This window comes from Aulonocara stuartgranti, assembly GCF_965226115.1.
Source record: "Aulonocara stuartgranti genome assembly, chromosome: 13".
Taxonomy (NCBI): Eukaryota; Metazoa; Chordata; class Actinopteri; order Cichliformes; family Cichlidae; genus Aulonocara; species Aulonocara stuartgranti.
The window spans coordinates 9,469,224-9,541,312 of NC_138949.1; the positions used below are offsets into that span (position 1 = coordinate 9,469,224).

The 72,089-nt window shown below is 40.1% G+C and overlaps 2 protein-coding genes across 5 annotated transcripts; one reads left to right on the plus strand and one right to left on the minus strand.

The window, feature by feature from the left end:
- Positions 1-557: 557 nt before the first annotated feature.
- rmdn2 (regulator of microtubule dynamics 2) lies at positions 558-40,120 on the plus strand. 3 transcript variants are annotated; one of them, XM_082556420.1, is made up of 11 exons: positions 558-610; positions 3,769-4,223; positions 18,428-18,605; positions 18,695-18,797; positions 20,911-20,971; positions 31,866-31,941; positions 32,495-32,572; positions 34,681-34,779; positions 36,801-36,854; positions 36,961-37,041; positions 38,306-40,120. In XM_082556420.1, exons 2-11 carry the CDS (start codon positions 3,778-3,780, stop codon positions 38,357-38,359), a joined length of 1,230 nt encoding a protein of 409 aa, XP_082412546.1. In that variant the 5' UTR covers positions 558-610; positions 3,769-3,777; the 3' UTR covers positions 38,360-40,120. The 3 variants fall into 3 exon arrangements, with proteins under 3 accessions (XP_082412546.1, XP_082412545.1, XP_082412544.1); XM_082556419.1 differs by lacking the exon at positions 558-610 and adding an exon at positions 2,338-2,421; XM_082556418.1 differs by lacking the exon at positions 558-610 and adding an exon at positions 2,343-2,426.
- Positions 40,121-43,741: 3,621 nt separating this feature from the next.
- Positions 43,742-50,255, minus strand: cyp1b1 (cytochrome P450, family 1, subfamily B, polypeptide 1). 2 transcript variants are annotated; one of them, XM_082556966.1, is made up of 3 exons: positions 50,092-50,255; positions 46,759-47,763; positions 43,742-46,130 (listed from the first exon to the last, which is right to left on the minus strand). In XM_082556966.1, the coding sequence occupies exons 2-3, from the start codon at positions 47,760-47,762 to the stop codon at positions 45,539-45,541; spliced, it is 1,596 nt and encodes a 531-aa protein (XP_082413092.1). In that variant the 5' UTR covers position 47,763; positions 50,092-50,255; the 3' UTR covers positions 43,742-45,538. The 2 variants fall into 2 exon arrangements, with proteins under 2 accessions (XP_082413092.1, XP_082413091.1); XM_082556965.1 differs by lacking the exon at positions 50,092-50,255 and adding an exon at positions 47,872-48,386.
- Between the last annotated feature and the right edge of the window lie 21,834 nt (positions 50,256-72,089).

The following is a 72,089-nucleotide window of genomic DNA, read 5'->3' on the forward strand; positions in this document are numbered from 1 at the left end:
CTCCCTCTCTATAGGCTAATGGAAACATCCATTTAGAGATCTCATGTTCATCTTCCAAATCAAATAAACACAGTCAACTTAGAAAGAAGTCATTTATGTAATTCACCCACTCGTAAGGTCATCAAGGACATTTGTTGGTTGTTTTCTTTTCCCTCCCCTGAATGAAATGTTTCTCAAACCATTAATCATGAACTTGTCTTTATGTGCAGATTAAAAAAAGCATGAAGGAAGAAGAAGATCAGCTAATACTAATGTAAATAAACAGAAAAGGATGATTAAAAAAAAATACAAAACTCAATGATTTTTGGCCTTTGCCATAATTCAAGGTCACCTTTTTGGAGATTTGTATTGGACATGATATATGTTGATAACTAGATAACTAGGGAAACTCTATCAGATAAAGCTTGATATCCTTGAAGATCTTTTTTTTAGGCTTTAGTGTTTCTCTGTTTAATCAGACCATGTAAGGACAGTTCCATGACTGCAGAGTGCAGGTCCAAGGTTTATGCAGTGATAATACGTGTGCTTAGCAGTTTTTTTTAAATCCTGGAGGACATTCTGCTCAGGCTCACTGCAGAGAGACACTTGTGTGAGTGAAGCATACACAGCGGTGAGTCATTGTTTGTGCTTATTATTTCACAATAATTGCTACTAGTTTTACATAAAAGGAATTTTAAAAACTAATTAGATGACAAAGCCTTTGCACTTTCGTTAGAGATTGTAATTGTAAAGAACATAACATTTTGAAGCAGTTATTATCTGTGTTTTCTAAATGCAGTTCTGGCACATTTGCTATTGTAGTGGACCTTGATCACTCTTTGCCTGATTATTAACTCGCATGTTGAAGCCAAGTTGAGAAAAAATTGAAGCGAGGAATGTTTAGAAACTGAAAAATAAATTGACAGATGCAACAAGTAAAGTTTAAAAAAGGTGACTGCAGTGCAAACATTGGAGTGCAACAAGAAGGAAAAGGATCTGAATGGCATATAAGGATGTTGTTTGTGCATTATCCATTTCATATCAAAGCTCACTTTATCAACATGAAGGACATGTTTCACAGAGATAGTTGGAAGATAGGAAAAGGTATGTTCTGTGATTTGTTTTTGTTCTGTTAGAGTGTAGGCCTGTACTGCCACGTAGAGCATATGCGAGCACACGTTCAGCTGAATATACAGTAATGTGCAAAAATCTTTAGTCAACCCTATTTCATTTCTTATTCTTCAGAAATAGTTTTCCAGGATTCTTGAAAGATGTCAAAGCTCTTCTTTACATGTTTGCTGCCTTTTGTTCTGTACTCAGCCAATCCATGGTTGATAGTATTCCATTATGTGAAAACTTTGAAAGCCCTTTAGACAATCTGGAGAGCCTTCAAAACAATATAGTCTGTCTCTTGGGAAGAAAAATAAAAATAGGACAGGGCTAGATCAATGCTGTTGCACACTACACAGTAAGCAGTATTAGAATTGTTAAAATTAGAGCTGGAGCCTGAGAAGTCTCTTCCATCAAAGCCACATCGTGCTCTATGCATGTAAGCACAGTGTAGCACAGATATGCATATTTGACAGCCAACAGGGTTTTAGCTGCATCAGTGGGAGTAACTGAAATGGCCCACCCACATTCTGCCTGGTGAAATAGAAGCAGTGGCTCTTACACCGTTGCTTCTCCCAAATGAACATACTCAAAAGAAATCAGTAACTAACAAAATAAAGTTTCTTGTGCACTGAGGGTAGAGGGTAGAAAGGATTGCTTTTATGAATGGCTTAAATACAGACAGGGAAGCAGACCTAATGTAAATTTGGAGTTTTCTTTCTACTAAACATGTCATTAGTGGCCCTGTGATGCATTAGTGACCTGTGCAGGGAGTATCTTGCTTATCACTCTATGACAGCTATGCCATGAGAACCTTCTGTCCCCTCAGAATAAGAGGTTAAGAAAAGGGATAGATGAATAAATTAATTAATAATTTTAGAAATGTCTCATTGAAATTTAAAATGTGATTTTCAAGAGAAATCTTGTGACAGCAGAAACTGCAGCGGTGGCAGAAATTACAACAGATATATTCTAATAGCTATGCATTAAATATCTGAAGTGGCCAAAAAAGGGCTCAATAAAATATAATGTAGAACACAGATAAGGCACAATAGCGCAGTGACAAAAGTCATTGCAATACAGGCTTTCTTTATTATTATTATTTTCTTTTTTTCATATATATATAGCCCATTCATAAACTCGTCGACAGCATTCTATTTACCAGTTTAACCAAATATATTAAACATAAGCACACAGAACCATCAGCAATCAATTTTTGTTTTTGGCACATAACCGGAACTCTTCCTTTCGGCGCCTGAGCCAGCACGGAATGTTTTTGCTGTCGCACCAGATAGCTGTCAAGCCGACAAGTGCCTCCTTCCCTACCTTACAGTAAGGTGTATATTAATGTCACTTTTCATTACTTTTACGTACATTTTGTTCATGTAAGACCTCGAGATGATTCTCTGTTACTGAAAGCGATCAATTTATGTTTTTGTATCTGTGTGACGTTAGCGTGTCGCTCTGTTTTTAACGTTGGCACGTCGTTTGGTAACTGGCGACTAAGAGCTAGCAGCATAACTTCATGATATTGTAAGCTAATTAACACAGATATCTTCTGTGCTTCTAGTGAAGCTGTGGTATCTCATAGGGTACTGCTAAGGAAAACCGTGAAAGCTTTTAAATTTCTTAATGTGCTCGGGCTGCAATAGCTGCTGTTTGACTGCTGGCTGACACGCTCCCTTGAAGATTATGTGTTGATCCAATTATCTGAGGCTAGCCACTACTAGCATGTGTCTTTGTTTAAACACTTTGTTGCTGACTAATGTTAGAAATTTCAGTGCTGGCAGAGTCTCGTTTTATGTGTTTCATATCTGGTGCTTCGTTAATCAGAAAGGGGTTTAAATGCTAAAGTTGGTCGGAAGTGTAATGTGAATTTAAATGCCATGATCATTTGTCTTAAAGAAAGCAAAGTATAGCCTATTATCCAAACAGGGGAATGTTGTTTTCCGTATAGTTAAACTCTCGCTGTTGTGTCCTTGCTTCACTTTTAGTAGACCCTGTGCAGGCAAATCTTTCTGCAAGAACTAAGTACATATTGAAATCAGTGTTGACAATGCTCCTTTCAGACACTGATCATTCATGCAAGTCATGAGACACATGTGAGTGAAAGGGCTTTTGTTTTTCTCTGTTAGCATGGTGGAAAAAAATTATATCATGGAAAATTTTCAATATTTTCCATCATTTTTTTTAAGGATGTGAAAATCAAATATATTTTACACCCATTATATTGAAGCTATAGTGTTTCAAGCACTTTAAAAGCTCAAAAAATGTAGCAAACTTATCATAACATATTAAACTCATTTTGAGGAAATGGCTGTTCAAACAGTATAAATACAATATATCTCTGAGTTTAGTTCAGTTCACAAAACCACAGTCATGTAGAAGAATGCTGGCATGAGAGCTGCGCTTATGATAATTATAGACACCCTTCATGGGGAGGGTGAGCCACAGAAGGTCAATGCTGAAATGGCTGCTTGTTGGCAATAGTGTTGTATCAAAATGTACTCATGCAAAGCTGACTGGAAGGGAGAAGTGTGGTAAGAAAAGGTGTGAAAGCAAAAGGGATGGCCGCAGCCTCAAAAGAATTAGCAATTCATTAACTACAATCTTCCTTTCACAGCAAAGTTTCTGCAGTCAGTGACCCTCAGGTTGTTTTTTTTCTTCGCGTATCTTCAGGTTTGCAGGATGGCCCAGACAGACAGCAAGGTACTGGTTTTGGGAGCGTTGGCTGGAGTGGCTGGTGTCAGCTTGGCTGTGGTGTGTTACCAAAATTTTAGGTCTCGGCGAAGAGGCTCGTGCCTGGGATTCCAATTTCACCATACTAATGAGCAAGGGTATGGTCTCACGCTGGTGGATGGTCCTGGTCTGCCCAGCGGTCAGGCCGAAGTGCTGGATCGCCTTGAAGCCCTGATTCAGTGTGTGTCAGAGCTGAAGGATGAAATGAAGGCGTTGAAGAACGCTCTGCCATCGCTGCAAGACCAGGTCAGAGAGGAGTTCAGGGGACGTGAAGAGGCACGGCGAACTGGCTCTCTGCACAGGACTACGCCAACACGAAGGAAAAGAACTGCGGCCACTGTCGCTGAGGCCAGAGCTGCAGGCCGGAGCTCAGAGGAAGCAGAGAGTGAAGGAGGGTGAGTACTTTAAAAGCTGAAAACAGTTTTCCCTTTTTATTATCTGGTTAGAGATTTCTTAATAATGTCTGAGCAAATGTACAACAACATCAGAATCTTTTCCATTAACAGATTCTATGACAGTAATATGCTTTCCTGAATTGTCTCTCAGCAAGCCATAGAAGTCATTTGACTTCCTCCAAAGCGCTCTTTTGCTCACATACACGTAGATACATATAGACTTAAACTGAAAATATCAGATTAACAGGATTCACACACAAAATTATGCCCAACCTAAACAAATGCTACTTTTTACTTACAATTCCATCCCATTACACCAGCCTCACTAGCTGCAGCAGTTTTGAATTTTGAGTGATGAAGAAGCCGCTAGATCGAATAAATAGATACATCTACAGCACATGAGGTGCACATATTTTATGTGCACCTCATGTGCTGTTAAGGAACACACACTGCATGTGGCCAATCTGCCAATATCACAGTACTAATGCTGATACGCTGATGCAGGAAGTGCAGTGGCTCAATAATAATGACATATTTGTAAAGTAAGACTATTGTGTCCTTCACTGTTCTTTCATTGTGAATTATAGAATAGGGATTAAGTGAGTAACACTTAGTTTGTCTCCATAAGTCAGTTACAGACTTCTTTATTGCAGTTTCTGGCTTGGTTTCATAATTGTTACACCCTTAACAAATCTTAACATTATCACAGAAGCGAATCTGTGTTGTAAGAAAAGCATGTGCTGCAATTAAAGTTAAACAAAAGATAATGCACACTTGTGGTCTGTTTTAAGATGTGGGAATGAACAGGCACTTAAGAATAATTCTAATCTCACTTTTATTTCATGTTCTGTGAAGGGAAAAGTATATGGTTTTCTGTGGTTTCCTGGGAGCCACGGAAAAGTATATGGTTTTCTGTGGTTTCCTGGGAGCCAAACAGCTAGTTAGATTAAAGTGACGTGAAGTGAGTCACTGAGCAAAAAGGGAACCTGTGATCTGGCTAAAGCAAAAGCCCAAAATGAAACAGAAAGCACACGCAAAAAAAATCAAGAGTTCCAATTTAATACAACAAAACAAAACAGACACTTTGATAAAGATGAAGGGGAAGATGGGACTGATTAGGGTTTAGAACCAGATGTGGAAACTGTGACTTACCTGTAGTGATTTGCACTGTTTGCCTGTAACACAACCATTGTTGTGGTTGTGTTACTAAGGCAAACTATAGAACCAGTGTGTGAAATCATATAGGTATCCAGAGGAGTTATCTGCTGCTAATCACATGTACTTGATTATCTGAGCATCAGCAACTGTAAATATGCTGAAAGCTGATGTTTTATCAGTTTGCAGGTCTGGAGGCTTCAGGTGTGTTAGTTGCTGAGGAGGACAGATATCAGCTGTTTGTTCAGTCTGGGAAGGGTTATATAGTTGTTTCCTAACAATTTGGAGTTCATCATTTATACAATGAGAAGGATTGAATAACAAGTGAATAACCTTCAAGACGAATATCAATATTCCCAGGAGTGGAAATCCCAGAAAATTCACCACAAGGTCAGGCTCTGCAGCGCTCAAAGAATCTCAGACATAACTCCTCAGTTAGAATGTTAAATATTAGCCATGCCACCGGACAATGATCCCAAGCAAAGTAGCAAATCTGCAAAAGAGTGACTGAAAAAACAGTCCAGTCAAAGTCCAGATTTCAATCTGACTAAAATGCTGTGCATAAGTGAATGCCCACAAATCTCCCTGACCTGAAGCAAGAGTGGGCTTTTATATCTTCATAAAGTATAGAGTATGAATAAGTTTTTATATGGACACAAAGAATCTGTGACATTGTTCCACCGTTTGTCCAGCACACTTCACTCAGTTACACCCCATGAGCCTGTAGAATATAACAGTTGAGTAAAAGGTTTGAAAATATCTGCCTCACTTTATGGTTGAAGAGCAATAAATGTAATTATATTATAATCAGTTTTATGCTAATTATCTATATCCATACAATCATCAGGCTGTAGTCATTTCTTACTGAAAGTAGTTCTAATCACAAAGAAGCAAACAGAAAAATAAACTGCAGATAAATATCTTAACAGGTGGTGAGTGGTAAATTAGTTTCGGGTTAGTTTACACGTTAACAGCCGTATTTGTTGATCATTATCTGCTTTTAGGAGACTTTTGGCCCACCTACTTTACCAGTTAAACCCGCTTGCTGTTTTTTTGCATTAAATTATATATGTGACAGTATGTAGAAATGCCTCAGGTGCTGCAGATAACAGCAGACCAATCAAACACCGCATGCCCAGTCATCCACCCCCTGCCAAGATGTCTTGAACTCATGCCAGCCATAGATAACATGTCTATTGTGAATGGACAACCAGCTAAAATCTCATCTTATCAAAACATTATCAGCAGTTAAATAAGGACGATTAATCCGGGGCCTTAATATTTTCACCGGTTAGGAGCACTTAAGTTTTTGTTGGACCCAACAGAGACAATCTGAACACGCAAACTCTCAAACTTGTATAAACTGTGAGCACCAAATCAGAAAGAGGATATTTTAGCATGCTTTATCCAGCCACTTAACCTGGATTGACCCCCTGCTTTATTTATGGAGGAAGTGGAGTATGTCAAGTGCCATAGAGACATCACAACACTGGGTGCAGCTCTATTCACATCCTAGCCGCGCTCTTTTTAGGTGTGCAGTGAGCCTTGGATCAGAGGTGCATGACTCCTCCCCATCTCTGTTACCATCCTCCCAGTGATTATCGTACTGCCTTGGAGCAGATTTTTTAAAAAACAACTTAAAGTAGGCCAACTGAACATCCAGCGTGCTCTGAGTGTTTAATTAGTGGTGTGCTTGTTGCTTGTGCCAGTAGTGCATGAATTACTTTAGTTGGATCTTATTTAGAAGACACCAGGAGCCCTCTTTCATGATGTATAAACTTTTCAGGTCGCTACCACTGCCCTCCTGATTGGCTAAAGAAACAGTTGGGAGGTGTCAGACTGCCCTCTAGCAAATGTGTTCACAGGTTTTGAGTGACAGCCATCGGCCGCATCAAATGCTCCTAATTACAGTTGGGGTTATTATGCTTTAAAAGACATCACATCACGCACACACCTCCTATAATTAAAGAGCCTTTCCTGCCGCTCTGTTATTTGTAAGAGCAGAGGGTGTGGGGGTTAGCTGGGAACAGTGGAGTGAAGAAATTCCAGCCCCTTAGGGAGTGAGCGGCGTCCCCCTCCTAGTTAAGATTTCTAATCCTCACATCCATTTTCAAAAGCCTCTTCGTGTCTTTTCAGCCGTCTCGAAGCACAATATCTCCACAAATTATCCCCGTAAAACCCACACTCTAAGCATTAAGTAGAAGATATTATGAGTTTGCTGAAATCCAAATCCTTAAGATTAGCAAGATTAGTGCATTTTTTTTCACATAAACATTTCAGGTTAACATTTTACCTCTCTGTAGGGGCAGGGATAGCTCAGTAGGTAGAGTGGTGGCCCCATGATCGGAAGGTCGGGGATTCGATTCCCCTGAACAGCTACCCTGAGGTACCCCTGAGCAAGGTACCGTCCCTACACACTGCTCCCCGGGCGCCCAGTGGCTGCCCACTGCTTCACTGAGTGAATGGGTTAAATGCAGAGAGGGATTTTCCCCACGGGGACCAATAAAGTACACTTTCTTTCTTTTCTTTCTTTCTTCCAGAAAAAGCAGGTGAAAAAGAAAAACTATCTTAATCTTTATGATTTGCTAACAGCACAGAGGAGAAAGAAGCAGGTTTCCAACAGAGGGCATCGTGCAAGTGTAAACAGGACCTTCAACCAATCCGAAAGCAAGCTCTGCTGCAAAACATGATATGTGCACATCGTGACCAGGCAAAGGCACTTTTTTCTACCTTTCTGGAGGTCATTCCTTCAAGTGTAATACTTTTCTGTTTGCATAATTGCAAAGATTATTTTTATGAATCAACTTTGTCCTCTGTTTACAAAGAGACTTCAAGTGTGACCAGTGTTGGCAGTACAGCCTGCCTCCAACCTGAGTGCAATAATGTGTTTTACTCAAACAAGAGAACAATTAGTGTGACATAATGGCAGAGTTACAGAGGGGCGTAGTGTTGATCAAAAGCGGGTACAGGGTCAAAAGTTCCAGCTGTTTACTCCATTCACTGCTCATGTGTCACGGCGACTTCCTCAAAGCTACCTTTCTGCAGGTAAGCAGACCCATCAATCACACTGTCTTTGTGCCAAGCTGTCAGAGGCCTCATTTAAAGGTGTCTTGTAGGAACTTGTAAATCCTCAAACAGTTCCCACTGAGTTTATTCACATCACGTCGCTGTAGCTCAAGGACATTACCACTTCTTTTTTTCCTTTTCCAAAAAAACAAGCATTTATGACATCGGATAGTTGTTGATTTAAGCAGATTTAAGAAGGAGTTTTGTTTAGCGGCGGGCAAGCCTGATCAACACACAGAAATGTTTAGAAAAAAAAAAAGAAGTTCATTGTCTGCTTTGTGATTAAAAGATTTAGTCTAACTTCCCTGTGACGTCATGCAGGTGTTGCTTCGCAGCTGTCCATATCCACTACATTCACGTCTATGTCCTCAGATTATTCTTCAATGAAAGGCTATTAGCCAAACAAACACATCTGTTAACTCGAGGAAAATAGTTTATACTATGCACCCATTTCAGCTGTCTGATGCGTTTCTCGTCAAATTGGCTGGTCTCTGACCTATATCTGTTAAGTTTGACCACCCACGTCTCCCTTTTAGGTTGCTTCTTTATAGACCCGATCTTATAAACGTGATGCAAAAAAGGCATTTTTTCCCATTAGCATTTTAATCTGTTAAACAGTTTCAGTCAAACATTGTTTAATCAAGTTTTCGCTGTACAGTATTTAATCCGTATTTATATTAGAGATGGCACAATACCACTTTTTTATGTCCGATACCGATATCATGAATTTGGATATCTGCCGATAGCAATATAAATCCGATATAGGATATATATATATTCATAGTCCACCAACACTGATCAATCTAATAAACTTAAACCTACACCATCCCCCCTATTGTGGTATTTTAAAGAGTACTTAGTGGAAATATTAAACAACCTAACTAATAGGGTTGCCAGCAAAAAAAAGAAAGAAAGAAATAGGGACCCCCCCCCCCCCCCCCCCCCCCCCATAATGCTTAATTGACGTAATCAACTTGAATTTAAAGCACGTGTTAAAAAAAATGCACAGAAGTCTATAATTTTTCTACAGTAATTAAATAGATTCAACATCTTTCTTCAACAGAATTGCAAAGGAAAAAGTACAGTAGCTTTCTAGGTTATAAATTTGACTTAATAGTTACTACACTCAACAAAAATATAAACGCAACACCTTTGTTACTGCTCCCATTCCCCATGGGATGGACGTAGAGACCTAAAATTCATTCCAGATACACAATATAACCATCCCTCCCAAACAGTGGTCACAAATCAGTCCAAATGTGTGGTAGTGGGCACATCTGCTATATTGAGATAATCCATCCCACCTCACAGGTGTGCCACATCAGGATGCTGATCTGACATCATGAGTAGTGCACAGGTGTACCTCAGACTGCCCACAACAAAAGGCCACCCTGGAATGTGCAGTTTTGGACTGATTTGTGACCACTGTTTGGGAGGGATGGTTATATTGTGTATCTGGAATGAATTTTAGGTCTCTACGTCCATCCCATGGGGAATGGGAGCAGTAACAAAGGTGTTGCGTTTATATTTTTGTAGAGTGTATATACAATAATGGATTTCTATACATTTTACATCAGATGAAAACTTTGGTTGTAAGATTCAGATAATTATTTATTAAAAGCTAGACATGAGAATTAGAAAGAAAAGTATGTTTTTGTGCCCCTCTTTCCCTGTTAATGCCCTACCTGCCCCCCTGGCAAAACTTTGCTAGATCCTGGTGTAGAAAGTAATCTTAAATAAATTCTAACAACAGCTTATCAAGCTTAAACGTGCTGCTGTTGTTCAGCCCGGTTTCCTCTTTCTGCCGCAAAGTGGGTGAAAAACAAACAAGAGAGACGGGGGTCGCGACAGAAAAGCCGATCAGCTGATTGTTGATCAGTTTCAATTTGAAGTAGCAGCAGGAGAGGGAGGGAGAGAGAGGCAGTCGCTCCATATATCGGTTGTTAAGCTTAACGTGGGAATGCTTTACGAACATTCAGAGATGAACTTACACACTTGCTTTACTTCTCTGGGATAGCTTTCTCCAAAATGAAATTCTGGTTTGGAAGCACGTAGTGAGGCTCCAAATGCTCAACCAGACCGCCAACAGGTCTCGCACGCCACTCTATCACGAGACGCACACCGCTCAGACGTGCTAAGGTCATGACCCGGGTTACGCTGTGTCGCTAGTTTTGTGAGGTGCTTTTGTGATATTTAATGGATCGGATTACATTTTTTATTTCTCTCCGATATCCGATCCAGTAATTTAGGTCAGTATCGGACCGATATGTAATATTGGATTGGTCCATCTCTAATTTATATTCAGATGATGTGGTATAGAGAGTAAAGGTTGATGCTCACTCATCTTAATGAGATCGGTTATTTTGCAGGTGGCCATTAGCACCAACACTTTTGACCAACAATTGCTCCTCCAGATGTATAGAACTCTTGCTAGTTGGCCAATTCACCTTTCAGGACTTTCTAGAATATAATGAATTTTACTGTCGTCATGAAAAAATAAATTTATAAAGTTAAAAAAAAATCGAAATAATTAATAAATTCCATTTAGGTTCTGTTACTAATATAATGAGGTCTTCATAATCAGTCCTAAACAGATGGCCTGTTCTGCTTTTAGTGTAATGTCACTTTTTGCGTTGCTTTTACTGTTTCCACAGCAGAGCTAAGACAAACTTCCTTTCAGCTTTCTCTTCCAAACTTTGCAGGACAGCTGTTAGTAGCTGGTAGCTAGCATTAACGCTCTTGCTATTCGGTGGCATCATTTGGGGGGGGGATTACAATTAGTCAATTTATCAGCAAGTTGATTATATTGGCTGTTATTAGCTACTTGATAACCTATTGGTGTCAGAATTTACAACGGATAAAAAAATGACAGAAACACCCTTCAACTATGTAAGGAGTGTTACATTGTATAGTTTGCCCAATAGAGGGCAGTAATGTTATCGGCATTAAAAATCCTGTATTAATCATGCTCTAGTATCAAATGATTTATGTTGCTTTGTTGTTTTCTCCTTTAGAGTGAAGCGTTTGCTAATAATTGTTGTGTCATATAATTAGAACCTCTGAGTTTGCTCCATGACGCTCCTGGTAGTCGGTAATTTTGTATGTTGAAACCCTTGAAAAGCCACAGTGGGTGTTTTGTTTATTTTCCTGTTCATCGGTATAGTAGTATTGGAAAAATTCACGTCAAGCTTGAAAAACTGGAATACCGATACTGTTCCAGTTTGCTTCCCAGTACTAATTTTAGTCTGCTTCAGCATTAATAATGCAGAGAGAGGTTGATCAGGACAGTGATTTAGCTATTACAACTAATCAGGTGCACAGAGTCTGTGGGTCAGTCATCATTTCAATTCAACAATTTATGTATATAATCATAGTGTGAATATATCTAAAACTACCAAATCTAGTCATTCACTGACTTCCAGTTTGCTCTGTGGGCTTTATGGGCCTACATGTCTTTCACTGGAAAGCTCTTTGAGCTGTGTTCTTTACTCTTTGCTGTTCTTATTTGTTTTGCTACAAGAACAAAGCAACATTTGGTATTCTCAAGAAACGTGCTGCTGCCACCCTGCTGTCAAATCCTCTGTCACTAGAGTTATGATCCTTCCTAGCTGATTAAAAACCTTTTCCAGCTAATGGAAGCAATCCATCACAACACATCAAACTCAGGAAGTTGTGTAATAAAACACACAAAAAGAGTAACCTGTCGGATAAATTGCTTATTCTATACTCTGTTTCTTATTTACTGTGTATTGCCAAACACTCTGCTGTAATTTATTTTATCTTAAATATCTTTGTGACCTTCTAACAGGTTTATTGGTCACATTGATGACTCTCATACACGTGTTTCTTTCCTGTTTACTTTTGGCGACATTGCAGCTAAATGTCAAATGTGCAGCTGTGTACATCCCCACTTTCAAAACTTGTTTATTCATCTGCTATTTCAGGAACAACATTTTATCATATCCTAATAGAAGTGCTATTTATGGATACACAGTAGAGATAAAAATAACGTGGCTGGAATGAATGGCTCTATTCTTTATTAATGTGCAGTGTCATCTTGTGACTGTGAGAAATGAATGATGCGTTGTTTATCACCCACATCTTTTTCCAGCACAACGCAGGGGGTCATGTTGAGAAAGTCAGTGACGCTGTCAGTTGGCTTGTAGGTCGGTAGGGAAAGTGAAAGGTGACATCAGCATTTTTAGGGGGAGGGATGGAGAATAAATAACTGCATTCGCTCCAGTCAGTCAGGCATTGTTTCACAGCAGGCTTTCATTGGACCTGTCACCAGACTCTGAATAAGCTGAGCTGCATGCTCTTAGGCCCGGTGATGTTGGGATGGTAACTGGGGTTTTGTTTTGAAGGCGGTAACCGTGGAAACTGCCATTAGTAAGCTCTATTAAGAGGTTCCTTCTTTGCCCCCTTAGGCTCTACACACTGAATGATCTCCCCTAGGGAGCACACAGCCTGTTTGAAAATGAAAGTAAAGCTTCAGGAACCATTAACGTTGCAATGGGGAGTTACAGTGTTGTTCACAGCTTTGTGCATGGTGCTGATTACAAACCAAGAAGTTCTCTTTTTACAGGATCCAGTACTGACTGGATAAAATTAATTATGAACCCATTTTTAGGGGGTTTCTTTCAATTAGCAGCATTTGAAACCCCATGCTGTGTTACCAAAGCTCTACTTTTTTTTTAAAAAAACAACAAGGGGAGGAGGAGGAGGGGTTGCTGAGCCACTCTGTTTAGGGTAAAATCATGTCGCAAGTTTATTCTTGGAGCAATTCAGCAGGCAAAACAAACCAAGAATAAACTTGTTACATGATTTTTGGCAATTATATTTAGCAATTCCTTTTTAATTAAATTTTTTTATATTGAGCTTGTGTTCACACTACTAATAAACACCTGTTGGATAAACCTCTAGAGCCATGCAGCACTTGCTTTTTCCCTGTATATTGTTATTATTTTCTTTAGGTGTTTCCATATAACAGTAATCTCCATGAATTTAAGCTTGTAAAGCTATTTGTTATAAATTCCTCTTTGTAACACTTCACTTGGACTTGGGCTGGACTTTTAATCTGAATGAGCTGAATGATGTAATCGTAAAGTGAAGACATTATTCACTTTCCTCATTGTCACGCTATATGGGGGTGGCTGTAGCTCAGGTGTAGAGCATCTACTACTTAGAACGTCGGTGGTTTGATCCCTGGCTGCTCCAGTCTGCATGCTAAATAGCCAAGATACTTACCCCAAGTTAGTTTCGGATGTATCCGTATGAATGTGTGTGAATTTTAATTAGAAAGGACTCAAGCATAGAAAAAAATGCATGTATGAATGGTTGTGAATGGGTGCTCAGGTGTATTAGAAAAGCACTATAGAAGAACCAGTGCATTTACCATTTATCATTCTGTGTGATGCTGTGCAAAATCTAATACATAATTATCCATGTTTGCTACATTATCTGGTAGTTATCTGTTAAATGCTTTGACCAAATGGTCAATTTTCAGGGTCATACCGAGGTGTCAAAGATTATGATCGAAGTCAGTCATTGTTTTTCACTAATCTGCACCATGATTATAGTCACAGAAGGTCTCTCTCCCTTTCTCTCTCTCTCTCTTGTAATACTGTTGTCTTTGTTTGTGAGGTCCTTTCCCTTACCCAAACTTAATTAGATTTGTTCTTTCAGAGCTATGCGCTGCTAGTAACACCGCCAACATAATAATGGTTCCTGTACAAACATATGTACATTACATAACACACAGTAAGACAAATAGATTCTTAGCTTCTTTTTCTTTCAACTCAAGTGATTCATGAACCGTGGAATGGCGTGACAGGAATGCGTTGATCACTCAGTACGCCACTGCCTGTCTCTCCACCCGAGAGGGAGTGAGGGAGGGAAAAAGGGCTGTTGAATGAATTAAAAAGACAAAAGGATGAATGAATGAGAGAATGAATGACTAGTGCAGTGAGGCTAAAGATAAATGCAAGGCTTTTTTTTTTGGTGAAAGTTAGTGCAGCGTGCTGTGTTGCAGCTAGACCAAAAAAAAAAAAGTAAGAACACAAAAGCACCCACATTCAAATTTTTTTAAGCTGAAATGTATTGGCCAATAAATGATTTGAGCTTCGCCTGCAGGTATTAGGGTTTACTTTGGGGTTTAGTGTGCAGAGGGAGATTGTAGCAAGTCTGCCAAAGCCTTGCTACAATCTCAAAATGATGGTATAAAAACAAACGGAGATTAAAATATGTATGAGGCAAAGTCTGGTTTCTTTTGCAGTTACAGAGATTCTCTGTTTCCTGCTAAGCTGCTGAATGTGACAAGCCAATGAATCAGTTATTTAAACTCCTGACTAATGCTAAAAAAATAAAAATCAATCCTGTAGTTAAAAATTTGGACTTTGGAGCAATAAGATTTACCCTTGCTGAAAACACTCTTGCAACCTTGTTTTAAACTGTGCTAACTAATGTTTCTAATGACCCAAGTTTTAATACATATATCTGATTTTATTTTTATTATTATGTATTTATTTAGATATTTGGATATTTGTTATGTGCAACACATGAAAAGCCAGATCCACTAAATGGGGAAAAATATGCTCCGTTCTAAAAACAATCAGTTTATTTCAATATCATGTCTTATTTCAAAAAATAAGACATGCTTTTTTTTCTCAGGAATAAATATCAGCACAGTTGGCAATAAACTAAATAGAGAGCAATTCACATTTAACAGAAATTCACATTCAGTTATTAATTTTGTGCTAAGGAACCTTCCTCTTTTATAGGACTATAACCAGATGCAGCCAGCTGGCAGCCAGCTGAGTTGACGCCCTTCAGGTTGTGTTCATTTAGACTGACAACATGTTGGCAATCTGTCTGCATTTATAAATTATACAGCAAATATTTGTAAACCTTCAACAATCTCTCTGAGATTTATTTCAGTCAGTTCAAGTCAGGCTGTGACTATTTGACTGAATGGCTGTTATTTAAATGTATTTAATAAAATATCAACATCTAGTGTCCCTGTACAGATATTGCTGTATGGTTGTGTTTTTTCATTTTCTCCTCCACCCGTAGACTGTTCTGATGTAGAGGTCTTTCACTGTTGCAAAAACTCACGTTACAAGTGCATGCATTTCGCTCACAAATGATAAAAAGTAAGGCAGAGGGGGCATCTGAAGTTAAATGGTAAATGGCCTGTATAGCACTTTACTTAGTCCCTATGGACCCCAAAGCGCTTTACACTACATTCAGTCATCCACCCATTCACACACACATTCACACACTGGTGATGGCAAGCTGCATTGTAGCCACAGCTGCCCTGGGGCGCACTGGCAGAGGCCGGATACTGGCGCCATCGGGCCCTCTGACCACCACCAGTAGGCAATGGGTGAAGTGTCTTGCCCAAGGACACAACGACCAAGGCTGTCGGAGCCGGGGCTCGAACCGGCAACCTTCTGATTACAAGACGAACTGCCAACTCTTGAGCCATGATCGCTCCTAAAGACATCTCGCGGGAAAGAAACCCTGCTCATAGATTCCAGACATTATGGCAAATGATTAATCTTTATGCAGTCCAATTCTCAAATTTATAACAGTGGTAAAAGCGATAGTCCATCCATCCACTTTCTTTCTCTTATCTGGGCCCAGACCTCCCTCTCTACGGCCACTTCCTCCAGCTTGTCCAGGATAACACCTAGGTGTTCCCAGAGGCCTGCTGGGAGATATAATTTCTACAACATGTACTGGGTCTGCCCTGTGGCTTCCTCTTGGTGGGACCCCAAGATACTTAAACTCTACTGTATGTATTATTGTAGGGTAAACCTTACAATATAAAGCGCCTTGAGGTGACTGTTGTTGTGATTTGGCGCTATATAAAGAAAATTGAATTGGAAAAACTCCTTCACTTGGGGCAGTAACTTGTCCCTGACCTGGAGTAGGCACTCCACCCTTTTCCAGCTGAGGACCATGGCCTCCGACTTGGAGATGCTGATTCTCATTCCTGCCAACCAAGATAGCCCTACAACATCCAGAGCTTTCAAGAACTCTGGGTAAACTTCATCCCCTGGAGTGGATGCCTCCAAGGAGTTGTTTAACTGGCTCAGTGCCCACCATCTGGTTCAAAGGTTACCACCAAGACAGACACCAACCACCTTGTGGCTGCAGCTCAGTGGAGAAACTTCAGCAATTAAGGTATTAAACATGGTCTATTCGGACTCAATGTCCCCATTCTCCCTCGGAATGCTGTCAATGGTGGTAAGAGTTGAAGGTAACCCTCACTATACATTTAGGCACCTGTCTTCACCCAAGTGTCCAGAACATACGGCCTTAGATCTGATGATACGATTACAAAATCTGTCATCGACCTGTGGCCTTGGGTGTCCTTATTTCAAAATCGTGTTCGTTGTGGACAAACTTTGGTTTGCACAGAAGTCCAGAAACAGAACCCTGCTCGGGTTCGAGCTGGGGATCAGTCCACCAGGGTTTGCACCCCTGGCCCCCGCCCAGCACACACTGCACCAGACTCCTACAGCACCTCCTGCGAGTGGCGGGCCTACTGCAGGGTGGGCCCATGTCCCTCATTTGGGATGTGCCTGCCTGGTGTGTCTTAGACTAAGGCCCATCCCCAGGCACTCGCCCTTGGGCACCTTCCCCACCTGTCCCGAGGGCAGGGCCCCAGTAACCCTATCCCGGGCTAGGGTGAGATATTCTCTAGATCTTTCACTCATTGGGGTTTTTGAATCACTCTTTGTCTGGTCCCTCACCCAGGAGCAATTTGCCATGGGAGAGCCTACCACGGGGAAAAAGCCCCCCGACAACATAGCCTCTGGGATCCCTGGGAATATAATATTTCTCGGTAGCTGGTCACCTTTCCTACAGTGTAAACTATCATGCACTTAACTGTTTGTATAAAAATATTGATAGGGGTTAAAAAGCATTTTCATTGAAGTAAAATTGATTGAAAAGTGGGAAAAACTCCCATAATTTCAGTGTATAAGTCGATTTGTGCACTTGACTTTTACTGTAGTGGCACTTCATCATCAACAGTTGCTTTCTTGGCTAAGGAAAATCTCTGCAGTTCAAATGCCCTCATATTACTCCTGTAATCACTGCACCCAGGGCTCTGTGTGTGCGTGTGTGTGTGTGTGTGTGTGTGCGTGTGTGTGTGCGTGCGTGTGTTATGGGGTGGAACTGGCAAGCAGCCCTGCAGCACAAGGCACCTGTTGGGTCCACAGGGTTTATGTCTGAGGCCCGCTCCGACACATCCCTTCAGAACCATGGCTCACAGCCCAAAACATTCTCTTAACCACCAATGACGCATATGCAGCCACTGCCAACACTTAATAGAAGCCTTTCATATTTTTTACCTTTGTCTGTCTTTCATTTTCACCTGCCTTTTTAATATGGGTATTTTTTTTCTGCCATTGCTATTTAAGTGTTAGCTTAGGGAGTCAGTGTGCGTGTGCAGCCATTGAAAGGGCACCATAAAACTTCTAACACAGGCATTGCGTGCCTCACAGTGCTAAACAAGTCTCCTTGTGTTTGTGAAAAAGCCTTCAGGTAACTAAAGTTAGACTTTAGGAATTCCTTAAGAGCTAGTATTTTTAAACAATTAACAGACCAACTTATATAAACAAACCTGGTGCCTTTTTTTTTTGTGCATAAACAGGCAGTGAATAGGGCTTCTTTATAATCAGTATGTGGCACAGAGTGGCTTGTAAAAATTCTCATGATGACAGGATTTTGATTGATCAATCAAAATCTGAAAAGCTCCTCAGCTGGGGTGAGTTCACCTCACATGTAGGGCGGTTTATTAATTCTTCTTGAGTTTAGCGTATGCACTTTGCTGATAGCAGGATGGAGACGGTGTGGTCTGCATGTACGCGTTCAGCACAGCTTTCTAATCCACATCAGTAACGTTTAATTGCACATGCTGACAGCAAAATGAAGCTGCACCTCATTCTTTTGCCATTTGTTTGTACTTACAGGTACATGACTGCGCTGACAGACTCAGAGGAGGATGAGCTAAGTGATGCAGAAGAGAGGGATCAAGAGCATCCTGTGGACAAGTTGTCTCTCCTCATTGAGCAGATTGACCGTTTGCATCAGGGCTGTGAGTCTGACAAACGGGAAAGTCTTAATATCCTTTTGGAACAAAGAGAAGAGGTGCATATACATTTCATTAATTCGTGTTTGTCTCCATAATAAATAAAAAACAGTGTGATGGAGTTGTGTACTTTCATGTACTTCTCTAGTTTGGACAAAATTCGACATTTCTTTGGCGGCTAACCCGAGCTTACTGTGACGTCCATGACATCAGCTTGACTCTGGAGGAGAAGAAGACCTACGCAGAGACTGGTAATTTACTAAAACTTGTTTCATGTCTCGTTTGACTAGCATTCTACGCTGGATATGAGATGTTATCTTATAATAAATCCGACTGTTACACTGGCCAACCCTCAAAAGTCAGTGTCTCATCTGGAATACCCAAATCCAAATGTGGTTTTAAGCAATGTCAGGGAATTGGCAGGAGTGCTTGGCAAGCTTGGACCAAACATAGCCCTGGATTGGTATTTATCTGTCATACTAGCTTAGATGCAACACGTTCATGTATCTTCAGTATCTTCAGTTAAGCATATTGCTTAAGTTAATTACACAACACTTCTAGAAAAATTCAGTTCTTTAAACAGCACTGAGTCACAACTTCTGCAATGACCAGTGCAAAGATCCTTGTATAGTGTTATATTCTAGTCATTTACTCTAATTTCTGTTCAACGTAAACCCCCAAACATTGGTGTCTAGTACCTCATCTTTTTAATTTCAACAAGTCTAGGTTCTAATTCTAATAAACTCAATGGCTGCTTTTAGGTACATCTGTACAGATGCCCATTAACCTGGATATCTAATCATGTAATCAGTAACTTAGTGCATTTAGTAATGTAGACATGATCAAGACAACCTGCTGAAGTTTAAACTCAGCATCAGAATGAGTACTGAAGGTGATTTTGAATGTGGTGTAGTCGTTGTAGCACAGGCTGGTCGGAGTATTTCAGAAACTGCTGATCTACTGGGATTGTTCCACACAGCCATCTTTAGGTCTGAAAACAGAGAATGGTCAGGCTACAGTTCACAGAGGCTCACCAGAACTACACAGTAGAAGATTGACAAAATGATTGGCTGTGTCAGAATTTGGTGTCAGCAGCATTAAAATCTTGGATCCATCCTGCCTTGTATCAAAGGTTCAGGCAGTTGGTGGTGGTGTGATGCAACAACCTATCTGAGTGTTGTTATTGGCCGTGTCCATCCCGTCATGACCAAAGTGCATCTTCTGATGGCTGCTTTCAGCAGGATAACGTGTCATCTCAGTGATGTTAGTGGTTTCTCTAACGTGGCAGAGTTCACTGACTTCAAAATACCCTCCACTGTAACCAGAGCTCAGTCCATTAGAGTGGCTGTGGGATTTCCTGGATTCCTGTGAGGAATGTTTCTAGCATCTTGTTGAATCTGTGCCACAAAGCAGCAATACTAGCAAGGTGTAATCCATGAGGTGGCAGGTGAGTGTAGGCTCAGTGGAGCTAATGGTACTGTACACTTAAATGAAACAAAGACAGTTTTTCAATTGACGATTGGACTGTTCCAGATGAAAACTGACATTTGTGTATTTTTATCTATAAATTAAAAAAATGTAACAACAAAATGTCTCCTATGAGCTACTTTAAGTGTTAAAAGGATTAGGTGACCCTAGGAGCATTTACAATACTTGTGTCTGAAGTTAACTTCAGAAAATTGTCCTTTTATGTTGCCATCTTTGTCCTGTGTACATAGGTAATACGCTCAAAAAAGAGGATACTTTCATATTAACTTAATGATAACAAACACTTTGTTCTTTGACCTAATTTGCTTTATTCTTAATCGTTTACATTTGACCACAGTGGGTTTTATTTTTCCAAACAGAGGCTGTTTTGTTTTTTTGTTTTTTTTGTTTGTTTGTTTTCGTTTTCATACTGGACTGACCTGTTTCTCTGTAATCCTTTCTCATCATTGTACCTCTAAGCAGAGCCAGCCAGGTGCTTCCTGCTAAGGCACCTGTCTCAAAGCATTTGAACGTGTCAAAGCCTTGAAATTTTAAAGTAGCAAAGAATCATGTTTAACATTCTTTTAGATATTAATAGAGCGGACAAAATGAAACGCATTCCACTAAGTGATGAAGGATTAAAAACTGAGCTGTCTTCCTGGATTGCATTTGATGTAACTTCTGTTTTATTGCTTTAATCCAGTGCCCATTGATGCTTCTTGATTTATGTGTGTCCTGTTGTGCTTTCTTAGTCAACACACCCCTTGATTGTACTAATCCAGTCTCTGTTCTTTCGTCCCGTAGAACAAGAATGTCCAGGTTGCAGAGTGTGTGTCAGATTTATGTTTCAGCAGAGGATCGTTATCCGTTTATCTGTCTTTTTCTCTTTCCTCTCAGGGAAGAAAGTTGGCGAGGAAGCAGTGAGCTTAAATCCTACATGTGCTGAAAGTCATCAGTGGTAGGTCTGAGCCGTTTCCTTATGCTTGTTATCATTTAAATGCAACTTTCTTCTGTTCAATAAACTCTTTCTGATTTTCGCAATGAAAGATGTCTGAGATGAGGCTTAGCCTGAATATGAGAGAAGTCCCATTATGTGAGAATCAATGTTATGCAGATTTCTAATCCAGCTAATTTTAAGTTAAATGCTATGAGACCAAATGAAAGCACAAATGCAGGTACTTTCCCCAGATCAGAGGTGTCAGTAGGGTTGAGTGACTTGTTACCCTGGAGCGCCTGTTCCTCTGTGTTTGAATAGATGAACGTCTGACTCAGGCATTTCCTTTGGGTAGCCTACTAAATGCAGCTTGAACAAGAAAAGAGAAAACTCACACGGGTAAATGAAAAAAGCAATTTAAATATGAATTTGTTGGTTTATGCTTTACACCCAACCAGAAAGCCCTGCAATATGTAAAATACGAGTGAAATGGTGTCCTTCAGCAGAGCACTGCCGCATCCTTTGAAAGCATGTATGCTTGTCAGATAGTAGTAGCTTACATCTCAAACATCTCCTTCCTTCGGATCAGCCCCTCATCCACCTGATAGCATCTCATCCAATTTAGGAATGTAAGCACAAGCTTGGCTCAGTTCGACTGACGGTTATAGTGGAGTAACTCGTGTCTGCAGAAGTTGCAACAGTTAACTTTTTCTGCAGGTTGTTAGTTGCTTCACAGCAGTGCAAGTTGTACATGCATTGTTTGTAGCCGTACGTATTCAGCGCTTAGGGATGTGCTGCTGAACAGGTCGCTCCAAGGCATTTATTTTCATTTTACATGTTCTTGTCACAAAACATCAGCATAATTTAATGATACCTTTGTTGAATCTGACGCTAACAGACAAAATGACTATTATTTGTCCTCTGTGGTCCTTAGTGTAAGTGGCAGTCACAGATTATTCCCGGACAAATTAAAGGAAAGGATATCAGGAATACCTCCTCTCCACTTGTACACCACCCCAGTCAGTCTGTGACTCAAGCAAAAATCCCCTTGCTTTTAATTAGCTCTGCATAGTGGGCCTGATGGCGTGCATCCCGTTTGTATTTGTGCAGGCCCCAATGCATTCCTCCATCTGAAACACTGCTCATGTCAAAACTTGACTGATGGAATCTGTGGCTGAAACGGAGAGATGAAAATTGCACTAGATACAGTTATGATTTCTTCAGAACACACACGCGCACAGCTCCAATAAAATGCGAGCACATTTATCTAGCTTTTTTTTTTTTTTTTTAAACTTGTCCTTAATGGAGGCCATTCTAAAAAACGTTTCCAATTTAAAGTGTTTACTGGTACTTGCATTTCATAAATGAGTGTCCAGTGTATTTGAGATTATGTGGTTACTTTATGTATAGGCACACAAAGTTCTCTCACAGAAAACGGCCCGCTTGCACCAGAAGTCCTATTTGTTCTGTTCGTTAGGGAATAATTAGCATTAGCTCATGCACATACCGCAGCACTCGAGACAGCAGGTGAAAAATAAGGCTGTAGTTGTTTAGCTAATTAAGAGGAACGGCTTTGAAAAAAGAAAAAACCTTAATTCTTAATCCTGTATCCACTGATGGAATTTGTAAGATTCTTAAACCGAGCATAAACAGCATCTAAGTTGAACGGACAGAGCAAAGTAGGTAAAGCTGCACTTTGGGAAGGGAGGAGGCAGGGAGTGGGGACGGTGCCAGGCAGTGTTGCAAGGAAGTTTATGTCTGAGGTAACTGTTTACTTAGTGTACTGATGCCGTGAGAAAACTTGTCACCTGTTTTCCTGAATGCTGTTCAGCTTGTCACAGTTTCACAGATGTTGATTAAACAGGCTGCCAGTCAGTTTCTGCTCAGCCACTGAAACTACTTATAGACTTTACATACCAGTGAAAGAATGTCTTTTTGGACTTTTTTTCTGCCGTGTGACCTCATTTAAGGTGTTTAAATTGATTGATTGCGATTTACCTGGAAGTCAAAGATGTAAAAGTGATAAACGGTGTAGGCACAACTGAAAATTGAAAGCCCAAATCGTTATTGAAATTGCAGTGGATTTATAAATGGCTGCCAGTAAACTCCTGTCACCCTTGCATCTATGAGTGACAGTCGAGCTGGTTGGGTGAGGGGGACTGTCTAAACAAACCTGCTTTGTTGCATCTGCAGTTTGCATGGCATATCACATAAAGTATGTCTCTAAATACACCTACCCTGGCTTTTCTAGGCCAAATATGCTTCACGGTGGGGTGTGTCTATTGCAGCCAACAGTATTCCAGGTAGTGTAATAGGGCATCATGATTAGAAAGGGACAAATTGCTTGGTCTACTCTAAGTGGTAAAATGATTCAAAAGTCTAACCGAAACATCGAGCCAGTGGCTCACTGAAATGCGTCACAGACAGGATATATACATATCCTGTCTGTGACGCATGAAGGGGCGTCAGTAAATCAAGCCCTGACGGTATAAAATCTGTGTATGCTTTGAGGAAGTCGAAGACTACTTGCTGTCTGCGTACAGAGTGTCTTCCCACACGTGTGTAGTCATTAAAATCATTGTTTGACCAAGAGCTTCTGGACCATGGGTGGTTTGTACTCTCCTTCCTCAATTTTGAACCTTAACATTAGTCAACTGTCTAGTTTACTTCGAAGGACTTTGCCTTTCCCCTTGACAGCAGTTCTAAATGACATGATTTCTCCATCAGGAAATTAAGTTTGGATCATGGAAGAAAATGTTTTGAATCCCTAGTATTCTTTACTACATAACATTTATTGTAGGGAACTTGAAGATAATTCAAAAACGGACAACATAAACAATTTTGTTACCTTTACTGTATCTTTTACTGCTCATGATATAATTCAATTCCAATTCAACTTTATTTATACAGCGCCAAATCACAACAACAGTCACCTCAAGGTGCTTTATATTGTACAGTAGATCCTACAATAATACATACAGTGAAAAACCCAACAATGGTATGACCCCCTATTGTCAAGCACTTTGGCAACAGTGGGAAGGAAAAACTCCCTTTTAACAGGAAGAAACCTCCGGCAGAACCAGGCTCAGGGAGGGGCGGGGCCACCTGCTGCGACCGGTTGGGGTGAGAGAAGGAAGACAGGATAAAGACATGCTGTGGAAGAGAGACAGAGATTAATAACAAGTATGATTCAGTGCAGAGAGGTCTATTAACACATAGTGAGTGAGAAAGGTGACTGGAAAGGAAAAACTCAATGCATCATGGGAATCCCCCAGCAGCCTACGCTTATTGCAGCATAACTAAGGGAAGATTCAGGGTCACCTGGTCCAGCCCTAACTATATGCTTTAGCAGAAAGGAAAGTTTGAAGCTTAATCTTAAAAGTAGAGATAGTGTCTGTCTCCCGAATCCAAACTGGAAGCTGTTTCCACAGAAGAGGTGCCTGAAAACTGAAAGCTCTCCCTCCCATTCTACTTTTAAATACTCTGGGAACAACAAGTAGGCCTGCAGTGCGAGAGCGAAGTGCTCTAATGGGGTGATATGGTACTACAAGGTCATTAAAGGACATTATTTTGAGAAACGTGATCAAGGTTTAATGGACACTAAAGTAGCCTTTCTCACTTGCATCAAAGCCTTAGAAAATATCCACTGTCACTTGGAGAAAAACAATTTCTTATGACAAGATTTGACATTCTTACCTTTCAGATAAAGTACGCACGGCAACGTGAGGAGAATTCTCCAACATAAATGCAAAGTAAATGTTGCTGCAAATTTCTATTGGATTCTTGTGTGAATTTAGTGAAAATGTCAAGATGCTCAAGTTAAATATTTGTATATTCAAATTCAAACTATTTAAAAACATAACTGAATATTTTTTGCCAAAAAAAATCTTCCAAGCCTTTTACTTTTCAGCACTTGTCTCCATCATGACCAAGACTTGGACACATACTGAATCCATTACACAGCTAACACGTGGACAATAAGCAGTATCTTCTGGTTGTCTCATCTTCAATAGATGGGTGTTGTCTTTTTTGGTCAAGCTTTTGAAATGTTTGGACTGCCATAGTCAGAACTACTCCTTATAGAACCCCACCCGTTATGTTACTTCATTCATTACGCCCAGCCAATACTGTATACTCTGAATGATACCAGATCAAAATAGATCTAACGCAAAAAAATTACAATTTGCTGTGTTATGTTTAAAGTTTCAATTAATGAGGTAAGCAAATCCTTACTGTTGTCAGTGTCACCCACCTTAAATAATGTCACACCTGCTGGCATGCTTCAGTATTTCTTCTTCTTCTAGGGAAACTCCCGATTTTTGTTACCTGGTACAAACGGCATGACAAGTAAATCCAACCTGGAAGCTTGGTCTGCCTTTTAATGATGCGTTGACTGATTGTGCCAAGAGTTAAGAATAGGGATGGGTATCGTTTAGGTTTTATCCGATACCAGTGCCAAATCGGTACTTTTGAAACGGTGCCGGTGCTCAAACCGGTGCTTAAAGACTGGAGAACACAAAATTGGTCCAAAAACCTCTCATGTTCAGCTGGTTTTTTGTAAAAAGATAACAATGTTAGCCTTTTCTGCAGCTATGGGGCATATATGGTATCACTCTTGGCTGGAAGCAGTGCTTAATGGGAAAAAACACAAACTTTGTCCAAAACCTCTCATGTTTAACTGTTTTCCACTTTTTCTTTGGTCATTTTAGCCTTTTTGGCCAGGGTGAAGGGAGTATCTGCCATCAAACAAGAAGACAACCGCATGTAGCTATGATGGTGTTTGCTAGTTCACCTTACATGCATTAATGTAATAACGTGGTTAGCCTACTAAACGTAAATTACACGCGAACAACATTAAGCTACTCACGCAGAGAAGAACGGCTGCTGCTGCATCATCATCCGTCATCATTTCTGCTACACTGACAGGGCTAGGGGCCAGGACTCTCCTCTTCGTGTTTTTGGGGGATATTGCTAACTCCGGGTCCGATAACAGGCAACCTACGCACAGTAGATGTGCTCGGTGTGAGGTCTCGCAGCAAGCTATCATACGGCGCATTTCTGGGCTTTTAAAAAAAAACGCTATGCGGCGCCAGGTGTTTAATCGGATTCTTGGTGTTACCTCCTTTGACAGTATCACAGTATCAGCTTAAAGCACTTGTTGCAGGCTGCTGAGTTTGCATCTTTTGCTGTGAAGTACAGCCAGACTTTTGACCGCTTCGCCTTGGGCATTTTTAATCTGTAGCTCTGCTCTAACAGAACGTACGTACCTGGACCCGCCTACTATCCTCGGAAACGTAAAATTATTGGCTAGAAGTGTATCACAGCTCAGGGAAAAAAAGCACCGAAATAAAGCACCGAAATGTGCGCTGCTTTTCGGTCTGGTTACTACCGTTTATGTCAGAACCGGACAGTGGTACCCATCCCCAGTTAAGAGAGATGACACATTCTGCAGAAATAGTAGAAAAACTTTACTGAACTCTTAGTTTTCTGTTTCAGCTTGGTTCACAGTTTCAGTGAAGCACTGTTTTGTGTTTTTGTTTTGTTTTCATTTTTTTTAAAGCAGTGAGACTGACAGTAATGAAATGACGAATGACCAGTGTATCAACCATATCTGTTGCTCGCAAATTGCTAGCAAATATTGGTATATAAGCAAATGTAGTTAGGAATATGTCGGTAACAAGTTATAGATCAAAGGGTCTTCATTGTGTGTATGTTTACATGTGGTTATGTAGAATAAAGTTAATGCTAAAGTTATGACCTTACTATAGTAGCTATACTCTAAAAGCACCTTGAGGCAACTGTTGTTGTGATTTGGCACAATATAAATAAAATTGGAATGAATTGAATAATATTGTTAAAAAATTAAGAAACAACATTCCGTTTTAAAAAAAGAAATCAAGAAACCTCTTTTTATGTGTCTACGTTTGATAACGTTGATGTTGACGTCATCATTACACCTCCATCAAAAACAAGGATTATACTAAAAACAAAAAAAATGACTTCCTTATTTAAAACTATTGTTAAAAAATAATAACTAACCAAAGTTTGGAGACAGTAGGACCTCATACAAGAACAAAACACATCCTCTCTGGGGTTTTATGGTTGTTTAAGGCTTTAAGTGATGAGGTAACAGTGGTCACCTTAGGAGAGATTACACATACTTTCCCATTATGTCATGCAGTCTTTTTGAGTAGAAGGTGAATAAGGACTCTTTTGAAGTTGGATGTGTGTAGAGGCACTTAACTTATTCAAAGAGCACCTCTACCCCTGCATACTACCAGTGTACTCCGCACTAAAATAAATTTTATGTCCATGTCAACTCTTAATACTTCAATTTCTCCTCTCCCAGGTTTCAGTTTTCAAAAGCACTCAGTCTATAGCTATTGTGTCTATTTACAGGGCTAATGTATTGACCACGTGTATGACATTAGATGAATGCATACGCATACGTGTGGGGCTTTGGGGACATTGAGCGTGGAGGCCGGTTTGTGTAATCTGACTGACGGGAGGCGTGATGGCATTCTTGTATCTCTGGCTTTGTATATAGGTGCATTTTCATTGATCCAAAGTAAATCCCCGACTTTAGAGCCTCACTGATGATACAAAGACCCACGGATTAAGCAGGGAGACAGAGGAGGACAGGAGGATGGAGTAACTTTGAACTTTGCAATGACAACCCTAATTTTAAACACGTGCCTCATAATTGGTGGCAGCACTGTGCTGTGTTCCCAGCAGCCTTGGAAAGCCTGTGTCTGCTTAAACTTCACACCTCTTTGTACACCGTTGGAACACTTATCGTGCCATGAATTTCGTCTCCCACGCATAGAAAAACAAAATCAACTAATTTTGTCTTGAGCAAACTCGCATACTCTCACACAGGTTAGCCGAAATTCCTCAAGTTTCTCCTCCTGTTTCTGTACGGCTTTTAGTCTGAACAGGTGCCTGATGGTGTAAAGTTCAATGAGCTCTGTGTGTTTGGATGTGAAAGTCAATCTGCTGCTTCTTCCATGCAGCTGAGACTTGGGGCTTTTTGCCAAGTATAGTCGGTGATATTGAGTCTGTTAACAACGTAGGCTGACCTTGCACAATTAAGAGCTCTGTCCTCCTGTTATTGTACTCTTTCCTGATTCCTTTTTCTTTTCTTGCCTTAGAGACTCAAATATGAGATAGAATTTCAACTATCAGTAAAAATGAAAGGATAAACAACAGCAGGTAGACCCTAAGGGCAAACGCACCTTTGTACACCTTCGCATCTAATTTCCTCATACACTCCCTCCACTTACCCTCTGCCCACACTCCACTGAGGATCTGGTGCATTTCAATCCTGTTTTCACAGAGTGACAATAAACCCCAAAATGCCACACTTGATCTCCTGTATGGTGTTTGCAGATTCTAACCCAGACAGACATCTGCTTACTTCCCACAGTCCAGCTGCTGGTCCAATAATGGTCCAATAATTAGCTACTCTACCAAATCTTTTCTTGGGGAACATGTGTTAGTAAACACTGTTTGAATTGCTTCATGCTGAATGTTGGTGTTAATCATTGAGTGGGAGGCTAAAATATGTCTTTGCAGTAAGCTGAATGTTGGGCAATCTTTCCCACAGCTGTCACCTGGGAAATAATTGATCTTAGTTGCTCTTCTTTGGTTGTATTTGGTCTCCTCGTGTTGTTACTGTCTAGATTTATTGCATTTAATCACATCAGCATATTGCAACACGTACATATAATGCATGTATGTCATTAGAGCCCATTGGACTTTTTGATGTACGTATTTGTAGATAGATTTTCATGGTTAATTATTATTGTCTAAAAGTATTTCAAAAATTGCTGCCACAATGTCAAAACATTGCTTTATAGTTTAATCACAGCAGAATTTAATTTACAGAGATTGGGTAACAAACACCAAAACGGCTAATCCTCATGTTGACACGCTGAAGCAATGACATTCTATTTATAAAGTTACAAAACATATCAAATTGTTGAATTTATTTAATCCATTCAAGAGATTTGAGACATTTTATACAGGAACAATCTACACACATAGCACACACACCTTTATTTTTCAGTACTTCAAGTAGTTTTCAGGAATAGTACTCCATATTTCTTACAGGACATTCAAAGCTCTGTCTTGTTGGTTGCCTTTTTGTTCTGTTTTGGATCATTGTCATGTGGAAAATTAAGCAATCATTGTGCATTGTGGATGAAAATTTGTCAATAATGTAGTCCATGCCAGAGCCTCCACTATGTTTTCGAGCTGACCATCTCAATCTATTCTGGTTACAATTTGAACCAAAAACTTCATATTTGGATTCATCACTCCATAAAACATGTTGCAACTGATTTTAAGACAAGTTATTGTTTGATTAACCGTCGTTCAACCTTTGCTCCGTGTTTCCTTTCCTTAAGAATCACTCTTTGAACGCTGCTTCTCCTGTGAGACCTTTATTGATACGGCTTCAGTCAACAGTAGATGGATAAAATGAAGGGCCAGATGGCTCTCTCAGGCCCTGTGTCAGTGTCTCCCAGTTCTTAAGGACATGGCTTTGAGTTACTGTTTAGTTTTCAGGTAATACCCCTTTGAGAATCATCTTAATGGTCTAAAATAAATATCCTAAGCCTGTCAAACTCTGTGGCATTTTTATAGATGATCAGCTAAAGAAAATGGAACAAATTAAGTGTTTTTGCAACAGGATGGTAGAAACAAAGTGCATAAAGATGCAATTTAAAATTGTTCTTTGCTAAGTTGTCTGTTATCTGTAGACTCAACACTGGGTTATTCCTTTTTTTTGTGCCTGAACGATTCATAGGTCACCGTTGAGCATCTTAAGAAGCAAGGGAGAAAAAAATGGTCAGTTATAAAGAGCGGACTGGAAGTGACTATAAAAGCAGCAATGTCCAACGAAAAACTTTTGCTTTAACTCTTTGCTAACAGTGAACCATTAAATACTGTGAGCAGCTTTTAACTACTAATTTACTTTTTTTTTTTTTTTAAGTGAAACGGTCACGTGCAAACCAACTGTGTCGTGGCTTGGTTTCCTATCTGCAGATATTTAGTTGCCAGTCAAAGATTTGCTCAAAGCATTTACATCCAGCTGTGTGTTTTCATTGGAAGCCAGGCAGCACAACTGCAGACAGATAGCATCTCTGCTCCTCTGATGTTGTAGCGCGCTCCACTCATCAAGCGCCAACCAGTGGGCGCATGGGCACACCCTGCTCCACTTAAGAAAAATAAACACGTCTTTTTTGTTTAAAGTTACATCTGCCCGTGTTTGGCCAATTTAAAGCATTTAAAAGTGATGTGATTAACGCGTGTCTCATCTCTGACAATTTTCCAGTAAGTGTGAGTAGTTCGTGTGAAGATTCATGTTTTATGATGTTTCATCCAACCATAACCAAAATGATTGTTAATTTATTTTCATCAGATACCGATCAGATAATAGTTGGAACATTCTCAGCTGAATGAAATCTCCTCCTTTGCTCATAAGATTAATCTTTCTGCCGTCATGATCTTAATTTAGTAATTACCTGCTAATCGTGTAGTATACTCTGCAGTTTACTTCATAGCCCCCATCATTTCATTATACTGTGCTAAAAAAATCTACTCACACATACCAGACACTGTAGTACACACGTACAGTTGTAGATTCCATCTCCCATCACCGCCACCGTGTCAGGCGACGCTGTCAGATGACCTTTGCACACACTGATCCTTCATATAACAAGGTGTTTATGTTGCTCGGTGGTGTTTGACAGAGTACCAGCAGGATTAAAGCAGCCGTGCAGTGAAAAGGCTTTGATCAGCTCACTCCTCTCCTCTCCGAACCCTCTGCGTCATGCTGACTTACAGATCCCAGAGCTGAAATCGCCCTTTGTTTCGCTTCCACCTGCCCACTGGTCCAAGGCCAGCGTATTAATTAGAGAGCGGGGGAATAAGATGGAGCAGCTTATCTTTGCTGGTGCTGTCTAATGAGGAGTCTTTCCACAGACCACTGAGTATGGTGGGTTTTTTGGAGGCCCTTTGGTTGTTAGTGACCCAAAGAAAAGGTGGTGTGACTGTGAGGTGCTGCTGACCATCTCTGTGCTTCTCACCGCCCCCTGCAAAATATCATTGTTTAACTTCTGTTTTGTCAGAACCGGGGAACCGAGAATGCCTGATGCTGCCGTTGTTTTGCTTAAAATCCAAATTGTGTGAAAAGCTAACGATGTTAGAGGTTAGGTTTTCCTTTTAAGGCTAGTTTCCTTTCAATCTGGTAAAAAATATAGATAGAAACTGAGTTTTGCTGCAAATAAACCACACAACCTTTACAACAATAACTACATTTTACACCTGAATTTAGTCATGGCCCCTCTGTTGTTTAGAAACTTGTACTATGCCTGAAGAAGCACCAAGCACAGAGAGCCAAGGCTCAAGTTGCAGTGTTATAGCACAGTGGTGTGACAAATGTCCCAGTTGCATGGATGGTTTACGCAATAAAAACAAATACAGAATATAATTAATAAAAATATGCAGTTTGGATCCTAGGATCTGGCTGTTTTCATTCCATTTATATATTTATAAGGGTAGAATGTAATTGTAAAACTTATTTCAGCACCACCTCAAGTTTTTGGGTCTGAGTGTTGGATGACCTGGAAGCACTTCATGAACTTTCATGTTTCCAGAACTCAAAGGTTTTTATTGCACACAACAAATTTGGTGCCAAATAATAAATAAGCAGAAGGGTTAGAAGAATTGCCAATACGGTTCCTGCAACTTCAGTTCCTTGAACCCTTTATGATATCATACAGGCTTGAAAACATTAAATATTAATTTGCTGTTTGGTACGATTTGTTTGTTTAGGGTTATTTGGGGTGTTTCTTCACATAGCTTGTTTAAGAGTAGGATGGCCTGAACCTCTAATAGCAGTGTCTCCCCACAGGTATGCCATCATGTGTGGAATTATGGCCGAATATGACACCATCCAAAACAAGATAAAGAACGGATACGTCTTTAAGGTAAGGCATGTGAACGGAGAGCTAGTTTTGACCTTGCAAATTCTTGGAATGGTCAAATAATAATATAATGCAAACAATGCATTTTACATCTATTTATGCATATTGGGCATTGCATTCTCCATGTGCTTAGGCTAAAGAGGAATGGTCATTTTCACAGTTTAAGCCAATAAGACCCTCCTACAGTCATTAAGTTGCATCAGAGTGTGGAACAGCAGCACGTAGCATTTTATCTTCTGTCAGCAGCCTCTAGCAAACACTGTTTTCCCTCAAAACTCTTTGACAGGTGAAAGCGAGAGATAGAGCCCTGGAGAGGGAAGATATTTAAAAAAAACAAAACAAAAAAAAAAACAGAAGAAGAATGGAAAGAACGAGGGAGGGTGTGTGACAGCCAGGAGTGTGCGGTAGCTCGACTAGATCGCGTGTGTGAGAGGTGTTTGTGAAATACTTGTGGGTTGGTGAAGCAGGACAGATCAGGTCAGAACAGAAGGCGGTGCAGCTGTGCTATGAATCAACAGTGAAAATCTTCTCTCTGTCTGTCTGCTTCTCTTCTCAGGATCATCTGGATAAAGCCATTGAGCTGAAGCCGCAGGACCCGCTGTCCTACTACCTTCTGGGCCGCTGGTGCTACGCTGTATGTGACCAGTACAGCACATCTCTATCTCTGCTCAATATGATGTACATTTATGAAGGCTAGCGTGTCTGCGTGACCTCCCACCTCCCTATGCTAACCCACCCACGGTTTCCCCTCATTCATTTCCACTGTTTAGGTTTCCTCAAGGTTTGTTTTTCCCTCTGCGATATTCACAGAGAGCGCTATGGGAGGTTAACACCATCCATTGTTAGCTTTAAATCAGATTGTACCAGGGAGATAATTTCATCCTGTTTCTGTTTGGCTCGTGTTCACTCGGTAGCTGCAGTCATTTGGGATGCAGCACGTGATTGTTTCTGTAACTGTCTAGTCTTTTCAGAAACGCACGTAACATGATGAATTGCTGTTGTTTAGATCGAAATTTCCAGACGTTCTGCTTTTGACGGTTCCTGTTGTTTTATGAGCTGCTCATAACACCTGATATTTTCAGGGGTTGTATTTTACGGGCTGTCTACGGGGCATTCATGTTAAACAATGACCTACTGTTCACATTCAGCCAGCATCTCTGTTTGAAATTTCCTGATGTTGCCAGAGCAATTCTACACCTGGAGTTAGATACAGCTCTGATGACTGTGTGAGGCTGAAGCTGCTGCTGGCTGGTGACATTCTTCTGCAAAAGGTGTCAGTAGCAGAGCAGAAGTGGACGGGGGTGCCCGTTGTCATGGAAACACTAGTAAAATAACAGGAAGTTGGCTGTAAGAGTTCTGAAAAATGATATGTAACCAGTCCTGCTGGTAAATGGGTGCAGATTATTTTAATCTATGTTTTAACTGTTACATTTCTTCATATTTGTTCAGAGATGTCATTTCTATTACATGTTGTGTATATCAGAGTCAAATGAGACCATTTGTTTTGGTCTGAGATGCTGCTGTTTTATACATTATCCAGGGTGTTTTGGATGTCACATACTGAACATCAACATTACCTAAACAGCTCAAGAGATGGCAGCAATACAGCTGTGGTCATACGTTTACATACAATCATCACTGGCATGAATGTCAGGGTCATTTTGGGCTTTTAATGATTTCTTAGAACTGTTCTTTCTCTAGATTTTACAACATTTGTCTTTAATAACTCTAAAAATTAAGAATTGTGTGCGCAAGTTTGACTTTATTCTAGATTTCTATGATCCACATAGGGTCAAAGTTATAAATATTGGCTCACATGTATACATATATACGTACATTACTAAGTGTTCTTTAGAAGTTTGTACCTACACCTAATTCTTTGGGGGGTTTATTTTTGTTTGTTTTTTATGTCAAAAGTCAGAGGATGTGTGAAAGTTTGTGAAAGTTTAATTGTCTTTGTTATTCACAACAGTTCTTTAACTCATTCACTGCCATTGACGTCTATAGCCGTCAATGGCAGTGAATGAGTTAATGGGTTTAACTCATTCACTGCCAATGGCTGGCAGTGAATGAGTTAATTTTCATTCACTGTCAGAAAATAGGCTTTTAAATATTAGCTACAAGGGGCGGTGATGCACTGCTTTTTATGGCTCAGTCACACGAGTCAAAACTGGATGGAAGTTTTTTGCATTTCTTGCGAAGGTTTTCACATAAAATTTTTAGAATCAGACAAAGATAGACGAGCTGAAACATTTAAGTGTGAAAATGTGGAAGAAAATAAGAAATCACAAAGGCGAAAATACTTTTTCCATCACTGTACATTCAGAGTATAGTCGGAACCTGATAAAACAGAACTTCAGAAATTCATCCACAAATAGTGACACAATCGCTGCAAAATAAGAGCGGCCCACAGAAACCCTGCTTTTACATAGAAATATAACTAGAATACAACATGCTGGCAACAAGAGTTCAGTCCCCTGTTGCAAAGAGACATTATGCAGATGAGTTGTTAGAATAGTGGCAAAGATTTGCCATTCTATCACATTTAATCGTCATGTCGTAAACAGATTACATGTAAAGATTAATTCAACCAATTCAGCTGCAAACTGAAATTAGACTGCCTCCAACTTGTTACTATTTCATCACTGACTTGATGCCTTTGACTGTAGCATTACCCCTCTCATCCATTAATGTTAAGCCAAGGTGGCCAATTTTCTTCTGATTGGTGATGTTTGTTTTCAGGTGTCTCAGTTATCGTGGATTGAGAGGAAAGTTGCTTCAACTCTGTTTGGAGAACCACCAAGCGCCACAGTTGAAGACGCACTGAAGAATTTCCTTAAGGTACTGGTGTTTTGTTTCTTAAGCTATTCTGCGATGTTTTATACACACACACCCAGCTCGCCCCTGCGGGCGGTTTATCCTTCAAGCTCGGGACCTCTACCAGAGGCCTGGGAGCTTGAGGGTCCTGCGCAGTATCTTAGCTGTTCCCAGGACTGCGCTCTTCTGGACAGAGATCTCCGATGTTATTCCCGGGATCTGCTGGAGCCACTCGCCTAGCTTGGGAGTCACCGCACCTAGTGCTCAGATTACCACGGGGACCACTGTTACCTTCACCCTCCACATCCTCTCTCTCTCTCTCAATATATATATTTATTTATTTATTTATTTATTTATTTATTTATTCATACAGATGTGGACAGCAATATGCTGTCCACATCTGAATAAAGTGTTTGAGGCAAAGTCAGAGAGTGGGGTGAAGCACGATGAACTGTACAAATAAGAGCAATCATTTCTGAGCACAAACGATGGGCGTAGCCGTCTGAGGTTTAAAGTTTACCAAGAAAGTTAAGCATGATGGTTATATGTAATATTCAGTCCATGTCCTCAAACCAAGAAGTGAGACTTATTTCTTATTCAGTGGTTTATGTTTTTGTACTTTTTAACTGAATACTTGTTCTGACCTCAGTTATGAAACACTTAAATCACACCCCTGTTTATCTTGTGCTACGTTGCAATTTGCCTGCAGGTTGCATCTGTTCCCTGTTTTTAAAGCCCAAACCCTCTGTATTTAGAAAGGCTTAATCTCTGTTCCTACATTGGAAATGTTTATGTAGTGGGGGAAATTACTTTTGCTTTTGGCCAATATTCCTATGCATGCCTCATCTTCATGTCTTCTAGACCATAAGCTTGATTCAGGTGGTCACAGTTACAACATGTCACCAGTGACCTGGAGAAGCTTTAACTAAAACATTATACACCTCCCCAGCCTTGCTAGAGCTTAGTGTAGAGATGCGGCTCCGTTCTTGACATATTTAATGCTGCAGACTAAACTTGTTACTCCTTCTGTGTGAAGATCGAATTCTCAGAATGAAAGCAAGCTCTGTGAAACCAAAATATTCATGTGTAGTCCAAAAGCACACGCTTCAGTTAGTAACAGAAGCTGTTATTACAGACGTGAATGAAAGTCGTGACAGCATGGCTTTTATCGTTTTTAGACAGTGATTCTGTCTGTGTGATTAGCTTGACACTCAGTTCAGAGGAATTTGCTGATATGTCTGCTTTTGTCTAAGTACTGAGTTGGAGCGCCTCAACTCAACTGAACAAACTTGCATTGTGTTGCATTGCATACATTTTAATGCAATGCAACATATTTTGAAGTAGCTCAACAGTATATCACTATATCTGTGTCAGTGTCTGTATGTAGTCAACAGCTGGCTGTCTTGTGGGATTTTCTGTATTCATGTGCTGAATAAAGGATTTGATTGGCTGAATATCACACGTGTACATACGTTACCTACCATAAGAAAAAAAACAAAGAAAAAGCGGCACAGATTAAAATAGAAAGATAAAGTCTGGTCTGTCAAAATCTAGTAATAGTTCTGGTGTAGGTCCAGACTGTGATGTGAATGTTTTTGACCTAATCTATAAACTGTATATAAAAGATGGACGTTTATTTTGTGGACTTTTATTGTGGTGCCTTATTTATGACTCCAGCATGTGTTTAGTTGTTTGTTTCTTTCACAGTAGACATGTTGGTATTCGAAGTCAACGTTTGTTCTTGGGACTTCTCATTGATTACTAGCTCTGGTTAGCTAATGGGGAAAAGACTTAAGAGGTCAAAACTGTTGTAACCGGTTTTAAAAGTATTTTATTTCTTCTCTGAAATTGGACATGGGCTCATGTGGTGTCTTTGGGGATTGGATTCCTTTTGGTGCTGCTTCTAACCGCTTTTGTTTTGTTTTTTTGCACTTGCACCTTAGCTTTTTATTTCTATGCTACAAATGTTAGCGTCTTTTGCGGTCGTTGGAAAACTATGTCTAACTAAGTCTTATGAAACTTTTCTTGTCTGTGTTTTTAACCAGGTCGAGGAGCTCCATCCAGCTTATTCTAAACTCAACTATGTGTTTCTGGCTAAGGTTAGTACTAAACATATCAGTACTTGGATTGTGAAATATAAACCGTTTTACAGATGCTAATAGGACAAAACAGTCGTTTGACAGTTCTGGGTCTTTTCTTTGGTAGTGCTACAAAGACTTGGGTCAGTGCGAAAAGGCTAAGAAGATGTGTCAAGCTGCTTGTTCAATGAGTGCTGAATCCAAAGAGGTACACTTCAGGACCGTCTGTATTCAGATCTGTTTGTTTTTGCCTCATCTAATCCAGCTAGCAAAAACGCATCATAGCTAGGGATGGGTATTGATAAGATTTTCACGATTCCGATTCCATTTTCGATTCTGTTTAACGATTCGATTCTTTATCGATTCTCTTATCGATTCTTTTTTAAAACAAAGGAGAACACTAAGGTCGATTTGCTTAGAACTTTGTTTTATATCTTCTCTTTGAACAAGGTAGAAATTTAGGATTAGCACGGCTTTACAAACCCAACAGTGAGATCTTAAGAGATCCTTAAGAGATCCAGCCTATGGCTCTTCAGTGGGGTGTCACAGGGTCCCCGGGGAAAAAATTGTAATTGTAAAATAAATATTCTTCTGTAGCAATAACAAAGTATAACATCAATTATTCTGTAGCAATTACACAAGAATATCCAGTAATGTCCCTGCCTACAATTAAACACATTCACTTACCAAAAATCGGGGGCATCTGCTGTGGCAAATGGGTGCGAGCCTTTTACCACAAACTTAGTCACTGCTCGGTGACATTCGTCTATCCTGGCCTGAAAGGAGACGCTACCGGTAGACTGCAGCGACAACTGCCAGCATCTGAGCCAACCAGACTCTGTCTGTCTCATCATGGTCACCTAAATGCACAGTAATGGCAAGTTTGGTAATAAGGCAGATCACGCTAACATAATATGCACCGTTAGTTGATTATTTACCTGCCGCATTAACGGGAGAGGACGTGCAAACGTTACCGCTGCTGCTGGGTTGAGATTCACGAGTCCGGAGTGGAATTAAAAACATGACATTCATTTAAGGTTATCACATGTGTTTTGTGAGCAAATGCTTTTGCATATTCGTAGTATTTCCCCCCTTAAATGAAATATCTACTTACAAGTATTGCAAGTTGCCCTGTTGTCATCCGTTCTCGTAAAGTATAACCAAACTTTTTAGCGTTTGAGCCGCTTAGGCGCCGTGTTTCCTGCCAGGTAAATGACGCTCCGCAACGTGGTGACGTCATTCAGCAGTGTACCAGGGGCATGGAGAAAAGTTGTCGACTGGAATCGATAAGAGAATCGTTTGCGAAAATGTCAAATAATTCCAAGGAATTGAAACAGTGGGAACCGGTTCTCAACAAGAACCGGTTTTCGATACCCATCCCTAATCATAGCCTGCTGTAATAGGCAAATTAAACCAAGATATTTAACTGTTTGAAGGTGTTACTCATTCATTATCATGTGTTTTACCTTCAGAATGAAGAGGCACAAAAGGAGCTGAGTTTACTGTGCCCAGCACTTGGAGTGTGACAGCAGAGGAAAGGTTTTTGGGAATCAGTTTGCGAGTACTGCAGCTGCATGTGATAGACCATCGTGTTATTTCACTCTGTGAGTGTAGATAGCGCCCGTGGGTGTAAAATGCTACTGCATCCAGATCATCTGTTGTACCTTTCCAGTCATATTTGTATTATGAAATTTTTAAAAGTAGAAACCAATCATCATAAAGGATTCCAGCTAAATGAGTGAGCTAAACCAGTGTTCTTCAGCTTATAGCAGTGCGTAGCAGACATTCTCTGAGGTCCGATTGCTCTGATAGGAAACTTAATTCCAGTGTGTCTCAGGTTGATGACACAGACCTGTCGCCTTTTGGGAAAGTGACAAACAGGGTTTGTTGTTCCGTCCTATCACATCAGACAATGACGCACCCAAACATTTTGCATTGCTGTGACCACTGAACAGCCACCACCACCCTCCCGATACAAACCAGCAATAATAGTCTCTTTTAACATTCACGTGCAGACTTTATGAGATTATTTTCTCACAGATAAATTCTCTGATCATGACTCAAACTCGTTTACCTCCTGCTCCTCAGTTTCTGTGACAGCAGTACCACCAAATGAAGTGTAGTATTGGACAGCAGCAAGTTCTGTGTGTACACCACACACCTGAAGTCCTGTATTTAATGTGCCCTTTTGCATGTTTGCCAGATCATGGAAAAAATGAAACCATAAATGATGTCAGTGACTTCCTCTTAATAGATTCAAAGAGCACCTGTACAGGAACACAACAGGTTTTTTTTGAACAGAAGCGCCTTTTACTCCAGAGTTCCTATTCCTGGAAGGTTTCCTCCTCTCATAGGTCACCAAGAACATTTGATTTTCCACGCTTTCATTTTTTTAAACCTTTTAAATTGAGCTCTGACACACTCACATGTGATTAGTTTGAAACATGTTAGGAATTTTTCTGAGTCAGCATTTTTTTTGGAGAGCTATGTAACATGTACCACATGAATCAGGAAACCGAAAAGGTGTTTGATGTATATAGAGAGGTGTCATTATGCTGCATATATAGTACACGTTATTGTACTGGTTACTGTGAAATGGATATGTTTCAGTTAATATGGAAAACCAAATCTGACTTGGGATTCAAGGAACTTAAAAAAAAACAAATGAATCTGGTGTTCATGTAAAAAGAGTCACTGACAGGAAATCTGAGGGTGTGTTTTGTTTTTTTGCCATCAAAAACACAAGAACAACAACAACAAAAACCACAGGGCTGATGGCTGTCCATTAAAACCGATCAATAATGCCAGGTTCAGACTCGTTGTTTATCATGACACAGCACTGAATTCCTGGTTGCATAATGCCACTAAAATGTGACCCAATCAGATTGAAATGAAGTTTGAATGTTTCCTTTTATTACTCTTTTACATATTCTCAGCTGTTATTTTTTATTATTATCTCTACTCAATGAAGAAAAACGTGCATATTGATTGAAAACATCGGTGCTGTTGATACTGGAAATTAGTTTAGGGCTTTTATTTTTTATTTCATTGTATTTTTTAAGTCTACTTACAAAATGAATTATTTTGCTTCATGTCGCTTTATGTATTTTTCTACCAACACTACAAATGTTTTTCTTTTTTTCTAATGCCATAACGAGTTCCTCAAGGTTGTATCGCATCGGATGGAGATTATGCATTATACTTGTGCTGTATTTTAGACAGTGTGTGTTTAATGATTGATGGTACTGGAATCTACAATTAAATCTGTGCAATCCTGATCAAATTTGCCAGCTTGTCTGTCTTGTTTATGTTTTTTGAGGCTTTATTGCTGAGGAGTAAAGTTATGTAAGCTGTAACTTATAATTAAGCTATACAGTGATTTATTTGTTTTATTTTTTTTCTTATACTCTAAATTGATCTTAATCCAGAATCAACAGAGTGTAACAAGCTCCTGCTGGAGCCTACATGATTACGGAGACTGTACATTTTGTGCCAGGGCAATTCGGAGTTTGTTACTGGATCACATTCAGGCTAACTTCCCACCCGCCTAGTCATGTTTCAACTTTTCTTTTCTTTTTTCCCGCAGTAGAGCCATGTTAAAAGGGTGCCTCCCAAGTGAGTACAGGTGTTTGTTTATACAGGAATGAAAACTTCACCTTTCCTGGCTGATTTTATGAGCCTCCTGTGCTCTTTAATCAAAAGTCTGAGTTGAGACAGCTGCAGAAATCACTTACACGTTGGTGTGCACACACTAGCTGTCCATTGTTGCATAACAGATTTATAACCTGTTTGTTATCCAGGAAACTGACGGGCTGTCATTTATGTTTTTGATCATAAAACAGACGTGCAGTTTATCAAACTTTTTGTTTAATGGTTTTGCAGACAGGGTGTTGCATTTAGAAGGTTGGAGGAGTTAAAGAGTCAAACGGGGTTACATTTTTTCTTTAGAGTTTATTGCTGGTTTGTTTTCTTTTAGAGAAACTAATGTTTTTTTTTCTATGACTAAAATGTAAATAAGTGCGAAAGAGGCACAAACAAGAGCAAATTCTAGACTTTTACAGGGTACATGGTATTTTTGGGGGGCAATGTGACCAAGCTTAGCTAGGCTAGTTGTTCTCTGCTGATCCCCTGTCGTCCCACAAGATTCAAGTTTGTCCAAACAAGTTTTTATGGACAGCAATTATTTATCTGGTGCTCAACTTATTTACATGTTGTTCAAAGGATAATTTACTATCTATTTGTGCAGTCATGAAAAATAAAACCTTGACAGAACTGTTTGCAGTCCTACGGTAAAACAAGGTACATGCTGTTGTTGCTTCCATGGGAATTAAAAGGGTAATTGGCAGCCAGTCGCTGATACTTAAATAATAATTGCACTTAAATAACTGATCATCAGCAAGAGTGAGCACCTCTATAAAAACAACAGTTGTGTTAATATTTTTGCTGATCTGGGACATTTGGTGTGTGTTGGTGAGTGCACATCTCAGCAAGCTCACTGCAGGTTCAAACCTTAGATGTACAACTCGAACTCCAGGCCTCAAGGGCCGGTGTCCTGCAGGTTTTAGATCTCACCCAGGGTCAACACACCTGAGTCAAATGATTAGTTCATTACCAGGCTTCTGGAGAACTTCGAGACATGTTGAGGAAGTCATTTAGCCATTGAAATCAGCTGTGTTGGATCAAGGACACATCTAAAATCCCTCAAGGCCTGGAGTTTGACACCTGTGGTCTACAGGCTTGTTTAGGAAGCCTGCCAACAGCAGCATGGTTTACGTTTATAAATTGTATCCTAAAAAACTACCAGATTTCTGGAGGATTGCCCTTTGGGCAGATGAAAACAAAGTAGAGCTATTTGGCCATAATGCACAGCACCACATTTGGCAAAAACTAAACATAGCACATTCAGAGAAACACCTCATACCAACTGTCAAGCACGGTGGTGGTTGGGTGGAGATTCGGGCTTGTTTTGCCGCCACAGGAGTCAATCGTGAACTCCTGTGTATTCCAATGTATGCTAGAATGAAATGTGAGGCCATCTGTTTGACAACTAAAGCTTGGACAAAAGAGTTTACGAGAGCTGCGTATAAACGAATATGACTGCGAGCCTCGATAAACTGAAACAACACTGTGAAGAAGAGTGGGCTAAAATTCCACCACAACTATGTGAGAAACTGATAGAGACTGAAAACAATTGCTTAAGTCATTGCTGCTAAAGGTGGTTCTGCAAGCTATTGAATCCTGGATGTATTCATAGAGCTAAAAAGATTTTAGCTACATGAAATGTACCAATTCATGTGGTACATTTATGTTTCCTCTGTAGGTTATGAGCTACATAGTCCGTTTAATCATTCAGTAACAGAGTGATTGTATGACATTCCCAGCTCTTCATTATCTTCATTAAATGGTACCTATGCCATTTTGAAGTTGATTAGAGAGTCAAACAAACTTACAGTAAGTTCTTTTAACCCTGTTGTAGGCCCAGGTACTTTAGAGCTATAGGTCCATATTTGACCTACATAAATTAGTCTTCAAATCAGCTGTCCCTCCACAAGAGAGGACCGCATTTATATAACACTGCAGGTATCACCTTCAAAATTTTCAAAATTGTTTTCATACTTCCTACTGATCTCTGTTCGTGTCTTTATATCTTGACCAATCTGATCTTGTCTTGATCTCAACTTAACCCCTTTATGAAGGTTTTGACCCCTGCTGCTCACAGCCTGCTGATAACTTGCTCGGTTAAGATCATTTTAACTTTTAACGGTTAAGATCATTTTAACTTAACCGTGCAGTGTCATTACAGTTCTATCACACCATTCCTAGCAGCGGGCTTCAACAGTTTGGCTGCCTTCTGTCTGAATACCACATCTGTTTTAATCTCACTCACATTCATTCAGATCTCCGTATATCCCTCCATTCACAATCTAAGCTCAGCTATGTCTAAGTTACACAACTTGCAGTCAACAGCAGATGGATCTTGTGTGAATGGGCCGCATGTGTACGTGCTTTATCTTCAGCCAATGAAGGATACAAGCTTTCATGCTAATCTTGTTAATGCAGCCTTGACAGGTCTAAGCTGTAATGACATAGGATGCGTCTTAGCGCCACTTCTTGCAATATTTTGAATTTCTTAGCAGGATAAAACCACCACAGCCCTTCTTATGCACACCAAGCTTGTATAGAGCACACGCCCATCTGTGCAAGGCATGATATTTCTCGTCACCTTCATTCAGTCACCATGCACTTTGTCTGTATGTTTCACTCTCTGTTACTGTACAGAAGAATATTTGCTTCCTTCTGCAGCTTCCTGAAATGCAAGGCGACAGACGATATCAACCTTCAGTGGGTTACTGCTTTTGTCCCGTCCCTGCAGTTATACCTGAAGTTGCTGTGCAGCTGCACTGGGTGCATTAACCACAATATTGTCCGCTTCTTTGCTCTTTTTTAACTCATTTATCATCTGTCTTCTCATTTCAGCTGAAGAAAGCCCACGGTTTTCCTTCCCATTCATAAAGATTATGCTTGGAGCATTGCCACACATGACTTCACTGGCACTATTTAGTCTTCAGATTTCACTTTGTATTATTAGAAATGGACAAAGGGTTGCGTGGAGAACGGCATATCAGTAATCAACTACTGTCTGAACTGGCCGTGCACTGGCTAGCTTTCTATAATCATCCAGCTGATCAAGAACAGGATGTTCTGACAGAGTGAGATAAAATGCTGAGAAGGGAAAGGCACCTCGCCAACACTCCTCCTTTGTTCCCACCTGACATGATACCCGGCGAAGGGTCCTTCACTTTCAGAGTGATTTATTAATCAGGTCGGATTTATGAGCTTTAAATACAGATTTTTAAATGTAATCATTTCTCCCTTTAAGTTGATTACAACAGAGCCAACTACAAATGTGAAAAACAAAAAGAAATCTTTTTATTATACAACTGTACAATCTCATTACAGACTAAAGAAACACTCAAGATAACATCACAGCTGCAGCATTGTGTACTCAGAAGCATAAAGCACTGTATTGTTACATTAAGCAGAGTTAAATGTCTTGTTTGTGCCAAAAATCTACACAAATGTATATATTTCTATTAAAAAACGCATTTGAGGTAAAGGTAATGTAAATTGTTGGATTTGAGGTATTTCTTGACTTTCGTCATGCTTTCGGCTTTAATCTTCAATACAACTTTTTCTGATCTCATCAAGCGAATTACAGCATCAGTGGAACAAGTCCACAGACATCGGGCTTTTCCGCCTGCTGTAAATGCATTAACACCTAAAATCGGTTGGTTTTTTAGCCAGAATTTCATTCAAATGCATCAGCAGCAAGCCAACAAATGCTCAAATCCAAGACTTTACAGTCAGTCTATTAGTCTCCAGTGCTCACACAGCAATTAGATGAGTCTATAAACAAAATTAACAAAGTACTTGTATTGTCTCAAAGCCAATTTCATCAGCATTTCTGTAACAGAAAAATAGGATTAAAAAAAAGTAAAAGGTAAAAGAAATTTTACTGGCAACATGAGTGTGGAAATCAAAAGAGGACATAACTGGTTCGGTTCATTACTGAAATTTAAACAAAAGGAGAAGCAAATCCCTAATTCAACACTGATCGAATATTAGCTTTATTAACTTTCTCATACATGAACTGGGCAGCAAGAAGAGACAAGTGTTCCCTTCAGCATGTCTGCTCGGGGTACTCCTTGTTTTCCTCTGCCTCGTTCTTTAAAACAGCATCTACAACAGGTTTCAGAATATAGATGTATCACATTAGCACTTAAAAGGTACTATTTGGCTTTTATCAGCCTTATTCCTGAGTATCTACACATATATACCTTATATTAAAACAACAACAACTGCGTGTTAGTCAGGTATTTAATGTTAGCAGATATGAAGCTTTAGGCTCCGCTATTAGCTTATTTATTGGCAAGATGTCTGACCTTGGCACTTTCTGTTTCGTCACACAAAAATGGATTAACTCCAATCTTTAGTGCTTACCTTCAAATGTCACGTATTTTTGCTTTTACAAGTTCGATATTGCACTGGAAAGGGTTTGGAGCCCTAATTAGGAAAATAAACACAAAGACAAAGAATACAGAGAGAAAGAGAATTTAAGAGCTTCCTGAAAATCATATTTTGTTTTTTGTTGTTTTTTTGTTTTGTTTTTTTGTTTTTTTTTGTTTTCTTTTAACTGACGTCACAAAAGAACAGCAAAAAAACAACAACAATAAAACAAATTAACTGACAGCTTTAACTTTCTGCTTTTCAGTAAATTGGAACTCAGGTAACCACAGTGTGACTTGCTTTGAAAGTCCCGTTCACAGCTGGCGATGTGCTGCAGTCCTCTAATCTGATGAATCAAAGGAGTGTGCCTAATTGCTGGCTGGCATGTGAGACTGTTTTTGAAGTTAGATGTGAGATTGATCCAGGTGAGATGGCGTCTACAAGATGTACATCTTCTTTGATTTGGATACCAAGGCTATTTCTTTCTGGCCCTGATTAGAATAAGTCAGTAATCAAAGGCTGTTAAATCAGTCTCGACTCTGGTACATGAAACATTTTAAACAGTGTATATGAGATCAAAAAGCAAAAGCAGTGGCCTGAGATTTCCAGACATTAAATATGGTGCTCAGCCTCAAACAAAAGTTTCTACGTTTTCCTCTGCCTTCATGTCTTTTAGCACCTTATAGTTTGAATCTAATTTATTCTTTTGTTTGTGAGTCTGATGAGGGCTGACTGGTAGCTGCTTCCAGCAACTTCATATCATCGCGCACAGACACGGCTACAGAGAAAGGGTGAGGCTTCAGAGTCAGGCCATAGCTGTAGCCCAGTTTCACCGGCACTGCAGGGTCGGCTGTGATGTTGCACTGGTGCGCTATGAGAGCTGTGAGCAGGAACAGCTCCATCTTGGACAGCTCCTCGCCGATGCACCGCCGCTTGCCCAGGGAGAAGAGGAGCACGTTGCTGGTCAAGTCTTTATTCAGCATTCCGCTCTGGTCCAGGAAGCGCTCTGGGTCAAAGATATCTGGTTGGGACCAATTGCTTGGGTCATGGTTGACGGACCACTGGTTGATGAAGATGACTGTGTTCTTTGGTATGGTGTAGCCCATGATGGATGTGTCTGTGGTGGTGGAGTGGGGGATGGTGAGAGGGACGAAACTTGTGAAGCGCATCACCTCGTAGATGAAGGACATGACATAAGGCAGCTGCTGCTGGTCCTCGATAGTAGGGACACAGCTCCGGTCCACCACTTTGTCCACCTCCTGCTGGAGACGCACCTGTATCTCTGGATACCTGCAATCACAGGTGAACACACATTTAAGGTGACTACTGCCAGGATAGAAGTTAAACACTCTTGCTGGTGAACAAAGTGGAATGAAGAATCTTTTTCGTTAGAAAATGGTTTCTGCCGTTAACACCCCCCCCCCCCCCCCCCCCACCTGCCCCCACCTCCAAATAAAATGAGGTTTAATTTAACTGCCTACACCTAGATGCATGACTGGTGACCTGTAGGGTGTTAACAGCTTAAATGGATCATGTTAGATAGTCCATAGACACGAGTAGTCCTTGCCACAACTCAAGCAGAAAAAAAATAGTGGCTCTGTAATCCATCCACTGATAAAGGTATCAGGCACAGGACAGATTAAATGGCACTAAAGATTTTAAAACGCTGACTGGGCATTTTGTTCTCTTTCATTGTGGTGTGAAGTTTCAGCTTATTACTGCCAGTACACGTACACACACATACACACACACACCTCCAGTGGGCTGTTACATAACTCAAATGCAGCTAAACTTCATCAATTCTGCAGAGCCTTAGCAACAAGTTGAAGATAAACTGTCATTTATCATGCAGTTATTTATCCATATAAATAACTCCTTCTATAAAGTCATTTTTTAAAATGATTAAAAAAAATCTTACTTGACGAGAATGAGGATGATCCACTGTAGGGCAGTCGACAGTGTGTCTTGACTTGCTCCAAACACATCCCCGACTGTGGAGGACACATAGTCTTTCTCAGAAAGTCCCATCTTATCTCGTATTTGGTCCAGCGTCACTATAAAGGCATCAGTCATGTCTCTGATGGTGCTTGAATCGATTGTTTTTCTGTGCTCCACAACTTTATCTCGAATGAATTCACTAAACTCCAGGTTGAGCTTCTTAAAATTTTCAAAGATGGTTTTGATGGGGTTGGGGAAGTACTGCAGCCAGGGCATAACGTCCACTATGCTCCCTGCGCCTACAGTCTTGGTGAACTGGTCGTTCCTGCCCACCACCTGCTGAAACTCCTCATCTTCATGGGAGTACCTCTTCCCAAAGCAAACCGCGCTCATTATATTGGCAGTGGACACCACGACGTAGGTCAGGGGCTGGAAGTATTTGTCCTCCTTCGTTTTCCTCAGAAACAGCCGCAGCAGCTCTTTGCCCTCGCTGAGCACGTGATTTTCAAATGTCTTCTTAGTTTGGGGGTTTCCTGTGGAAAACATCCGGACTGTGGACTGGGCCACTTTGCGGTGCATCTTCCACCAGCCCGTGGAGTTGCCAAACGCCATGCTGTTCCCATTGGAGATGTACTGGAAGGAGGTGAAGTCCGGTCTGCCGGAGAAGTGGGAGCCCTGCTTGACCAGCGCCTGTTTGATTGACCCCCCGTTCAGCACCACCACCGTCCGACTGCCGAGCTTGATCTGGAAGACGTCGCCGTATTTTTTCACCATGCGCGTAAAATACAAGTGCGGTGCGTTACCAAGCTGCGGTGCGTTCCCGATGACCGGCCAGGCGAGGGGGCCGGGCGGCCAGGAATGGGACCGCTGCCGACACAGCCACCGAAACAGGTGCAGGGACACCAGCAGAGTCATGCATGTCACTAACAGAGCCCTCGGAGTTGCTGGGCTCACTCCCTCCACTGTCACATCCATGATAGACATGCTGCAGGCAAGACATAAAATCATTATTAAATGCATATGTTTGCAGATTAAAGGCTTGAAATATGATACCCCAATTAAATGGGGTAGAAAAAAATGCATAATTAAATACCTAGTATTTTCCCTCATGGCAAAATATTATATTTTAGAATTTTTCCAAAATATTGAATGCGCCTGATCCAAAAAATAAAAAAATATATTCTTTAAAATAAAAAAAAATAATAATCAAACACGTTTCTCTGTGAGCCGAAGGACAGCACTAGAACCTCGACAAATAAAATAATCATTCCAAAAAAAAGAGAGTCCGGTTAGCGCGTATCTCTCACACACAGCCTGATTTAAAGTAACAGACTGTGAGCAGCCTACTGTGCATCCACAGGCAGTGCAGCAGCTTGTGTGGGAGATCCGTCCTCTCTGTCCGCAGCCTGCTCATGCTTTGAAGCCCCACAACACCAGGCGAAGTAATTTATCCCCACACAGCGCAACATCACGGCTTTGTTACAGTGGGCAGGTTTGTTGCAAAAGGGTGTCACCCCCACCACCAACACATCTCTCTCTCTCACTGACTCTTTTTCTTTTACTCTCTTTCTTATGATAGCTCACGCCCAGGCAACGGGACCTAAACAATACGTTAATTATATGACTGGATATTCTTCTAAGAAAATATAAAAGCAGGACTGCCAGTTGCAAGTCCTAAATATAGTTTGCCATCTTATTATTATTATTATTATTAGTAGTAGTAGTAGTAGTAGTAGTAATAATAGTAATAATAATAATAATAATACAAGGAATAAGTAGAATAAGTAGTCTTTCTATGCGGTATTAAATAATATGGCTTCAAGTCAAAGTGCTTGTAACGACGTGCGAGTCTGCCTGAGGGAATTATGTAACACCCGACACAGTCTCAATCTTTTCAAATAATTTATATAGTCCGGACCCGCTAACTGTTAACTGCTTTACTTTTTTATGAAAACATAGTTTTAAAAAAATATTTTATATTGTATTTAAAATATATATACATTAATATATATTATATAAATATATTGATCAAATCAAATGATATAATATATTTAGTTTTGGAAACTGGTCGCGTGTGATCAAACAGCCTGTATGTTGCAAATGTAGAAACGCAGTCGGGGTGATGGGGACGCTTTAAAATGCTAAAGGGATCTAGAATCCATGTTTGCTGCTCCTTTACTCGTTTTGGTGTTTCGGCTTTGAGAATACAAATTCTTGTTTCTACAAACTCCCGGCTCACATGTCCGTGGCGCAGGGCTCGGTGTGTTGGCGGAGTACTTCTCTTGATGCTCGAGGGTGACGGTGTGAGGGTGCGCTTTTCGTTCGAGCCACCAGGAGGAGGCGAACCCCGTGTTGTGACTCATTAATTCCCCCCAATTAACAGCCATGCCGGGCATCGGAGCTGCTCTAGCGGCAGGTTATACACCCTCGTTTCTCTCTCAGATCTTCAAATGACAAACACGTGTGGACGAACGGGAACTTTAGATCTACTGTCCAGATATTTAGCTGATTCTGGTCAAGTCTTAAATGACAGAAATATTTGTTCCCCTCTATGATTTAATCTAAAAAATAGAATCCGGAGTTCGGGTTGATTTTATAGCTCTTCTATTAAATTCTGTGTAGATTTAGTTTCAATCTGTTTCAGTTTTCTTGAATCTGCAAGTATTGTTCAAGTGTCAGAGCCCCGCTCGAGCCTTCCTGCTAACATCTGGTCTGGTTTTGAAATGATGTGATTCGGGAAACCCGCTTCAGCACCGCGGACAGCGGCTCAGACGATGGCTCGTGTCCCGTGACCCAAAACTTTCACAGAGAAGCTGCAGGCGCAAATTTGAACTGTTTGTTGTATCTTCAAATTAAATTCAGAAATATCCAACTCCATCAAATACGGCCAGTTTAACTCCATCTCTTTCCCCCTTTTTTCCTTTGACGAAATGTAATCCAAATTATTAAGGACCAGAAAAAGGATTTTACAATACTTTTCGTATATATTTACATGTCTAAACTATGTTATAGAAGTACACGCAAAACCACATTTATACAAATTTCATTAGGATAGAAAATTACGGGTCAATAACACTTCAAATTTCCTTGAAAATTCTGCGTTAATTAAGCGTATACTTTGTCTGTGGCCTAACATGATATCTAGAAAAGGGTCTGACGACCTTTAAAAAAATATTTCAATCACTTTAGTCCATATGGTGTGTTTTAATTAAAACACACATTTTCTCATTATAAATAAAGTGTGTAAAAGCAGGTTGTTAATGTAATGTTAATGTATTCAGATGAAATGAATGTAAAGGGCGTAGAGACTTACTGAGACGAGACCCTCCACTGCTGCTGTTGCTGCTGCTTGAAAAACTTCTCATAAGGTGACAGTGTGTGATCTTCTTTTATTCCAATAAGGAACCGATACACGAGGGTGGGGACAAGTCAGTGAAGTGCCTGGCCCCTCTCCTTGGCTGGCAGGACCCGGCTGTTAGACCAAGCACGTCCATCCGCCTTTTATTCCAGAGTGTAAATAATCCCAAACGTGACCTCATCATAATCATTCTAAACACAATATACCCTTTAAAACGCACAGTTAATACAAAAAACTGGAACTGCTGACTTCTTTTACTCAGCAGGTTATAGGTTTAACTCTGTACCACTGAATGGTGAGAGGAAATGTGGACTCATTTATCTGCTCTTGTAGGTATTTCCTGTTGCTGTTAGTATACAAAATGATAAAAAATGTTACCGCTTCTTTCTGCCACGAAAGATTGAGGCAAATGGGATTAAATGGGGTATCATAGTTACCACTTCCTTCTTCTGAAGCCTATATTAGAGTCGAATCCCTTTTTGAAGAGTGACGGTTTCAGCTTCAAGTGAAGGGAATTTACCAACATTACTAAATCAAAGCCTATTGGAGATTTTTTTTTTAAAAAAAGACAGAAGGACCTATTACAGAGACAGTAGGAACTTTAGGAGGCCAAATCAACAGTTTAAGCGTAAAGTTGCCGTCATGAATCTAAATACAGACAGTTTATTTGTTTACTTTAAGATTCAAACCAAACTAAAAAGCCAGGCTAAACATCTTAAAAAAAAAAGCAAGGTGAAAATGTACAGAATAATCCTGTAGTGTTTAGCGCTACATTTTTAGTCAAATCCTAAAATAAAAACTCTTGAGACTGCTTCACAATGCAATGACAATGAGTTCAAACATATTGAAAAACAAGCCAAGTTCTTCTTAAGCAAAAGAAATCAAATATTCCTAAGTGTCCAAGTCAGTCACTCAACATTCAACATGCCTTTCAATTACAGTATATATCAAGAAACATCCTTTATAATCTTTATTTGTCTAAAAAAAAGTTATTCATCAATGATCTATCTCATTAACACATCATGTTGCCAGTATTTGAAGTCTATATTTTTAGTAAGCAACCTTTAATCTTTATTAGTATCACTGCATTTTCAAATATATTGTATAAACTCTGAGTTACAAAGTCCTTAAACCTGAAATTTACCAGTGCATGGCATTTAAGTTAATCCTTTCAAAGCTGCAAAAGGAAATACAGGCCTACACAACTCTGCAAGCGTTTCATTGAAGCTTCTCCTTGCTAGCAGCTCTGATACCAGTTTCCCTTCCTGTTTGACTGACAGCTCAATTGCTCATCGCGTGTGAGTGAGCATGGAGCTCGGGGAGGAGCTCACAAAGGTGTGTGCAGGTGATGATTTGCTTAGACGGTAAAGGTACAGTTGCACTGTAAAGTTCCAGCCTAGCACAGCACAGCACAGTTCTACTTCCAGCAACATTTTTCACATTCAGAGCATAGTTTTGTGCAAGGAAAATCAAGGTAAGACATACCAGGAAATTGCATAACCTGCAAACACAAATAATTAATAAACTAGGCCATTACACTGATTTATGTCTGTTATTTGTGGAGCAATGCACGACCTTGGACGAAAAGAATGCCTTTTAGAGCACTTGTGGGCCTTATCATGTTCTGTGAATCAGTGCTGTGAATAGAGGGGACTGCCCAAGGCTATTCTAAAGGTGCCGTGCAGTCACGCACATGTGCTTCATCACAGGGGTGACAACTGAAGGGAAAGCTGCTGACAGCTTCACTAAACACAGGTCTCCCTCCATCTGCCTGTCATGGATAGGCACAGAAAAGAGCTGCTAAGCTGGTAAATATATAACTGAGGCTTGGTAAATATATAAAGATATTTTATTCCAATCTTGGCATGCTCATGAGAGTTTACAAGTCATGCTTGAATTAAAACATCATCAGATTTATGGTATGAAGATAAATGTTATCTTTGAGATATTCTCATAAAAATGAACAGATGGATTAGTTATGCTGATTATTAAACCCTGAAAGTAATTCAAAAGGCAGTAATTCATTGTGTCACTGGCCAGTTTTCTGTGATTTATAACACAATAGGGGCTTTGGCATCTACAAGGACTAGAACACAATGCAGTTCTTGGAAGTGGACTTGAAAATAACCCCACAGAAACTCTACCTGAGTCAGCACTTTGTTCTGAGTTTTCAGTGCAGCAAGAAAACAGCTTCAAAAGAACAACACTGTTTGCTCAGAGCTGTATGCAAAGTTATTTAAAAGCTGCACAAGTCAATATTTTTGTGTAGACAGTGGATCAGGTGAATACTTTGTAAAGTATTCATGTAAAATGACTTAAGCTGCATAAAGCATTTTAACATCATTGTTCTTGCAGTATAACTTCCTGTTACCATTTTGATTCAGTCTTAGCACTTTTACAAACCTTTGAATAGCAAGCCGCTAATATAAGTGAAAACGCTCTTAGGAACTGTAGCCTATATATGCTGAGGCATAGTAAGCAGCTATATCATGAACATAATGAAACATCTTACTGCTAGATATTTCCTCCAAGGAGTTGGTAAAGACCAGCCCAGAGGAAAAAGAAAAAGGAAAATGAATATATATGAGGGATTGAAAAAATGCTCAAAATTAAGGTCAGTATTGCGCTAACTGCTTTTGTTTAGCACTGTTGTTAATGGCATTATTCAATTACATCATTAAAGTTGCTTTTACACATTACTCTACAGCCCCAAAGAGACCAAAAGTATAATCTAAAACATAAAAACTATATTTACAGATTCCTCTAAGGAGCAGATGTTAGCATGTTTTACTAAATAAGCTATATGATCATGCTAACAGCTAAAGGCACAATCACTTTATTTTAATTCTTCCAAATAGCCAAAAGTAAATATAAAGATTTTGATTTAAGTTATTACCAGGTTAATATGTCTAACAACAGTAACAATAAATTCCCAAAATAGTTATAATCTTCTACTATGCTAAGCATTTAGCATTTAGCTGACATTAGCCTCCATAGGACAAAACTGTGAACACTCCATTTCCACAAGTGAATTTCCACATTTATTTTCATATTTATTATTTACTTTTTATATTTTAGAAATCCTTACATAAAGAGCCAACCAGCTACAAGTTGTCATGACACAACAGGATTGGACTTAGTTAAAAAAAAATAAAAAAATAAAGGAAAATAAAGAAGAGTGTGTATTGTAACTAATAGCAGTACAGTCCAGTTAGCAATATGGTACAATGCTTTGTTTTTTCCTGAAGTTTCACACACTTTACAGCAGCCTCTGCAAATCAACGACATCATTGTTTCAAATCAGGATGGATAGGATTTTTTCCACGACTTCGCAAATACAATGCCCTTTTTTTTAAAAAAAGTCTGATGTCATAAAGACTTGTGGTTTCTAATGGAGTACGAAACTCACAGTGTCACACATAGTAAATCTACTTTAGATTTTACAGTTTCCATGGAGAATATAAATGGCATTTTTCAGCATCACTGTTGAGCTCTATTGAGCTCTATTCTTTACTCTCTCTATTGCTAAGTTGGTGCAAGATTTTAGTAGAGGAAATAAAAGTAAGTTCAAGAAGTGCAGATACACACACTAACAGAAACACAGAAAAAACACACATTAGGATTGTCTGTATGGCCCTGTCTTGTTAATTACTTTCCATTAGAGATGAATCGGCCCGCCGCCGTGTGATTGGTCTAACTACTCCTACACCAAACGAAACTGTCATCTGGCTTGGCGATGAGACAGGGAGAGTTGAGCGCCAGGGCAAACCCTTTACTTTGGTCCGCCCGCGAGCGCCTCATTACAACAGAGCGACCTCAGTGACTCCAAATGTCAAACTGTCCCACAATAACCTTCCCCCCCCCAACTCTCACCCCAATAATTCCCAGAAGTCCACAAATCCCATGTTTATCTTCTCTTAACTGACGGTGAAAAAAAAAGCACCAGCTTTCCATGTAAAAGCATGAGAATGATGCTAATGAGTGCTTCAAGTATCCTAATGACCTTGCGGATTAACTGAGCGCTCATTGAGGTACTTCTATCTGTACGGTCTTTTCTTGTCTGGCCAAGTTCTAAGGAGGCCCTTGCCAAAGTGTAATCAGCAGCCCGTGAAGGCGTCTCTTCTCCATTCTCACACTGAAAGGGCATTTTCCCCCTGAATTCTGAATCGGTGTCCATGTCGGATTTTTTGTGTTACTGGTGGTGGAAACCTTTTCAAGGGTTTGCGGAGTCCGACTGAACTGTTGGTGTTTCTTTGGGAAGAATGGGAAGCTTATTACGTGTTCAGCCGCATGACTGCGCTTTTCAAATCCACGCCAACTAAAAACAGCCTTGCCTGCCTCCATCCTCGCAACTGTTGTCAGTCGTTGTTTTTATTGGCTTAATTGAAGAGACTGACAAGAAGCCCATGGAAAATAACCAGTGAATAGTTTTTAATGAATGTGGAGGTGTTTTGTTTTTGCAGATTACTGTGTGAATGGAATGGGGTGAGGATTATGTGAAAATTCATTTTGACGACAAGTTTGATCAAGACCTCTGATATGAAAATTGGTGAAGACATGCTTTTGCTCATTTACCGAGTGCTGCTCCAAGTAGAGCTGTTGTTACAAACGACTGCATCCTTCAGGAAGTGATGAACCACATGACCTCTGATGTTTGTGCACAGTGTGTATATCTAAATCCACCTCATGCACAAAACACAAATCTGTGCAAATACATACAGACAAATGCAGAGGAAAACAGAACACGAGAAGCTGCCATTTCTTCCTACTTGCTTGATGAGGCCTAATCTTATCTAGTCTCTGCAGGATTACAGAGTTGCTATTCTAACCCAAACCGGCTCTGTCATTAAAAGTCACTGAAGCTTACTTGTCTCCCCCCTTGTGTTTATCTTTTCCTCCCTGTGCAAGGTGAAAGGTGAAGCAGCACTCAAAGGGAAGCTAACCCGCTTCTCTACGACCCCCTCCCGGGTCCTGTCTTTGGTGTTTTTACAAGAAATTAATGATGACGGACAGATGACGATAGGCTGTTACCCGCAGAGGAGGAAGTCACACGAAGTGTGGCCTCTTGTCCCACACAGAGCTCCTATTTACCATAAGAACCAGACCAGGGATATTTGATGGAGGAGAAAATAGGCAGCTGTGGTTGGCTGTAAGTAGCCAAGCAGAAAGCTCCTAGAGGACAAATGGCCACACACATATCTGGCTCCAAAACCAAAAGCTGACCCTACATTTCAAAAACATAAATCAGCTGTTCACTTTAGCTTCCCTTCTCACTAATACCAGTTTCTTTCAAACCCAATTTCCCAGTAAATGCTGTAATTTAGCATAGCTTTGAGATCATAATAATGTCATCATGAGGGGTTACTTTCAGAAATGCAAAGCAAAAACTGGAGTTGCATTTAGAATAGCATTGGTTTATGAAAGTAGCGGGCGCTTTGTAATTATAGACGGTATCTAAAAGCTTGATGTGGCCACCTTGACGTCACTTATTGTTATGTGAAGTCAGTCACTTACCACTGACATGATAGAAATTATTATTATCGATGTCATAAATAAAGTGAGGAAAAGGGAAATTTTCTGTAAACGTCATGCTTTTTGCCTGTTTTGCATTAGCTACACTTTTTAGACCCCAAAGATTTGTCCATCTTTTATATACAGTCTGTGTGCATAATAGCTGAAAATGGAAAGCAAATTGATTTCTAGATCATTTAAAATCCCATATTTATCTAGATAACATAAGGTTAAAGTGTAAAATGCATTTATTAATTTACTTATCTGAAAAAAAATTTGTGCCATCATTTTAGAAATGCTAGGACAGGAAATGCATTGGGGAAAAAAACCTGCAAGAGATGAACAATTTAAAAAAAAAAGCTTCTTAAATTAAAAATCGTTATATACAGAACATAATGTGATAAAAGATTCAGGTAATCTCTGTAGAGAAGGGACAAGCAGTGAATAGCCTTGATCGTCAAACTAAGCAATAATGAAAATAGATCTCCAAAGGTTGATTCTGTTCATCTGGACGTAGCGTTTTCAGTGGGAGAAACATTTCGTCACTCATCCAAGTGACTTGGGTGAAAATGGAAATAGATATGATTCTGTCATGGAAATGAAGGATGTGCCAGTCTAATATTTGGATTGTTTACTGTGACAATAATGAGCTGATTCATACTTTCATTTCATCTGTTCCTCTACATTTACTTTATCACATCCAGCAGCCACAGAGCTTCTGCAAACAAGCTGAAATCCCGTATGAAGCAACAATGGCTTTTCAAAACTACTGAATTTGCCCTACTCGTCTCTGATGCCTGCAGCCATGAAGAAGTTGTGTAACACAGTATGAACTTGTCCCTATCCCAACATTTTTCAAAAGTGTTGCTGACATCAAATTCAAGCTTTAAAAAAAAGAAAATGGCATGCTTTCTGGTTTTTATTTCCATCCTATCAATTTAACAACATGGTTTTTGAAAGGACAAATGCAGCATACCAAAGCTATGCAAACGCTCTCATTCTTTGTATCACATTACATTGTTGTCTTATGTTTGTGTCTTCATGGCTGGTAAACCCCGAACAAATCCAGCATCAGTCCTCTGAAGCATTAAACTGTGACATATTTTGCCAGTCATGTGAAAACAAAGGGTGTATAAAATGCCCAGCCACAACACTGAAATGATCTGTTGCCCAAGAAGGTGGATGGTGCGGACAGAACATTGGTTTCCGTGGAAATGATTGTCTTTTTCTTCCTTCTTTTAAACTTTTTGGTGTTTAAAGCTGCTTTTAAGTTTCACAGAAACTGTGCTTTTAGATGAACATCCTGGGTTCATTTTGAGAAATGTAATCAGAAGGTCGTCTCACAGGTCGCCTGCTCGGCTGTATTATGACATCCACGGACCCCCTTCTGCTACTTTTATCTGGGATTCTCGATGTCTTTCTAATGGCTGGATACCAATAGCTGAAAAATAGTGACTCTACCCTTCTGTAGTTTGGTTCTACACAATCATGGCGAAGATGCTGGAAATTATTACACCCCGGAACAAGTATTAGCTCGTAATTGCGATGACGCTTGGAACAAATCAAGCACTGATTGTACTGGAACAATACTTACAGAAGTAGGGCTGGATTTTTGTTTTGGGGCATTAGCAACATCATTACATCACTTGTATTAATCACACAACGGTTAAAGTGGGAACATGTATGATTACACCATGTAAAGTAGACCTGAAACTTGCTTGGGCTGTTTGGCAGAATTATGAATGGAACCAGTGAACGGCTGAAATATGTACATTCAAAACTCTGAAATGCTTCGAGCAAGTAAATATAAAAGTGACATGAATTGATTTGTAGTGAGGAGCATGTTGAATATTTGGTGTGATCATAATTTAGGTTATTTTACAGATCGTGTTGCATTTTCTGTAAATCAGCTGATGCGAAAGACAGTTGTGTGCAGTTCATCAAGGACAGTGCCGGGCCATGAGGCTAGCAGGAAGAAGCCACATGAGATCCTCTATTATACTGAACTCAAGCTCTGAACTGTATATTCTTAGCTTATTGTTTCATTAGGGGATTGGTATTTCCTTTGGGCCCGCAGTTCCTGCTGATGCAGCACTCACAGTCTATCAGACGGAGTCATATGGAAGTAGTTCAGGTTTTTTTTTTTTTGCTGGCATCAGGCAGTTGAGAAAAACAAAGAATATCATCACTTACAAACTGTACTTCAGCACAGGCATGGGCATAATGCATAATGAAGTAAATACAAATTTTAGAAGTCAGAAAGGATTTGCTTTTTGTGTGCTCAAACAAAATTAAGTAACAGCCATTCTGTCTCTGAATTTTGTTTCATGAGTTAATAATTATCGACTGATTCTTAGTTTCTGTTAAGGTGTCTGTTCTCTGTCCACGCAGCGCAGCACATTTTTGCAGATTTAGAAGAACAACCGAGCAAACAGAAAAGAAAGAAAAGAATTTGGGCAAAGTAAAAAGGGGATCATGCACAGACGCCTCCCTCATCAGCTTGTGCAGTGTTTGAACTGTCTATAACTGCTTTCCTCATCAGATTCTTTGTGTCTGAAACTTCACTTTATTCACTTCATTTAAAATGTGTGAGCTTTTCATCCAGGCGTCATGATAACACAGGAGATGCTGTCAATCTAGAAAAGTCCAGCACGGTAAATAAAAAAGGCAACACAGCTCTTTTATGTAGATTTTTTAATATCACAGAATAGTGTCCAAGTAATTACTGGCATATATGTGAAGTTGTGCAGTTACAAATGTTTCAGTGAGCATTAACATATAATCCTGTGTACTGTATATGGAAACATGTATGTACATTCATTGCCCATTTGTTCTGTTAAATGGTTTTTGGTTTTGTTTCACTGTCCGCTTTAGTCTACTATAATTATTTTACTTTATTTAACTTTTGTTTAATGTTTTTTATTGCTGGGAAATATATCCTATATCCTAAATCCTTTTACTGATATTAACTGTTTACACTTTCATTCAATTGATCGCAGCATTTTTATATTCTTCCCTATGAAATGTCATGAATTATTGATGTATAACAAATACATAAAGAATCTAGACAAACATTTATAGATGAGGGTGGTACATCAAGTTTTAAAAAAGTCCTACAAAGAGCAATAAATACCACCGTGCAATAAGTAGTTTGTTTCCTAAGCTGGAAACTACTTCCTCTCCACCCACACCCTACCCCTTAGACTGAAAAATCCCCTGACAGAAATATAATAGAGTCCCAGTGGATCTGATTCTATTGAGAGAAGGAAGGGTGGAGGAATACAGAAAGAGCAACACAGCAAAACACATCATCTGAGTTCACGTATGTACATTCTCTTTTTGTATGTGTAATGTGGTCAATTTAACAAAAGGAGCTCTTAATCAAGCCATCATTATTTAATTATTTTAATACATGTAAATTCACTGTTTGGATAACTTCAATTCATCATTCAAAAGCCTCACAGCTACTGTGAGCTACTAATTTGAGTTAATTTATTTGCCCACCACTCAATATATTGTAATATATACAAAGTGTGCAGCCCATCTGTCTTAAATTAACAGTATTGTTAATTTACCAAAATCATTTTTAATGTTTCTGAAATGGTTAATCTACCAGTATTTTTTCTTTAATTAACATGCAAAATTACATTTAATTACTTGCATTCTTGACCAGAAAAATTAGGTTTAGTGGTTGAAAGCTGTTTGTGTGTCGGCTTAACTTTGGGTATAAAAAAGGGAAATCAGTTCAGTGAATTTAGTAAAAAATAAATTTAAGAAAGAAGTTTTGACAGATTTCTCAAATATTTGTATTTTCTTGTTTTTATTACAGGTGGTCTAATAAATTTCTGTATAACATAAAACTCTTTACTTAAGTGGCAGGAAGTAAGAGTCTCTAAGGAAGTTAATTGGCTAGAGAAGTTAAGCCCAGACGCCACTGAATGACTATAAAGTTATCTTTTTGTTTAGTTATCCAAAAAGGTCTGTGTTCATTTTAGCTGTTGTATATTTTCACTAACGGCAGATGAGGTAAATGGAGTTAAATAGAAGGAAATCCATATGGAAAAGAAATAGTAAAAACATATACGATTTACTCATGAAAGTGGCCACTTTCTCATTACTTTCATATATTTTTTTAGTAAGTATACAAAACATACAAGTTTCATTATATAATTTTTCAAGGGATCTTATATGTGTTTTCACTCTTGTATGCTTTTCATACAAGTTTCATACAAGACAGATAAAAACTTTATAAGATTTATATATATATATCTTTTCCATATGGGAAGCAAAGTTGTAGAAATAAAGCCAAAGTTGAAACTAAGAGTCACGACCCCGGATCTTTGAGAGTCAAAGCAATAAGAGAATAGTGGGGATTTGGCCCCTGTACCACAAAGGAACCTGTTGTGTTAGGAGGAAACATTTTTACATGTACACACAACCACACACACGGTGAAAAGATCCAAACTGACTGTGAGACAGCAGTGACAGTGCTCTCAAGCATAATGTCCTCATCGTGTTGTCACAACATTGTCAAAACTACCAGAGCTCCTCAGCATGTGGAGGGTGGAGGGGGCCAGAATCAGCATTGTGCATGTGTGCATGTGTGCATGTGTGTGTGTGTGTGTGTGTGTGTGTGTGTGTGTGCGTGCTTTACTTTATTTGAGTGAATATATTATTGTCTGTTAACAAATAATCAGATGATTATGTGTAATAATTATGAAATGACTGCAGCTGTACCTTTAGCTCTACAAGACATTTTGGCATCTTTCAGCATGTTGTGTTGGTTCTATAACCCACATGCTCTGTGCTTCATAGAGTTTGGTTCAGTCTCACAGTGCTCATCAGTGTTATTTTCAAAAACACGCTCGTTTTTGAGGGAAATCCCAAATAAACTGCTGGATTCTGTTGGTTTAACAGCAGTTAGCCAAAATACAGGATGTTCCTCAGAGGTGGAGGAGGCCAGAATATGGCTCGAGTGAGAGTCTGTAGCACATTTGTCAGGTGTCTGGGTTACTACACGTCTTCTGGATGTGCCGACAGACAAGAGTTTGTGAACAAAAACAACCTTATCATCGCAAGATGACTATCAGTGTTTGCTTTGTTGCCCCCAGTGTTGCTTTTTTACCTAAAAAGTTAAATTCACTGTAACACAGTCTTATGCTTGTAATATCCTTTGATGTTTAGTTCCTGTCTGAGAGCAGGCTGGAGTAAAACCACAAGCTTAGTTTTGTTTTTCTAAGACACCACTTCTCAACATTTAACATCCTTTATTCTCAAAAAACCAAGTTTACACGTTCACGTAATTTTGTGTAAAACCTTCGTGACTGCGGGGGTGAACTTACAATACTGCTGTTGATTGATTGGTCTAATTGATGTATATATATGTCAAACATTGTTTGAGTGTTTCTCGACATGCTCTACTAATTCAGACTGAACTCTAATTAGTGGCGTTGTTGGGTACTCATTTAGTTGAACTGAATCTTCTCCTCTTGTCTGGATTGGCAGAAGGACCTCTAACTGCCATTTTATTCAATAAGTGCCTGGTTGTAGTGCGCTGCAGCACATCCACTGAGAACACTGAAAATTTCTTTCTGTTGTGTTCCCACTGAGACCTTAAAGCAGGTCTGGCAATCCTCCATTTACAAAATCATGTGAATTGTAATAGGTTGAGCAGAAGCATCTTTTTCAGAGCCTTTGTGACATAACTTCCTGTGCTGCTGCATCAACTCCCATCGAAACCTCTGCCGGTTGGTTGTCAAGGAGCATAAAGCACCACTAGGATTGTATGGGACTGTTTGTTTGTTTGACTTTTGTCTCGGTGGAACAAAAAAAAAAGAGAAAATGTTGTCATGGCTTTGGTACTCTGGCAGAGAGGTGAAAATCTGGCCTGTCACTCTGGATTAACTCCGTCTCAGTGAGACTTCGATGTGCTGTGACAGCCTCAGATAACTTTTACAAGCAGGAAGAACATTCAAATGAGTGCATTTACAGCACACAAGCAACTTGATCAGCAGATGAAAAATATCTGTCGCAACTTCGGGTTATTTTTACTTGTTTTAGATTGTAAGATGTAATTTCCCCCAAAACTGACACGGAGTAATTTTAATATCACAACAATACAGCTTATTGTATTAGCCTCTCTCTGCAGGCTTGGATTGTCTTGCGAGTGCATCGAAGCAAATTTATGAATGGTATGTGAGAACAGCTTTTTTTCCCATTCATAAAAGTCCCTGTGTTCTGTCCTGTAGGGGTTTTTTTTGTCGACATTCCTTGTAGTTTACATTCCTGTTTATAACCAGGTAATTGAGTGTGTGTGTCAGGCTGAATGAAACATACCAAACTGGATGGACAAGGTTGCAGCAGCACGCAATGCTCTGTAATCTTCAACTCCTGCTTTCATGTATGCACGCAAACACGCCTGCTGAGACATTTGCTCTGCAGCCACAAATACTTTCGAAGGGCTTTTGAAATTTGCATCAGGATTTTTTAAAATATATTTAAATGCATTCATTCCCTTTTAACAGCACAAACTCCCTGTTTTGCAAATGCTTGTAGCCTGTGTCTGATTTATGCTCACTAGACAGGAGCAGGTAAGATGGTAAGATGAGCTGTCGGAGAGTTATTGTTACACTGCAACCATCACGTGTGGAGCTCTGCCCGGACAGCTCTCTGTTGCGCCTTCTTCTCACGAAAAGATCGAGCGAGGGAGGGGAGGATTTGCAGGGCGGTGCGATATCTAATGAGGAATCTTTCAGAAGCAGCTATTAAGACTCCACGACATCAGATGAATGCTGCTTGCATGCATATCAAGATTTTAGTTAAAAGCCTTAGAAGAGCTTACCTCAGTGGGGCAGAGTCAGAGGAATGTCTGTGTGAGCCTCAGGAGGGTAACAGGACAACAGGAGGCTGAGATCAGCACAATCAATGAGTGGCCAAGTAATATTTTCTTGGTTGGCCTAAATATGAACTTATCGAGGTTTTGCGTGCTCCCTAAAGGTATGCAAACACCGAGTTTCATGGGTGTAGGCTCGGTCCGAATATTTGTCATCTGTTATCTGAAGGCAACAACACAAAGCAGATTCAACAGTCTTTTGCTCTTGTACTCGGGTGGTTTCTGTGTTTTAAAATGACGTGCGATACTGAGTTTATATTGAGTTATAAAACGTTTAGAATAAAAACTGAGCAAAAAAACATTATTAAGGAGACTCGCAGATGACAAACCATTATATGTGTGTGTTTCTGCAGAATGGTGAAGCATAGTTTGAACTTATTACTGCTCTAATTATCTGCTTAACCAAAAGGGAGTACCTCCCTGCATGGTAGCTTGCGAATCCACAAAAAAGTAAATATTAAGAAGCATTATATATAAAATCTATTTTTAAAATTCAGCTAGTGTACTTGGCAGGGACAGTGCACAGAGCAGAGACCCGCTGTAGTGCACAGAATATAATGAGTCAGTCCTAACACATAAAAACAGGTACAAAATAAAAAGAGTTTTGAAAGAACAATAAAATCTCCACTAGATTTAAATGCCAATTGTGTTGCAATCAAGATCAAGGCTAGTTGCAACCTGCTGTTATAGGGTAGCAGATATATATATATATATATCCTTCAAGCTCGGGTCCTCTACCAGAGGCCTGGGAGCTTGAGGGTCCTGCGCAGTATCTTAGCTGTTCCCAGGACTGCGCTCTTCTGGACAGAGATCTCCGATGTTATTCCCGGGATCTGCTGGAGCCACTCGCCTAGCTTGGGAGTCACCGCACCTAGTGCTCCGATTACCACGGGGACCACCGTTACCTTCACCCTCCACATCCTCTCGAGCTCTTCTCTGAGCCCTTGGTATTTCTCCAGCTTCTCGTGTTCCTTCTTCCTGATATTGCTGTCATTCGGAACCGCTACATCGATCACTACGGCCGTCTTCTTCTGTTTGTCTACCACCACTATGTCCGGTTGGTTAGCCACCACCATTTTGTCCGTCTGTATCTGGAAGTCCCACAGGATCTTAGCTCGGTCATTCTCCACCACCCTTGGGGGCATCTCCCATTTTGACCTCGGGACTTCCAGGTTGTACTCAGCACAGATGTTCCTGTACACTATGCCGGCCACTTGGTTATGGCGTTCCATGTATGCCTTGCCTGCTAGCATCTTGCACCCTGCTGTCATGTGCTGGATTGTCTCTGGGGCATCTTTACACAGCCTGCACCTGGGGTCTTGCCTGGTGTGATAGACCCCAGCCTCTATGGATCTTGTGCTCAGAGCTTGTTCTTGTGCTGCCATGATTAGTGCCTCTGTGCTGTCTTTCAGTCCAGCTTTGTCCAGCCACTGGTAGGATTTCTGGATATCAGCCACCTCCTCCATCTGCCGGTGGTACACACCGTGCAGGGGCCTGTCCTTCCATGATGGTTCCTCGTCTCCCTCCTCTTTCTTGGGTTTCTGCTGCCTGAGGTATTCACTGAGCACTCGGTCAGTTGGGGCCATCTTCCCAATGTATTCTTGGATGTTCGTTGTCTCATCCTGGACTGTGGTGCAGACACTCACCAGTCCCCGGCCCCCTTCCTTCCGCTTAGCGTACAGCCTCAGGGTGCTGGACTTGGGGTGAAACCCTCCATGCATGGTAAGGAGCTTTCTTGTCTTTATGTCAGTGGCTTCTATCTCCTCCTTTGGCCAGCCTATTACCCCAGAAGGGTACCTGATCACGGGCAGGGCGTACGTGTTGATGGCCCGGATCTTGTTCTTACCATTCAGCTGACTCCTCAGGACTTGCCTGACCCTCTGCAGGTACTTGGTGGTTGCAGCTTTTCTAGCGGCCTCTTCATGGTTCCCATTTGCCTGTGGGATCCCCAGGTACTTGTAACTGTCCTCTATGTCTGCAATGTTGCCTTCTGGTAGTTCAATCCCCTCAGTTCTGACTACCTTCCCTCTCTTTGTTACCATCCGACTACACTTCTCCAGTCCGAACGACATTCCAATGTCATTGCTGTATAGCCTGGTAGTGTGGATCAGTGAATCGATGTCTCGTTCACTCTTGGCATACAGCTTGATGTCATCCATGTACAGGAGGTGGCTGACAACTGCTCCGTTCCGTAGTCGGTATCCGTAGCCAGTCTTGTTAATGATCTCACTGAGGGGGTTCAGGCCTGGGTTTCGATTTCATATGTCATATATATATATATATATATATATATATATATATATATATATATATATATATATATTATATATATATATATATTATATATATAATATATTATATATATTATGTATACACTTGTATAAAACAAGTGCATTAAAGGAACATACAATGCAATGTTATTTAAAATAGTGAGTAAAGTCAATATGCATTGAGATATGTAATGTCACATCTAGTTGTTCATGTTCCTGTTCTTGTTTATGTAAATATGTGATTTTCTTTAGCATTTTTTTTTCTTGTTGTTAAGCTGCTCTTTCATAAAACTTTTTTAATACTTATCATCAGTAGTGATATTCAGGTCCATTAAACATGTCAGCTTAAACAAGAGAGAGCACAGTAACACATGATTATGGTTCTGATTATTATTTACTCTATTTTATTCTTCTTAAAGGCAGCAGGACCTACTTGCTGTCGTCCTGAGTTCAAGTTAGTCACCTCATTGCCCCAACACAGAAAAAATTGATTGCAAAATGATTACCGGACACAGCTGGGACACAGGTGCTGCTTAAATAATAAACTTTTATAAGGTTAATGTCTGTCAGTAGTGTTTAAAAATCAGCCAGCATGTAAGTTTTCTCAGTGTTTGACTTAATATTCATTAGACTTTTATTTTAAAGCACTGCAGGTGCCCTGTAAATGCAGAGGAACAAGTCCTTTTGAAATGTATTGGAGTCTGAAAATTGAAGAAGTACCTCAAAACTAGACTCAAGTGCAACACTTGAATCCAATTGTATAGCTTGAGGCATTCAAGCCATCAGTCCAGTTGAAACAGGAACTCGGAAAGCTGCTGCTCCATGGAAGAAAAAAGATTGAAGCACAATTCGAGTGGCTCTCAGTCCTACAGCTGGAGAGAGAACAGCATGCATGCACACACAAAGGCACAGAATGTCTTTTTAGTCACATCCATCATTTATAGTTAACCCCCATTTCAGGGGCCGTTGGGGCTTAAGAGGTTAATTTCCTGTTTGAATAATTGTAAATGTGTATTTCAGTCAGAGGATTTGTTTTCATCTCTTAGTAGTTGTTTGGCATCTTCCTCTCGTTTTTTGTCAGTTTTGCATGTCCAAGGAGTTAATCAATGTTTCTTGTTGGCACCACTCTTTTTTGTTTTTTTAAAAGTTCCCTGAGCCCCCTGAACCAGTAGGTCAGGCAGGCCTCCTATGCAATTATTTAAAAAAATGTGCATTTATGCTTTAATTTGCAGATACCTGCCAGAGAATAGTAATATCTGTTATTGCTACTGTTACTCTACTTGGTTAAAGTAACTCTTACAAATAAACCAGCTGCATATCTTTACCAAATGTTCAAACGTACCCTGCCTCACTTGGGCATCGAGGCCTTTTTAGTGACAGTGGAGCCAGGTGTCTCCTGCCAGTGCAACTAAAATAGTGTTTGGTAATTATCAGGCTGCTGAGAGTGGCACTGACAGCTTCCCACCGTGGTGTGTAAAGTCCTCAGAACTTTGTGACACACCTTTGTTTTCGCATGTTTGTTCGTTGCTAATTGATGTCAACATCTGCTGCAATCCCTCAGCTGTAGTGTAAGTGTAATTCATGGGAACGCAGGAACACGCAACATATGAAATCGAAACCCAGTAATGATCCAAGAATCGTGTGATTAGGGTGTTGATGGGAACGCTACGTGCTCAGTATGTTTGTTTCTTTGTGGATCCATTGTGTTGTAAACCAGAGGGTTTGAGTGGACCTCATTTAAATACTGTATGGCGTGATTTCACCTTCACACAACAAGGCAGTCACTATGGTCTGTATGTTTTTACAAGCACTTAACTGTGTTAAGGCAACTGCTGTCCCACCCTGAGAAAGAAAGCAATGCACCTCAACTGGAACTCTCTGTGAAAGAGAGAGAAGAACCCTGGTGGCAGAGGATAATGGAATAAAATTCAGTGTGTGTCACAGCCTGCATATCCCGCCTACCCCCATGCATCACTTGACATATTTCCTAAAAATGGATTGTCTACCTGTGCAGTACGTGATATATCCACATTTCTATTTTTATCGCTGCCTTGTATTCACTGTTGGCTGCCATTGTGTTTGCACAGTTGGCTCAGTTTTGTTGCTCTGGTGTTTAGTCGGAAAATAACCGTCAGGCAGGTACAGTAAACAACAATGTGGTGCCATTTTGTCTGAGTCTTTTTATCAAACAATTTACAGCTTCCTGGTTTTGGATTTGGGGAGGGATGGGAAAATATCTTCTACACCACATTTCTTACCCACTCTTGCATATTTTTTTTTTCTGATGAAGGCAAATGCATTAAGGTGTTTTTTGTATATCTGTGACTGACCATGAAGATGGAAGGAACCTTCAGCCTTGGGCATTTTTAATTAATTATTTAAAAATTAGCACAAAAAATGTTAAAAGTAATTAAGTAAAAAAATATACAATTTTGTAAGGGGTTAAGATTCATCCACAAATACTTGTGCATCTCAACAATGTAGAATATCAAAAAAAAGTTTTCAATAATTTGCATGCTCATTTCTTTTTGTTGCATGTTGAAGCTCTACTTGGAACCTTGTTAAGATCCAGCCATGCAAATTATGTTTTTTTGCCATTTTTCAAGTGGTCGCAAACTTTTGGTCTGGACTGTATATTCCATAAACCTTTCTCAAGTAAAATATTTCATGCCTTTATTTGTTGTAGTTATAAATCCAGTATCTCACATTATTGAAAAACATTTTGAGTATCAGCTTCTAACTATTCAAAAGGCATAAACATGGTGCATCCCTCAGTCTAATTCCATACATAAAACCCTGATCATGGAGAACACTTGAAAGTTTTCCAGGCGGTCATAAACACTCTCCATGAGTAGGGAAAGGCACAGTAAGTCTTTTCTATGGTGAGAGGTCAAACGCACTGCAAATTAAGAAAAAGGTGTTTTTTGGGAAACATTAGCCTTTCAGAGCTGTTCTGAAAGGCTAATGGCTCTGCAACAAAAACCATATCTGTTTTAAGAGTCAACCAACTCCTAAACCAGTTAGAGCGTCGGAGGCTTCTTCTCTGGACTAGTCTTTCAGAGAAAGATTGGAGAGACACTGAATCCAAAGTGTTTGCAATCCCGTGTGAAGTTTTTGCAGTCTGTGCCATCTCATCTTCTTGCATTGTTGGTCCAGTGTTTGATCACGTCCAAAGTCAATGCACAAGTTGGACTTTTCTGTATTGTAAATGAGAAATGTCCAAAATCTACATTGGATCTTTAGTAATTTGAGACCCTGGACTGGATTTGGGATTTCCATAAACTATAAGCCATTATCATCTCTCAAAAAAAAAAAAGCCTTGAAATATTTAGCTTTGTGTGTAATTAATATAAAATGTTTAAAAATATCCTTGTGAATTAAATTTTGAAAGATTTTTTTTTTACAATATTTATTTTTACAACTTCAAATCAACGTTCCATGATTTAAATTATTAAATAGCCAGCCTAGATAGCCAGGGATTGGCCATCCAGAGGCTCTGCCCCTGACAGTGCACCCGTCCCCTACGGCGCCTCTGGCAGGTGGTGGGCCTACAGGAGGGTGGTCCCATGTGGTCTCTTTGGGCTGTTTCTTAAGGGTTCATTGCTTCTAAAGGGAGTTCATAGCAGCACTATAGACTCTCTATAGGCTTCTCTTTTTATTCTATTTATTTATTTTATCTATTATTCATTATGATTATCTCTGCGCTTATTATACCGGAGCTGACAGGGGGTGAAGGCCAGGTTAGCAAAAGAGAAGTGAAGTGATAATAACATAAAGAGAGGGAAAGGAAAAGACCAAACGTCCACTGGGACACTTTCTGTTATTTTATAGATGCACTAGTCAGTTATAAACGTGTAATGTATGAGTGCTTTTGGCAATGCAGGTACAATGAAATCTGATAAAATGTACACATTTACAGTATAACTCTCATGTCATGAGAAACATAATCCAGTAACAGGATTACGTTTTTAACGACCCACCAATTATCTCTGCTCCAAACGCTGTGTTCCTGTTCAGAGGCGTTTGAGTCACTAACATCCCTCCTGGAATGTAACCATAGTCTGGGTCATCAGTAGCTTACTAGCAAAGATAGCTGCCCTTACAAACCCAAGCCCCAACACATCACTATCAGCTCACTCACCGTTTCTTAGTCACGGAAAATGATCTAAGTGCTTTTGCAGCTTGTACTTTATGTACCTTCAGGATATGCATCAATCATTGAGAACAAATACAAAAATTCTCCAAAGCATAGTCACCGCTAAAGCAGGTACAGGCTGAATGTGCCATGTACACAGCAGACACTCCTCGTGTTCTTTAAGCTGAAAAACAAGAACTTGGTTACACTTCATTTTCTAAACTCTGAAGTGAAGTGCTGTGATCTCAGCTGTCTGATGGTGGCACGCATTGGTTCACACATTGGAGACAAATAAAGTTCGAAAAATAGCTTTATGGTCAGGCCATCTTTTCTGGTTAGTGGGATTGAGGTAGATAAAGTGTAAACCATAAAGGAAGATGCACAAACATTTACTTACTGAAACAAAAATGAATATTAGACTTCATTGAGGGACTGTTTGTACAATTAACAGAAGAAGCTGTAATAACAGTGAATGGAAAACTGATTCGAATGATTGCTAAGGAACAGCAAAGCTGTTTGTGGAAAAACTCCTGGCTACTTCACCAACAGATGACGCATGATTGCAGGCTTTACATTACACTGCAATTGAAACTGTTTGAATGTGACTTGGATTTACCCGTGAACAAGCCTCCTGACCTGCTGTGCCCAGTCAGTCGCTTCAGACCAAGCACGTCAGTGAAGCCAATCACATCCCCAAACATTTAAAACCTTCCTAATTATGGGATTATTTTCAAAATGAATACCAGCATGTAACACGCAACGACACTAAAGCGGTCGCGCCAGAATGTCACGCTAAAAAGAAAGATTCTTTAAAATACAAGGGGGAGCAAGCGAGTCAGATACCACGGGCACAGAGAGGAAGCAGGTCTGATCAGAAACAGTTTATTACTAGGCCAGGGAGCACAAATAAAAACACCCTTAAAATGTACGTAATAAAATGTTGTCAATCTACTAAAACTAAATAAAACAATTCTAAAACCCGTAAAACTACCATTTTCTACATTCACTAAAACCCACCCTGCTATAATTATGCCACATGTTCATTATGGGTCCATCAGCAGGCCAGGAATTCCTTCTTTAGAGCAGAGTCCACGCCAGCCTCGTCTTCGACAGACAAGAAAGAGCCTCCCATCTTCTTGTCCTTCCGCTGGCCCATCACTTCCCAGCCCGGCTTGTGTTCTGCACCCGAATCCATCATGCGACCATCGCCACAGCTCCCCTTGCATCGGTGTCCTGTAAAATGACAAATAGGGGCCAGAACAATGGTTCCAGAAGCGGCCCTGGCGACCCTCTCCCAATCCAGCTGCACCCAGTAAACAACAGTAGAGACCCTACTCACAAATGCAGGCAGAGGTAAACCTCTGCCCTGCTGCCGATCACACGCGTTGTCTCTTACTGTTGCCGTTCCATGAGGCCAGGACTGGGTCGCCGCGTCACGCTGGCCATCTCACGTTAACCTTCCAGTCTGGGGCCTCTCCCCTTCAGTGCTCAGCTAGCCGGTTTTTAAAAGGTCTTTACACAGCTGATAGGCCACCTCTGGACACACCCCTGCCTCAGCAGGTGGTCCCTATCAGCTAATTTGTCCCATGTGCAGCCAGTCCACAGTGGATAAAAACCATGTCACATAAAACACTAAAAACCATGCAACAGAAACAGAATAAAACCATGCAAATAAAACGACACTCATAAACACTAAAAATCAGAATAAAAACAATATACAAGATAAATACAAATTTCCACTGTGTGACAAGCACATTGATCTGAAGAGTACATTTACATAATAATGTCACATTGACTTGTGGGGGGGAAAAAATTACTAACATAGAGCCAAAGATTTTGTGGGGGCAGCCCATGTGTAAAGCATTTCAAAGTACTTCTGCACTGGCCTTCATTTCAAATAGTGACTGATGTCTTTTGGCCTCTCTGTCCTACTGTCATTCCTACCAAGCCTGAATTGGTTGTGGCCACTTGACCAATAGACACTCCTTATGCTTTTCAGCTGGTTCACAGTTCCTATCTGGAATATGAACATGAAGCACTTAAAGGCAGATAAAAACCGAATGATTACCAAAAAAAGGTGGGATATTACTAGTTTCTATTACTTTTTCTTTTGCTTTTACTTTTTCTCACGTTAGCACAGAATCACCTGTGCTGACAGATCCAGCACACATGGTGCAACATTAGGATTTATTTAGACTTATCTTTGTGCCTCATCAAGAAAAAAAAAAAAAACGCCCCACTAAAGTTCACGCATGAACTCCAGACCGTGTTGGGAAATTCATGTTGCAATATTGTTTACATGTAACATAAAGTAGGAGATCCATTTCTCTCTTGGCTGGCAGGACACATTACACCCACTTGCTTATCATGAATGCACCATGGTCTTGGTAAAGACCTCACAAAGACCTCATAACACCACATCACCCCAACAGAGCACATTGCTTTCACACTATGGGCTTATAATTGGATATCAAAAGTAGAATGGGAGGCAGAGCCTTCAGCTTTCAGGGCCCTCTTCTGTGGAACCAGCTCCCAGTTTCGACTCTGGAGACAGACGCCCTTCCTGCTTTTAAAATTAGGTTTCAATTTTCCTTTTTTGATAAAGCATGTAGTTAGTGCTGGATAAGGTCCTCAGTTTGTTACACTGCAATAGGCCTAGGCTGCTTTTTGTTTGTTGTCACAGCTTCATGTTTCCTATCTCTTATTTTTATATTTCCTTTTTTTTCTTTTAAGACTCCGCATCCCTCTGCTCCACATGCTGGAATCGTTTTAGCCAACAGCAGATAAACAGTGCTGCTGTATAACCTCATTGACAGCCTGCACAAAGGCACAGGTGTAACTCTCACCAGTGTAGAAGTTACAGATGAAAAGAGGAGTTTGCTGCCCGGCAGAGAGGGCCTCTTTGTTATCCAACGTTATTCCCATGCCACACTGACAACAAAGGCTCCCTTCAGCTTCTGCATCCAAGGTCAGAGGCCTCGTTCTTCCCAGCCAGGTGAGATAAAAGGAGGGTCCAGCTAACAGTCTTCCTGGGGGCCATCCGTCACCACCCTTATCCAGATCTGGTGTCCTACTTCACGAGAGAGCTCTGTCAAAAGACCCACAGGATGTTGAGCGTGGAATGTAACCCACCAGCATTTCCGAA

What these genes read in the sequence shown, in the direction of transcription:
- rmdn2 (XM_082556420.1), top strand. Translation starts at nt 3,778, where the DNA reads ATGGCCCAGACAGACAGCAAGGTACTGGTTTTGGGAGCGTTGGCTGGA. An exon ending in TTTTGGAACAAAGAGAAGAG is followed by an intron (nt 18,606 to 18,694) that starts GTGCATATACAT and finishes GTACTTCTCTAG; the next exon opens with TTTGGACAAAATTCGACATT. An exon ending in CACTGAAGAATTTCCTTAAG is followed by an intron (nt 34,780 to 36,800) that starts GTACTGGTGTTT and finishes GTTTTTAACCAG; the next exon opens with GTCGAGGAGCTCCATCCAGC.
- cyp1b1 (XM_082556965.1), bottom strand. An exon ending in ATCATCCTCATTCTCGTCAA is followed by an intron (nt 46,131 to 46,758) that starts GTAAGATTTTTT and finishes CTGTGATTGCAG; the next exon opens with GTATCCAGAGATACAGGTGC.